This window comes from Acomys minous (genome assembly GCF_964271855.1).
Source record: "Acomys minous genome assembly, chromosome: 15".
NCBI lineage: Eukaryota > Metazoa > Chordata > Mammalia > Rodentia > Muridae > Acomys > Acomys minous.
This window is the reverse complement of record NC_140497.1, coordinates 33,763,199-33,828,705: the sequence shown is the minus strand read 5'-3', so window position 1 is coordinate 33,828,705 and position 65,507 is coordinate 33,763,199. Positions and strand designations below refer to the sequence as shown.

General features: G+C 42.3%; 2 protein-coding genes across 5 annotated transcripts; both read left to right on the top strand.

The window, feature by feature from the left end:
- The first annotated feature begins 5,122 nt into the window (after nt 1–5,122).
- On the top strand, nt 5,123–31,433 carry KLKB1 (kallikrein B1). Its single transcript, XM_084759337.1, has 15 exons — nt 5,123–5,204; nt 5,781–5,839; nt 9,962–10,124; nt 11,949–12,055; nt 16,467–16,626; nt 16,980–17,089; nt 22,581–22,740; nt 23,525–23,634; nt 24,269–24,431; nt 24,525–24,637; nt 24,794–24,962; nt 26,277–26,452; nt 27,517–27,612; nt 29,424–29,563; nt 30,017–31,433. Exons 2-15 carry the CDS (start codon nt 5,782–5,784, stop codon nt 30,206–30,208), a joined length of 1,917 nt encoding a protein of 638 aa, XP_084615463.1. The 5' UTR covers nt 5,123–5,204; nt 5,781; the 3' UTR covers nt 30,209–31,433.
- Nucleotides 31,434–35,843: 4,410 nt separating this feature from the next.
- On the top strand, nt 35,844–57,242 carry F11 (coagulation factor XI). 4 transcript variants are annotated; one of them, XM_084758656.1, is made up of 15 exons: nt 35,844–35,928; nt 36,825–36,880; nt 44,441–44,603; nt 46,157–46,263; nt 47,530–47,689; nt 49,440–49,549; nt 49,853–50,012; nt 50,385–50,494; nt 50,597–50,759; nt 50,843–50,949; nt 52,307–52,475; nt 53,641–53,816; nt 54,761–54,856; nt 55,841–55,980; nt 56,625–57,242. In XM_084758656.1, the coding sequence occupies exons 2-15, from the start codon at nt 36,826–36,828 to the stop codon at nt 56,784–56,786; spliced, it is 1,878 nt and encodes a 625-aa protein (XP_084614782.1). In that variant the 5' UTR covers nt 35,844–35,928; nt 36,825; the 3' UTR covers nt 56,787–57,242. The 4 variants fall into 4 exon arrangements, with proteins under 4 accessions (XP_084614782.1, XP_084614783.1, XP_084614785.1 ...); XM_084758657.1 differs by lacking the exon at nt 44,441–44,603 and having other exon boundaries at nt 35,855–35,928; nt 46,152–46,263; XM_084758659.1 differs by lacking the exons at nt 35,844–35,928; nt 36,825–36,880 and adding an exon at nt 42,177–42,196.
- The last annotated feature ends 8,265 nt before the right edge of the window (nt 57,243–65,507 follow it).

Here is a 65,507-nt window from a genome sequence, read left to right as displayed (position 1 = left end):
TTGACCTTGGTTTTATAATCTGTGCCAGTGCACATCCTATGTGTGCCTCAACAGATGTGTTTTCCGTTGCTCTAACAAGTGCTCTGAGCATGCGTAGAAAATGTGTACTCGAGGTCAGTGCTATCAAACATTTTGTTTATTTATCCCATGACTGGATGATTTGCCCATGGTGATAGCTTACTGCTGTCTACTTCTCCTTTCAGTTCGCGTTAGTATTTTCCTTATGTATTTAGATGCCCTTGTGTTAACTGCATCTATACTTACAGCTAGTAAGTCCTCTTGATCAAATGCCTGTTTTATCATTATGTACAAGGGTCCCCTTTTCACAGAGGTTACTTTCAAGGATCCTTAATGGATGCTTGAAACCCAGAGAATCCTGAGCTCCATGTGTACTGAACACTAGGATGCCATGGCCATTGATTTGGTAGCTGAGAAAGTCACTTACTGAATGTGGCTGTTGTGTGCAGCAAGAATATGCTCTACATATACAGGGGGAGGAAATCCCCCTCAGGACCAGTCATAGGGGAGGGGAATAAGGGGAAAATGGGAGGGAGGGAAGAATGGGAGGATACAAGGGATGGGATAACCATTGAGATGTAACAATAAATTAATAAAAAAAATTTTTAAAAAGAATATGCTCTACAAAATGATAGCTCAAGTAGCAAAGAACATGTTGGTATAGGATTTCAGCCATCCATCCATTCTGTGGCTTGTGGTTGGGAATTTTTATCTAGTTGCATTTCATGATAATGAATCACCTGGCACTTTACAGTATTCATTGTTTCCTGGGTGGATTATTTTTTTCTTCATACTTTATGTGCATTTCAGTTTTTTATGGTTATTATAAAACATCTTAACTGTCACAACTTAGAAACGATCTACACTTCAAACCTCTTGTACCATCCTGGATTGTAAGGTTTGTAGGCTTTGAACTTTTTCAAACCTACTTTATTTAGAGTTCTTCAATGCTTATACCTCCCTTCCAACCCATGTGCCATAGATAGGAGAGAAAAGAGGTTGAAGGGAACAGGAGAAGTAGACCTTTTAGACCTAGTTTCTTGGAATGATTCCACTCTTTGTAATCAGGATTGTAGAATACCAGCAGTTCAGCAAAGGTGGCTGCAACCACAGCAGCTGGAACCCAAAGCAGCATCCAGAACTTTGGTGTCTCAAAGCAGAGATACAAATAACCATACAATAAGCAGCAATGCCAAAGCTGCAAAGCCAAAAAAGCCAAGCCTCTTGTTTTAGTGTGTGTGTGTGTGTGTGTGTGTGTGTGTGTGTGTGTGTGTGTGTGTGTGTGTGTACACACATACACATACATATTCCCCAAGTCTGCACTAGGATGTTTATCAGTTGGCAGTTGGCAAAGACCATGTCCCTTGCAAGAGGTGGTTCCTCCTCTAGTGGACAAACATCACCTGTTCTTTCACAAGTCTGTTTCCAGCAGAAAAACACCACACACCCTCACAAAAATCTGTTCCACATGCCACACTTGGAATCAAAACAAAAACACTACAATGACTTCTGCCAAGAAACCCACTAATAGTCTTAGGGGGAAAAAAAGCTGTGTTTTTTTTTCTTTTGCTGTTTCTGAAATCTTCTCTTTGTTTTTGACTCTTAAAAGACTAACTATAATGTGCACTGATGAGATATTCTTTACACATATCTATATATCTAATCACTTTGTTCTTCACGTTTGAGGAGGGGTTTTTTTTCCCTCCAAGTTTTCTACCACTCCTTGGCTTATAAAAGTTGAAGTAATTTTCATGATGATGTTTTATTTGGACTTCAGGTCTTCTTCACTTTCTAAAATTCTCTTTTCATTTTTTTTCCTGGTGAGAAAAATATATGGTCCACCTCGGTGCTTGCTGGTTCCTTGTGTGTTGCACTGTGTATTGCTTTCTTAATTTTGTTTAGTCATTCACTCCTATTCGCTTGTAGTTCACCGAGCTTCTTTGAGACAGTTGTTTTGAAAAATTTTATTTTTAATTATTGTTTATGTGTTCCTCAGTGTAGGTATACATGGACAGGAGTGTAGGTGCTTGCCGAGGCTGGAGGCATCAGATGTGCTGGAGCTGGAGTTACAGGTGGTTGTTAGCTCCATGATGTGTGTGCTAGAAACTGAACTCAGGTCCCCTGCAAGAGTAGAGCATGCTCTTAATCACAAAAGCATTTCTCCAGCCCCTATGCCAAACTTGTAATCAGGCAATCAGTTGACTTTCATTTATGCAGGGTCACATATGGGTGGTTTACTTTTTTCTTTTGGTCATTTTTGTTTCTGATTATTTGTGACCTTCTGGCTTTGTGTTGGTGTGTCTGCACTTTTAGATGAGAAGCTATTTCAAATACAGTTTTTAATTTTATTTATTCACCTGTTGTGTGGATATGCTTGTGCAGGTGTGCACACACAGAAGTGTGGGCATGGAGGTCAAAGGACACTTCTTAGGAGTTGGTGCTCTCCCACTGTGTAGGTTCTGGGCATTGAACTCAGGACATTAGGCTTGATGACAAATGCCTTTACTCATTGATATATCTTGACAGCTCCACAATGATTTTAGGATTTTTAAGCTTTCCCAGGCAAATTTATTAGTCATTCATCTGATCAACATATTTTGAGTTAGCCAACTGTGAAATTTCTGTTGGATGTGCAAGGATAGATAGGTTTGAATCTTGGGATCACAGAAAATAGCCCAGCATCAGGGCCCATAGTGATTACACTGATGATTGAGTCTAGGGCTTATGCTTGGATCCTCAGTTCAGAGGATCCAAGATCTTATGATTGAGAGCTGGCTTAAAGTGCTACCATTGAAATGAGCCTGGAAACTGAGCTTTCAGTGGTCATGATCATATACCCAAGCCCATGGTCATGGATTTGTTCCAAAATCTACAATAACTGACCTGAGAAAGGTCTCACTTGCTGCTCCCCAAGACCAGTTCCGGGAACAGTGAAGAGGAGAGAAAAGAGGTGGATCCACAGTAGGGAGAATTGAGCAGGCAGTCAACGGCTGCTTAAGGTAAACCACCCATTGGTTGAACAACTAGCTAGCAGAACTAGCTGTTGAGGAAGGTTGAGGAATGGAGGAAAAAGAAATGCTCTAGACTGGAAGCTATTGGGACTCTAGGTGAGAGAAGCATGGGAGAATGGGGAAACAGAAGGATCCAGAGGGTCCTAGAAACCTACAAGAAGAACATTATGACAGGTGGATCTGGGGCCAAGGGTCCTGATTAAACTATGGCACCAGCCAAGGACAATTCATGCAGTAAACTTCGAACCCCTATCCAGATCTGACCAATGGACAGGACGTTCTTCACAGTTGAGTGGAGAGTGGGGTATGACTTTGACACATACTCTGGTGCCTCATATTTGACCACGTTCCCTGGATGGGGAGGCCTGGTGGCACTCAGAGGAAGGATAGCAGGCTACCAAGAAGAGACTTGATACCCTATGAGCATATACAGGGGGAGGTGATCCCCCTCAGTCACAGTCTTAGGAGAGGGGAGTAAGGGGAAAATGGGAAGGAGGGAGGGATGAGAGGATACAAGGGATGGGATAACCATTGAGATGTAATATGAATAAATTAATAAAATATATTTTTAAAAAAGAAATATTTGGAGACTCAGGCATATGTGGTACAAGCTGAAGGTCTTAAAGCCCAGAGAACTTTTCTTCTGGCTCTCTATCTGTCTCCATCTCTGTCTCTCTTGCTGTCTGACTGACTCCTTGCTTTTTGTTTGCTTACTTGCTGGCTGTCTTGCTATCTAACTAACTGTTTTCATGGGCCAATCCCCATATTTATTGAAATAAAGATTGATTATTTTTTGTTAAAGATTACATCATGATTTTCCCATCTTTTACAATCATTAGGGCAATCAAAAATTCAGCAGAGTAACAAGGAAATACAAAAAGTTCTGTAACCTACAACAAACCATAAAACAAAAATCAATTAATTTTCAAGCAATGATCAGTATGACTTGATTGTTATTTTTTAAGCAATACATGGGAAAATTTAATCATAGATTTCCCCAGAATAAGGCCAATGTGTTTACAAATGGTCATAGCAACATAGCTTGAGCTAAATGTTCTCTAATAAAGAAAAACTTGACTTACTCCCAGTCCCAGACCAACAGGTGTGTTATCCAAGCCTAGGCCAACTGCCAAGGGGTCCTCTGTTGTAAAATATGTAAAGCATGGCATTCCAAGTCCACCTTCTAGTGCTCTCAAAGCCGATTCTAAAGAAACATTTCTACAGGTAACAATATCTAGCCAGGCACTGTTATGTCTAGGTCTTAACTTTCTTACATGCAGTTTCTGCTTGGGTGCTCACAGTCAGAGCAAAAAAAAACTCTATCATTGTCTCAAGCCTTTGGCCAGATACCTTCTTTCAACATTCTCTGTGGGAAAAAGTCTTTCCCTGTATGATTTTCCTAAGGGCTGAGAAATGGACAGAAAAGTAGTTTTTGGAGAAATAGCAGACTTCTAAACAACATCACACCTGGACCATACATAATATTTGGGGGCAGTGGTGATCAGGTGGATGTCTCTGGAACTTTGTCATGCAAAGCCTCTACGACGTACCCACATGTCTGCAGCATTCACTGGGGTGGGCCTGGTGGCTAAGCCTGCAGCTATCATCCTGGGGCCTGGGTCTGCAAGGTCTGGTCTGATACTGGGATTTCCTGGGATGGTTTGGTGCTAGCACTTGTAGAGAGTGATGCATTACCATTCTTTATCCATGGAGGGCACTTCTCCATGCTGTGCCGCCCAGGCTTGGTAGCAGGGTTTCATGGTCAATGTGAAACTTCTAACGTTCTTCAATGAGCATTTGCTCATGTCTCACCATTCTCAACAGATGCTACAGCCTACCGTATGGATTCTTAACACTTGGGAAGGAATTTCTGTGCATAGAGAATTGTGCGCATGGATTCTTCTGCAAAGGGAAGCATGTTGGAAACTCCAACCTTGTCATTGTGCTTATATGACTTCCTGGAAATGGTTAATATATTAAGTAGCTGGACTTGGACTGGGATGTTCATGGACTATATTGACAGATTAAACAGTTGGAACTGATGCCAGCAGCCCAGTGTCAACACTAGAGCCAGGCAAACACTGCCTGCAGTGCCATATTCAGAGAGCTTGAAGACTTCATTTTCAGCTGGAGACTCCTTCTCCTCCAGAACCACAGAAGCAAGCATCCTTCCAGGTAGCCCATTTTATTATCCCCACTCATCTCCTGTGCCTTGTTGCTTTTTTAAAAAATATAACTATGTCTGTATGAAAAAAATCTGTTGGTATAATGCACTAATCTCCCAAGAGTTTAGAAAATCTAGAAGAAATTATTTTTCTTTCTACAAATATTTTAGTGTAACATATTTAAAAATCAAGAATGAGAATTTTGATTGGCTTAATTTTTTGAGTTGGTTTGTATATTTTCAAAGATGTTATGGAAATTGCAGGTGATATTGTTGTCCTTATTTATAATAATTTTTCATAAATTAAGAAACTCAAGTGTTTAATAATTTTAATTACCTCTTTTTATAAAAATAACAGAAATAAACCTTAAAAATAACAGTGAATAAACTAATATACATTAATAGTAGTCCAGAGGTCTCAATTTGTACCTTAGGAAGCATGATAAATATTTTAATTTTCTATATACAAATCTTCATTCTCCTGGTGATCATGTGCTTTGATTTTCAAGTTAGACATTTCCCAAAAAAGCAATGTGTATATTAAAATAAATTGTCTATTAAATACATGTATATTTTTTCTTTTAAAGGATGATTTTATTCAGCCAAGTGGGTTATTTCATATCCTTATTTGCTACAGTTTCCTGTGGTAAGTATTAGCTATAAAAGTTAAAATTAACAGTGTGTGAGAGCAGAACAGTTATGCAAACTACACCACTCCTGGAGAAAGCCTTTAACCGTACAGCTTAGGGGAAGGAGGCAGCTGCTGGCACTTCAAGGCAGTAACTTTTCTTTAGATACACCGCCCCGAACACACGCGAACAGGGGAAGGAGCTTGGAAACAACGGGCTTGGTGCATTTTTTTTTAAAGCAGGAACTTCTGTGTAGAGACTAGGCCCCAGCAGACTCCCTCCCACCCCAAATAGTTGCTTGTGTTTATTATCAGCCTTCAAAAAACAAGCTCTCCCTGAAAATTGGAAGGCTCATTAGACATTGTATAACGATTGGGCCCAACCCAAGTGTCCGATCAGTATATGATGTTTCTGATATAAGACATAGGGAGCTGTTTCTGAATTAAACATCTTTGCTTTGGGTTTAACGAGTGTATCATCCCTTAGGTGGTCAGGATGGATAGCTTTTGGCAATAGGCGTCAGTGCTCTTTCTTTCTCTGTGCATCCCTTTAGTTTTAGAGAATAAGCATAGCCCTGGACACCCCCTCTCAATAGTCATTATAGAGCAAATTCCCGCCCCCCCCCCAGCATCCCTCAAGGGATGAGTCAAAGGCGACGTAAGACGGAGCCACACCCCAAGGATTGGTTACTTGATTCTCAAGTACTTGGCAAAGATAAACAGCTTGGAAAAGGTTTATTGTTGTAAATATAGAAGTCGTTCCTTAAGGAAAAAAATTTTTTTTGTTGTTGTTTCTGTTTCCCCTGTGCTAATTGCTCCTCCCTCCATCTGTCTCTTCAGCCCTAGCTGCTCTTCCATGTCATCGCTATTGCCAAACTCAAACCAATCAAATGGAGTAGTGATAGGCCGAGATGCTATGGGCCATAGCTATGAGAAAAAAACAGGATTTAAAGTTCATGATCGTGATAGGGGAATTAGAGATGTGAATACGTGTAATACTTGAAGCTGAGTATTTCATGTAGCCCCAAAGTGCAAAATAACCATTGCTGAACTTTTCTTTAATCTTTAGCATTTTTCTGCATGAATCTGTAAGTCTTATAAAAAAGTATTAATGACTTAAAAATAAGTTTAACTTACCTTTGCTATTTATAGCTAATGTTAACCCAAACAATCATTTTTGTTATTAGTTCTTCGTTATGGTATTTTGTATGTACATTCTATGCACACATTCAATTGTTTCTATAGATTAGATTTTTGGAAATAAAAATGTTAGATACAAAGGTGTGACTTTTGACAGCTTTGTGGCAAGTGTTATGGTATTGTCTTTCAGAAAAGCATTCTCTGGTTTCCCCCACAAGTTATGAGAATGCTCAACTGTCCCACTTAGAACAGCGTTAGTTGGAATCTGTTGCTTTCTAGTCTGGCACTCACCTATAGTGCTTAAATTAAGATGTTTTTCTTTCCTTATTGATGGTATTTTTTCCCTTTCTTGTTTGATTACGTACATTTTTAAATACACCAAATAACATGCCCAATATTCATGGATATGAGATCTAGGTGGAAACTAAAAGACGTGATCACAAAAACAAAACAAAACAAAAAACAAATACAAAGACATGATCACTATAGATCTTCTAAGTTACATAGACTCTGTACACACGATGCTGTCATTGTCATCATCATCATTCCCACCGCCATCATTATCATTGTTGCTAAGCAACTGGGGAGGACAAGCAATTCTACAGTTGGATCATTTCTAGATGCTCTCTTTCATTGGCTGAGTCACATGTCACTTTACCAAGACTGAACTGAAGGATGGGAACTTCCAGCCTATCATTGGTCACGGTTTGTGTTTTTGTATGTATCTGTGTGGTGGGACGGCAGAGACGTGTCTGCTCAATAATTATGAAACACTAACCACATGAAAAACAAGTCTTTTTATAACTACCATTACCACTGGGCTTACTGTTCAGTGTATTGTGCAAATGGGACACCTTAGGATGTACACCTGGGAGCATGGATTCTCAGGAGCATCTGTCCAGGAAAATCTGTTCTTTCCAAATATAAACTTAACCCAAGAGGTAGGCATGGCAACACCCCTCTGATATGAGGAGAAGCAATACTGCTAGTTTGGCTCATCGAAATGAGACTCAGCAGCAGGGTCCCCGCACAGGTAGAACATAGCAAAAATTAAATCTTCATTACTTAATGGAATATGTGTTGTGTAGCTACTGATTCTTTGAGTAGCAATGGCAACATCAATACTTAAAGAGAGATGGGCAAAGTTGCCACTGGATATTGCATAATCAATGAGGACTTGATCAATGGAAATGGACAGGCTACCTAAGGTGGCAAGCTCCATGAAAAGATTTGAATTGAAACTTTTCAGGTAAATCTAAACTCATCCATTAAATGCATTAAAGACAATTCTCTAACGCTATGTGGGGTGCAGAATATGCCCCCACAAGAGAGCTCTGAGTCAGCACAAGCAGCATATATTTCAGTTTATTTTCACGTTCGCTTACAAATGTGCTTTATTTTTGTTTTTTTTTTATATATTTGAAATTATTTCTCTAGCCTTTTTCCTGGTATTTAAAACCAGATTATTTTCTCATTTAATATAACCTGATTATAGTTTCTGCTCCCTCTACTCTGCTCAGTCCCTCTCTACTTCCCGTTTTCTCCAGATCCACTCCTGTCCTGCCTTCATCAGATAAGAACAGGCTTCTACAAGATAACTACCGAACAGGACAAAGTAAAATATAATAAGATAAAGCAAAAAAACCCATCATATCAGAGTTGGACAGGGCAAACCAACAGAGGGAAAAGAGTCCTGAGAGAAGCATAAGGATCAGAGAGACCCACTCGTTTATACACTCGGGACTACTGTAAAAAATAGTAAGCTGAAAGCTGTAATGTATATGCAGCCGACCTGGTGTAAACCCCTGTCGGCCCATTGCTTGCTTCAGTCTCTGGGAACTCGTAAGAGCCTTGCTCAGCTGATTCAGAGGGTCTGTTCTGGAGTCCTCCATCCACTCTGGCTCTTACACTCTTCTGTCTCCTTTTCCACAGCGTTTCCTGAGCTCTTAGATGAGGAATTTGTTAAGAGACATCCCATTCAGAGCTGTGAATTCTTCCTCTCTCTCTCTCTCTCTCTCTCTCTCTCTCTCTCTCTCTCTCTCTCTCTCTCTCTCTCTCTCTCTGTGTGTGTGTGTATGTGTGTGTATGTGTGTGTGTGTGTGTATGTGTGTGTGTGTGTCTGTCTGTCTGTCTCTCTGTCTCTGTCTGTCTGTCTGTGTGTGTGTGTGTGTCTGTCTCTCTGTCTCTCTGTCTCTGTCTCTGTCGATCTGTGTCTGTCTGTCTGTCTGTCTGTCTGTCTGTCTGTCTGTCTGTCTCTCTCTCTCTCTCTCTCTCTCTCTCTCTCTCTCTCTGTGTGTGTGTGTGTGTGTGTGTGTGTGTGATGTCTGGGTGTGAGTCTCTGCACATGAATTTTCTTTTCCTTATTCAAGAAACAAGCTTGTAGGAAATCAGTTCCCAATGATTACTAGTTTGCTTGAGTAAAGTCAAGGCAGGCAGCAACATGTAACACTGCATGCTTGAAGGGGACAGACAGGACTGAGAGTAAGAAAGAATGAGCTTGTGTGCAGGATATGTATTTACTGTGTGATATTAACCAGGTCTGAACCCTGAGGCTCAGTCATTGACTTATTTCATGAAAAAAAGGAGATGTAGATTATGTCCTGACCTCAAATTCCACTTAAAGTGTTGGGGAATCTGGGAGATGTTTGTCCTGAAAGGATTTTGAAAATTTTTTTTCTGTATTTAAGTTTTTAAGGTGAGATGGTTTCACACCATGCTAGACAGTAGGCAGGAAAGAAAATCCATACTGCATTTTAGTGGGGGGATAATTTATGTGCAAATTACTATATATGTAATAAAACAAGAATCAAACTTTATGCATGTGTCCATAAGAAAACTTTAAGTAGCATGCTGTATTGCTTAAATAGTTGTCATAATGTTTCATTCTTCCTTTATAGTTGTAAATGTCTTTGGGATAAATGACAAAGTAGCAAAACAGATGCACTTCTATGAAAATGGTTACACTTTCCCCTAAATCAGCTTTCAATGGTTATATCACAGGGTGTCTGACTCAACTGTATAAAAATACCTTCTTCAGAGGAGGGGATATAGCTGCCATCTATGCCCCAGATGCCCAGTACTGTCAGAAGATGTGCACATTTCACCCCAGGTGCTTGATGTTCAGCTTTCTCTCAGTGAGTCCAACCCGTGGTCCAGATAAAAGGTAAGAGGAACTATTTTATCATTGCCAAGACTAGACATTTTTCTCACTGCTTCCAGTTAAATACAAAAGTGGTGTTGTACTTCTCAGAGAGTTCAAAGACCATTTTCATCAGATGCTCCTAGACTGAATCTTTCCAAAGCAGACAACTAAACTGCTGAACACAGAGACAGACACTCTACAGAACTACAGCAGTAGTTCACAGAAGCAGCCAAGGCCTAAAGGAAGAGCCTGTAACAAGATCGGGTCTTTCATCATACCCTAAAGTTTGGTCTTTCTTTTTCACAGTTCACATGTTGAACTGTCCCAAAATGGGCATTTGTTTAGGTATATAAATGTATTGTTGGCTAGGGTCTGCATATGAGGGAGAACGTGAAGGGTTTTTTTTCTTTCTGAGATTATATGACTCCACTCAATACTAGACATGCCAAGTCCATCTTTTTTTTTTAAACAATTTTTGTGATTTCATTTTTTTGAGCACTAAGCAGTACTTCATTATATATTTTCTGTTGTATTTATTATTTATTATGAATTAATTAAAATTATTATAAATGCTGCACATAAAAGTCACACATCCAAATTAACCAGGCTAAGAGACTATACAACTCAGTGAATTCTATCCAATCTATGAACCTTCACAGTGGACTTTATAATTTCACTACCAAATGTATACTTTATTCATATATATTACTTATCTAAAAAAAAGGTGAAAATTTCACCTGCATAAATAAGTACATTTGCATAAAGAAATATATATAATTGTGTGACTTGTTACCATATTTATGAATAGAAAAGTTGAAAAAATAAACCAGGATTTTTTTGTTGACAATTGATTTGGGATCCAGTAGGCAACTCTCAGTAGTACCTTTAGTGAACTAGTTTGCAATTTTAGAATGTGCATTTTGAGTGTGTGTGTGTGTTGTTGTTGTTGTTGTTGTTAACTGGTAATTTTGACAAGTACAAGTATTAGAAATAAAGTTGGAAAATTTACCTTAATTTTCTCATATTTGAGCAATAGCCAAAATGAAACTTTTTGCTTCTGTTTGCATGCATATAACTTTCATCTTCACTCTATCTGAATTTAAGAATTAGAAATTCAGCACTCATTCTCTGCTCCCTACATGATAATCTGTACAAAACAAAAACAAAAACCCAGCCTGTGTGTTAGATTCACTGTATTAAAAATTGAACTGGATTCTAGGATTCTTATAAACAGTAAATTTAGCATAAGGTTGATATTGAAGATAGAAGTTCCCGTTAGATGGAAACTACTGGGGATCAATACACAAAATGAATACCACACAGAGGCCCAACTCATGGCAGATTCACCTTGTTTAAGTAAATTAAAATACTTATAAAATAATCAGCACTTTAGAAATGTAGTCGTTTCAGAGAAGAAAACTATAAGTTTAAAGTCAGCTTGAGTAAGATAACAAGATCTTGCTTCAAAATAAACTAAATAAAAGCTGGGGGTGGAATGGGAAGAAAGAGCCTGGCAAGTGGTAGAACACGTGCTTAGCGTGCTGAAGGTCCAGGCTTTCTTCCTTGGTACCACATACAACAAAAACAGAACCTGTTATCTTTGAGGAAGACAATTTATGGAAGTCCAAACTCAAGCATAGTCACCAACTCTTGAATGTGGTCAGCTCTCTACACTTAAAGCACGAACACGAAGGAAAGCAAAGCTGTATAGTGAGGAATTGTCTTAAGAATGTCCTTTTCAGCAAGTTTTTTAAAAGTGCTATTAGTTTTCTGACCCCAGGCTTTATTTATTAACATACAACAAATGCTACATGATTTCTTGATGTGATTTTTTTTAAAAAACAGATTTGGGTGCTTCATGAAGGACAGCGTTACAGGAACCTTGCCAAGATTACATCGGATGGGTGTCATTTCTGGCCATTCTTTAAAGCAGTGTGGCCATGAAATAAGTGGTAAGATGTGGACTTTTCAGCTAAATTTGAGCTAATAACACTGTAAGTCAGCGTAGCTTTTGCTCAAAGTCTGTGCTATCATGGACTTTTGGAAGACACCACCAAGAAAGACAATGGAGATGGAGCAACAGCATCATTGTGAGAAGGGAGCACATACATCTTGATAATGTTCATGTCCGTTTGTTTGTTTGCTTGCTTGCTTTTTCAAGACAGGGTTTCTCTGTGTAGCCTTGGCTGTCCTGGACTTGCTTTGTAGACCAGGCTGGCCTTGAACTCATAGAAATCCACCTGCCTCTGCCTCCCGAGTACTGGGATTAAAGGTGTGCACCACCACACCTGGCATTCATGTCTTTATCCGTTATAAAGTACAGCTTTAACGGCCTCTACTGTCTATGGTGCTCACACACATTCTGTAGAAAATGAATGTGCACTCCAGACGCTATGCCCTCCCTGTTCCCAGAAGACTTTTCAGAAAAGACTCAGGGAATAGCTCATTCCCAAGTTCACTTCGGGGTAATTCGTGGTCCCCACCAGAACTGATTTTGCACTTTTCAGCTCATAGAACATTTGGCAATACCTAGAGACATTTTAGATGGTTACAACTGAAGGAGATGGTACTCTATGGTAATGGCCGGATTTGGTGCAACAAATTCTACCAGGCACAGAGCAGTCAGTCACAACAGAACACTTCCTGGCCATCACTAGGGCCATTTATAAGGCTTTATGACAATGGTTCTCAACTTTCCTAATGCTGTGGTCCTTTTAATACAGCTTTTCAGTCTGTGATAGCCCCCAACCATAAAATTATTTTCATTGATACTTTATAACTGTAATTTTGAAACAGTTATGATTTGTAATACAACATCTGTGATTTCCAACGGTCTTAGGAGACCCCTGTCAAAGGGTGGTTTGACCCACACACACACAGCAGAGTTGCAACTCACAGGTGGATAATCACTGGTTTAAGAACTCTCATTGTTTGCCGTTCAGTTCAGACTGGAGGAGTGAGTTCTATCAGTCTTGCTAAGCATAATATTGCTTACAGGGAATGTAAATGCTAAGATGGTGGAGAGCTTTCTCTCTCATGAAACTGATGTCCTAGAAAACAATTTCTGAGCTACCATAAAGGTTTAATACAAAGAAGGCATTTCTGTAACATGACAGGGGCCGATGGTAAAGTGAAAATGCTAAGACAGAATGAGGCGGTGGGCTGGTAGAATCTGAAGAACCACTCTGCAGTCTCTTGTTTTGTTTTCACCTAATTTATTCTATAGGTTTAAATTTCAAATGACCTCACTTTGCTTTGATTACAGCCCCCTCAACACACACACACACACACACACACACACACACACACACACACACACTTCTAAGTCTGCAATTTGGATTATAAGCAATTACTCAAGGTTGACAATGGCTTGGCTATAAATTCCACTTCACCAATGTAATAGCTATAGTTACCCTGAACTGATAGACTCCCGTCTTGTAAGAGCAAACCTATACACAGGTGAGTAATTTTTATTCATGTTATTTAATTGTCATCTTGGAGGCTTACTGCCTCCATTTGCTAACCTAGGCTTAGTTCTGGAAGCTTCTAGCCTCCATACAACCTAGGTCTAAGCCTAGAATGTTTTCAGCCTCTGAGACTTACTGCTGAATAAGCTCACCCTTTCTAGTTCTTTCTGAACTATTTCTGGCTGGTTCAACTCAGCTGTTCTGGCTCAGACTCCTCTCCAAGTTGACTGATTCAACCTGACCACCACCACCACCCTCCCTCTCTCTGACTGAATGTCTTTGCTTGGCCTCACACTAACATTGACAATCTGTTCTAATCTTCTGGCTCCTCATTCTCTGGCACATTCTGTCTCTACCTATGTCTAGTTTGTTTTCTTTTCAAACTCTCCTGGTAAACCTGCCTCTGAACTCCACAAACTAAAGTGCCATGAACTCCCCTCCACTGCACTGCCTCTCCCCTCACTCACTCAACCGAATTGCCTGAACAGAACTCAGAGACCTGCATGCCTCTGTCTCCTGGGATTAAAGGCATGTCTGGATTCCAGCCAGGTCACACACACCTAGAAGGTCATTGGATGTGATTTCTTGCCAGAGCAGCCATGTTCTGAACTAAAGTTCCTCTACAATATGCTAATATAACTTGCTGTATCTTTCTTGATTATCTTTTACATCTGATGATTGTGACTTACAAATTTTAAAGAAATAGAAACACTGCCTTTTCCAAAGCTGCTTGGTTGGCAATTTTCTGTCCTAATTTAATCACCCTCACTGAGGCTGGTTCTAAAGCTCCTTTCCAACTTTCTCCCAAATATCTTCAAGTTAAAACATGGTGTAGGAAGCCACTTTAGTAAAAATTATCAAGAGGCAGGCCTAAATTTTACATATAGTCATTAAGAATTTTTTTATTGGTAACTACCTCATTCCAACCCTCATCCCATTTCCTTTCTTATCTGAAGGAAATTCAAAAGAACCCCATTACTATGATTTACAATGTCCTGCTCTGCATAAACCTCTGGGAGTGCTTGGCATCTCTACTCCCTAACAATGCTTTTCTATCAGTCTGTGTATATGTACTTTCTCCCATGTTTAAATTAATTTCATGATTCTTAGAAACTTACAGTTATTTACAATAGCATATTGTTTGTGATAGCATGTATGTGCACGCACACACACACACACACACACACACACACACACACACACTGCTTGCTTAAGAATCTAATTAAGTTGTCTTAAAGACAAAACCTATGAGAGCTTAATTTGGTTTACTATCTGTTAAAATAATTACCTATTTTCTATACATAAGATAAAATTCAGAGGAAGGGGTGCTTAACTAGAATTGAAGAAACTTTTAAAACTGATGTGCTAGCAGCTGGCTATAACCCCAGCATCAGGGAAGCAGAGATAAAGATCATTTCAAGTTCAAAGCCAGCCGGACTGAAATGCCAGTTTGACACATCCCACATGGCTTGGGGCCTGGAAAACGGAGGTGTTGAGGGAATAAGGAAGGACAGACACACAGACCCACATGTAAAAAAGCTGGATTGTTGTGAGTTGTGAGCACTGAGTCTCCAACGTCCAAACTGCTCACTAGGTGCCACATATGGGAGGGGCTAACTTATCTCAGTGGAAGATCTCCACAGGCTGTAAGCATCCTGAGCTGTAAGCATCCTGGAGCAGGCAGGTGAGGTTGCTAGTCATCGCACACCCGGGTCTATTGTTCCTAGACACTAGTGCTTCACATGGCTGTGCCCACCCAGGTGAACAGGCTCCATCTAATTCCTTTCACATGCACTTAGGGATTCCTATGGTCTCTAAGGGAATTCCAAGCCAGTCAGGCCTAGAGAGGACAAGACAGGATGGTGGTGGTGGTGGTAATAGAATTTAAGAAAAATTTTAAGCAAGAAGGGAAATGATTTCAACATAAATATAAGTAAAATATTCAACACAGATCTCAGTGGTGAAACCTGCAGTCACAAATCACCATCAGACCTGAGAAAGTGAAAGAACAGAAATAGATGCACATCATGATTTTTGTTTTCCTTCACTTGGCCCAGAAGTCAAAGATGTGCTGTTTGTCAAATACTGTGTATCTCTGGCGTAGACCACCAGGGCCCTTGTTATTACCGCCTTGTTTGTTTATCAGTGCCACTGATGGCTTCAGTGTGTTGTTCTGTATTGTTGCCTATGTCTTGAAGTTTAGAAAGCAAAATAACCCACTTTTAGAGCTGTAAACACACTGGGGTGAGTTAATGTTCAGCAGGGTTTGGTAACTTAGATATGCAGTAAAAAATTTTTTTTTAATTTTTTTCTCCTTTATTAATTTATTCTTGTTACATCTCAATGGTTATCCCATCCCTTGTAGCCTCCCATTCTTCCCTCCCTCCTATTTTCCCCTTATTCCCCTCCCCTATGACTGTTCCTGAGGGGGATTACCTCCCCCTGTATATGTTCACAGGGTATCAAGTCTCTTCTTGGTAACCTGCTGTCCTTCCTCTGAGTGCCACCAGGTCTCCCCCTTATATCTGCATATTAGCCCAAGGGGCATGTCCCACGAAAGCCTTCACTTACCAGGAAACTGAGCCAGAGGGGAGGACATTCTAGTGGGACTCTAGATGAGAGAAGCATGGGAGAATGGCAAACTAGAAGGATCCAGAGGGTCCTAGAAGCCTACAAGTAGAACGTTATGATAGGCAGATTTGGGCTCAGGGGTCCCGCTCAAACTAAGGCACCAGCCAAGGACAATACAGGCGGTAAACCTTTAAAAAAATTTTTTTTTAATGCTGTACTTATCAGCAAAGTCCTCAAAAGTGGGATACTGACCTTCAAAATGGCTCCGACCGAAGAGCAGTCAATCTGTGTCTGAGGGAATTGGCCCAAATGTGTTTCATTTCAGCCTGCCACCAAGACGTATACGAAGGACTTGATATGAGAGGGTCCAACTTTAATATATCCAAGGCCGACAGTGTTGAAGAATGCCAGAAATTGTGCACAAATAATATTCACTGCCAATTCTTCACGTATGCTACAAATGCATTTCATAGGCCAGAACACAGGTGAGTGAAGCTGACTGAGGACGTTCCGGCATTCAACAGAATCCTCCGTGGAAACAGAACAAAACAGACAAGCCTGCTTCCCCTCCAAGTAAATTGCCAGGGAGGGAGGTAGTTCACTTTCCTTATTTGCATACTTAATTTCAATGGAGTTTGACCCCAAAGATAGTGAACTTCATTTGGTCTACTAGTGGGCTGCATAGGGACTGAAGGTGCAGTGTCAGTCAGTGATGTATGGCTCCCCATCTGCACCCTTCACTGCCCTTTGCTGTGGTTATCATTTCAGTAACAAATATCTGCAGATCTGTGTGTGCCGCAAGAAAGAAAGCATAACAACGTCTTTTGTTGACACCCAGGAACAGCTGCCTGCTGAAGCATAGTTCGAGTGGAACGCCCACCAGTATAAAGACGCTGGACAACCTGGTATCTGGATTCTCGCTGAAGTCCTGTGCGCTTTCAGAGATCGGTAATTCTACTGCAATTGTGATGTGTTAAATAAGAGTGTCCAGAAACATCCACACGTCATTCCCCAGGGACCGGGGATATGGTGCCTTTTGGCCAAAGGGTGTTTAGACATGTGATTTGATTATATGGAAATATTTTGAAACCAGAATTTTTCTGGATTACCAGATTATGCCCCTATCCGGTCTCCAGGGTCCTTGTATGATCATGAGAGAAACAGAGAGGTCAAAGTCAGAGACAGGAAGACTTGAAGGGGTTACACTGCACCCTTTAAAGGTGGAAGAAGAGTCTGAAAGCAGAGATGCCAGTGACCTGTAGGAATTGAAAAGGGAGTGGAAAGGTCTTCCTACATGCATTTCCAGAAGAACAGAACCAAGCCAACCTTTTGACTGGCACCCAGTAAGACTTACTTTGACCTGATTTATAGGATTATAAGACCACATATTTGTGTTGCTTAAACTTCTAGTTTTGTTGCACTATTCCTACAAACATCATTAGAAAAGCAAGTGATGATATAAAGAAAACCTTCCATATCTAATGAAATAAGCATATGGCCACGAGCCAACAAAGCCCTATAATTTCAGACCAAGGGGTAGTTTTAATTGAATTATCCAGACAATCGTCATTATATTTAGTGGTCAAGGTGCCAGTGATGAGATTTACAGAAACCAGACCATTTACAGTAAATAGCACCAATACTGACTGCTGGCTCTATGCCAGGCCCTTTATTAGGTTCTGAATTCTGGGATATGGCCTTTATGAAAAACTGAGAAGTAAAAAAACAAAACAAAAACAAAAAAACAAAACACCAAAACAACAACAACAAAAAAACTATCTCTTTTTCTATTTGTCATTTCTTTTCTCAGTGTAGTCACTCCATGCTGTGCCAGTTAGTCGGCTAAAACATGTTAACTGTTTAGTTTTAATACTCATTTTTTCTAATTTTTAAAAACTTGTCTACAAGAGTAGGGCTCTTTATTCAAACGTGTTCTATTCTGTATACTCTGTTTATCTTGGACTGCTTTCGGAGGCTATACCCGGGTGCTGGAGGGCTGGGAAATACCTAGAGAAAAAGGAGCTCATTTAGCTGCTGATTCTGGAGGCTAGGACCGAGTGGCTGCATCTGGCAAGGACTGTTGTGGGTTCAAGGTCATTCAGAGATTTCACCACTAGTTTGATTCAAGTTCTGGTTTCAGTAAATTAGAGGCTTAAAAAAAAAAAAAAAAAAAGACTGGCCAGGACTAAACCAGAGACAGTTCTCTAGGTAAGGCCCCAGCTATTTTTAACCAAAGGATTATTAAGTCAAAACCCACTTAGAGTTTGGGGAGGCCATAAATTAGCTCATATCCTGACTGAGTGCAGGCAAGGCTTGATTTTGTAAGACTGCCAGCTGGTGCCTCAGTCAACCAGGCAAGCAGAGCTTAGCAGTTAGCCTGTTTGATCTTGTGACCTTGTCGGAATGGCTGAGGCAGTGGAATATTTTGTGAGAATCAGCCTTTTTTTTTTTTTTTTTTTTTAGAATAGCCCAACTGCACCAGGAAGTGGTCCATCTCAGGCCAGCATTCAGGGTAGGAGCAATGCTCTCATGGCTTATACACACTAAGGACACTTTTGTTCTTACAAGCCTAGCACAGTAAATTTATCCTGTAAACAAAATGTTCACCATCACAGGACCTTATGCATGGTAGAAAAATGCAAATTAAGTGAGCACGTGTGGAAGATCCAGAACACAAGAGGAAGCCTTGGTTTAAAGCAGCCATTGGTGTAACTGGTGTAGTTAACTGTAGTGTAACTGGTCTCTGGGGTAACTGATCTAGTCCAGGGAGAGAGGAACTCACTCCTGTGAGAAAGATATTACTCAATGCATGTGGGCTGTGCCTTCTCTAATTCCCATTAGGCCATACTCCCAACATTCGCCCACTGGGGAACAAGTGTCACCAGGAGGCAAAGTACACTTCAACCAGAACAGTACATTACTGCAAGTGCTGTTCTATACCCAGGGATGACCTGACAAGAATTTTTTTCTGCCTCAAGCTCAACCTACAACCTCAAGGTGTACGTTGAATGCCCAGTCTCAGACTGGCCTGTACTTGCTTTTTTTGGATTAGAGTGAGTTCCCATATTTCCTCAGTCTGACTAAGTGCCCTCCACTGAATGATGAAAGTCCTGGATATTTTGGAAAGTGGCCTTGCTCTTTAAGAGGCAGAGCTTTTCATATCCCTTACATGGCAACCAAAGCCACAGGAAGGCTGTCGCTGGGCATAAGGGCCTAAATGAAACTTATAAGTCAGGGTGACTTTTAGTCGGCACCACAGCCTTGTCCTTAATTTTGTCAACGATGTCTTTAGCTTTACAGATGAAAAACTGCAGTTCTGGGGTAAAACCGTATGCTAAGGTCACCTAGCAAACCTACCAGTTAAACGGCACACAGATTCCTTATGGCCCCGCCTCTCTTTTCCCCCAGGTATATGTAGCCTCTTACTGCTCAACTCAAAATGAAGTGTGTTTAAAGCCTTGTGTTCAGCAGTTTCCCTCATGGATTATGAAAGATTTGGAGATAATCAACCCCCGCCCCTTCCCCAGTTAGTGGCTCAGTGCTAGTTGCGGTTCTAATTGAGAGAACTCTTTCTGTGTTATTGGCTTGGGATCTGCCCTGACTGTTCTTTCTGCCTCAGGAGATAAATATCATGTCACGTGATCACCAGGAGCCATTGCTTCTCCCTCCTCCTGCCTCTTCTCCTTGTTCCCTTCCTCTTGTTCTTCCTCTCCCATCTCTCCTTCTCTCTCCTCCTTCTGCCTTCCACCTTCTTTCCTTCCTTCTTCCTCTTTCTTCAGACACGCGCTTTCAAGGAGAGAGTTGGCAACACTGGGCAAAACAGTGGTGAGCCTCAATAAACCCAAGCCCTGTGAGTAGCCTTTTACAGGCAAGCCGGGTAGTGACCTTTGTCTGAGAATGGGGTACTCTGGCTTGGAGGGGCTCCAACCATTCTGGCATGTTGGTTTTCGGGCACACCCGTGGGGCTGCTCTCCAGGTCTCTATGAAGCTGAGGAGGGGGCACAAATATAGGCCAAGTTAAACCCCATACAGCTCTTGCTGAGGGTTGGCCATTTTTCTATCCCAGGATTGTATGTCCCTTTGATTAATTTCCAGAGATTTCCAGCAACAAATACAAAAAAAAAATGGTGGTTGGGTTCCTTCTGCCAGTATTAGTCATAATTATAAAAAAGATGGGCCTGGGATCCTTTTATTCTCCCAGCCTTGCTAATGTTCTGTAACCCTTTTAATAAGCACAGTGTTGCAGTTAGGTTGCTACTGCTGTGATGTAACACCATGACCCAAGCAACTTGGGGAGGAAAGGGTTTGTTTCAGTTTACACTTCTGGGTAATAGTCCATCACTGAGAGATATTGGGTCAAGAGCTCAAACAGAACAGGAGCCTGGAGTCAGGAGCTAATGCAGAGGTTGTGGAGGGGTGCTGCTTACTGTCTTGCTCATCATGGCTTGCTCAGCTTGCTCTCTTATAGAACCCAGGGCCAACAGCCCAAGGATGGCACCACCCACAATGGGCTGAGCCCTCCCCCATCAATCACCAATTAAGAAAATGTCCTACAGGCTTGGCTATAGCCTGATCTTATAAAGGCATTTTCTCAATTGAGGCTTCCTCCTCTCTGACGACTCTATCTTGTGTCAAGTTGACATAAAGCTAGATAGTACACGTAGCTAACAACCTAACTTTAGATTTAAAATAGTCTCTGGGATACCAGATGGCCATCTTGCCTGGCTCAGACCCTGCATTTCGTGTGGGGCAATAGAAACCGGGAGTACAGCCAATGGGAACAAGCAGGGTGACAGACAGAATATCCAGAAGCAATATAAAACTTAGACACGAGTAAAGGAAGACGTTAAATATGTCTAACTTGAAAAGGAGTCAAGATGACTATGTTAGCTTTCGGCAAAGTCTGTTCTGTCACTAGGGAATAGCTCAGGACACAAACCCACAGGGTTGGACTTTGTAGAAAATGATTTTTAGAAGTCCTTAACATCTCCAGTGGTCCAGAAAAGAAATTGACTTTGTCATGAGGCAGCTGATTGATTAAAATGGGATGCGCAAATGGTGAGACAAAGCTATATTATGTAAATGCAAGTTTATTGGAGCAGCGAGGGAGGGGGAGGGGGAGAGATAGAACGGGGCTAGAGGGTAAGGGGGGGTTGGGAAGGGAAGGAGAGAGGGTGGGCATGGGGAGAAGGGAGAACCAAAATGTCTGTATTATATAGTGAAGGGCTTCTGGGGGAGGGGAAGCCCCTGCCCCTAGGTAGATGGCAGGTCATGCCAGCCAGGCCCTGCAGCAGGACCTAACAGTGTGGAGCTCCTTTTCAAGTACAAATGTCCCAGTAAAATTGTAAAATAACCTTTTAAGGGATCTCTTGGGATGATGGAGTTGTCGGTTGGAATGGATACTTGAGCGTCATGAATTTGTTTTTGTTTTTGTTTTTGTTTTTTAATCAGGTAGTGTGTATAGCTTCCTAGACTACTCAAATGGGAGCATTATGGGAAGAGCCTTCTCTTTATCCAACTATATTAAGTTTGACCGTTCGGCCTCTCATTATTCTTAAACTTCCATACGACTTAGAACGGAATCAAATTGACTCTTACATGCTATCAAATTGAGTAAATCATGTAAACAACATGAATAAAAAAAATAGATGAGAAATAAATTGTGTGAAAGGGATGAAAATGAAGCCTTTCCAGTCTACTATCAAATGGCCTTGTTGTTAACTCCTCAGAATTTGTGCTAATCCCTTTTCATTAAAATGATTCTCATAACACTCAGAGACAATGCACAAAGCAGCGTGCTCCCAAGGCTTAGCCGTGATATAAGGGAAACACAAGCCACCCAACCGTCTAGCATTGGAAACGCGGCTGCTTACTCTACAGCATTTAATATTTGTCGCTAGAGGAGACCACATTTTACTTTTTTCCCCAAATAACAAGCTACAAATTCTGAGATACATTAACAGGCTTCCCCACCCCGCCTTTTATTGAAAATAGGTTTCCCCCTCTCTCACAGACATATCCTGTATGTTTTCCCCCCTCGCCTCCCATTCAGATCCACTCCCTTTCTGTCCTTAGGAAACAAGCAAGCTTCTAAGGCATAATAGTAAAACAAAACAAAATTAGGAAACAGAAATTAACACATTGGAATTGAACAAAACAAACAAAAGCGAGTCCAAGAGAAGGCGCAGGATTCAGAGAGCCACACGTTTGCACACTCAGGAATCCCATTAAAAACAGTTAAACTGGAAGCTTTAATATAGGCCCAGAGGACATCCTGCACATCTGCAGGCTCTGTGCACGCTGCCACGGCCTCTCGGTAGGCAGCTCTTAACTTGTGATACGTAGTACTGCGAATAGGCAGTCGTTGTCGTCTCTTTAGTTACTATGCTAAAACATAAACTTTGTGTCACTGAGCAAAGTCTCCTTGCTGAGTTCACAGGTTGCCCCATGGATATTTTCCAGCACTTTGCCTTTGCAGACCTGGATGTGGGCCAGGTCGTCACCCCCGATGCCTTTGTGTGTCGCGCCATCTGCACCTTCCATCCCAACTGCCTTTTCTTCACATTCTATACGAACAAATGGAAGACAGAATCACAGAGGTGAGTGGGATCAGGGCACGTGATGCTCTCTTCCAGCCTCGCCCCCTGTTCGGAGCAGAGGCTTGCCTTGCCGGTTTCCCTACTGATGCTGCAGCCTGTGGGTGCTTAAGTGGGTGCTTTTCTGCCAGGTGCACGCTGCTTCAGAGATTAGCAGGGCCGCTGACATTCCTTCCCTTAAGTAAAACAAGCATGCCTTTGAGTTAAGCAACAGCAGCAGGGGCAAAGAGAGCAGGCAGCTTTCTCTTTGCCTTTCAAGTTTGGGATTGGCTTGAGTAACAGCTGCTCCCACAGTCTACCCTTTGATCTTGTGAGAAATCAGAGCCCTCCTTAGCCCGATCTGCTTATCCCCCATCTAGGGTCTAGTCTGACCTCTTCAGCTTTTCACAACTTCCGATTTCCTTTATGTACAACACGGGCCCTGCAGAGGGTGTGTATTGATCTAATACCCAGGGCAGCATAAAGCCAAACAATTTGTCCTTTTGTTGCTGTCTCTCTTTTCTTTTTCTAATTAGAAGGTGGAATTTTATCATCTGTCCTCTTAACGGTTTGTCGGTGCCTTTTTTTTTTTTTTTTTTTTTTTTTGCCAGAGAGAAAAGTGACTCCATTTACATTTAATCCCTGTGATATTTTTGGAGTCTTGGAGTGTGACTGGCTGAACAGATTTTCTCAGAGGAATACAATTTATGGAGTTGCTTTAAGAAAGAAAAAGAATGAAAGAAAGAGGAAAAAAGAGGTGTGGCACCTTCTAATGCTATCTTCTTTCTCACTTATTTTTTTTTAATAGAAATGTTTGTTTCCTTAAGACATCTAAAAGTGGGACACCGAGTCCTTCTGTTCCTCAAGACAACGCTGTATCTGGATTCAGTCTCTCCACCTGCAGAAAAGCTCGCCTGGGTAATGTGACTCGATCGTGATGGCATATGACATGTCCTAGTTTGGTTCTTGGTTGCTGTGATAAATACCATGACCAAAGCAAGTTGGGGAAGAAAACTTTTTGTTCATATGGCCCAGTTATAGTCTAGACCTTATGGAAGTCAGGCCAGGTACTCAAGCAGAAAGGGGCAAGAATTGAGCAGAGAGACCATGGAGAAATGACGCTGTTTGGCTTGCTCCTTTGATTTGCTCATATGTACATATATGTGTGTGTGTATAAGTGTACATGTATACAAATACATGTGTATATATGTGTACATGTATACATATAGCTATTGTATCCCATATCACCTGGGATATGATAGGGCACTGCCCCAGTTGGCTGGGTCCTCCTGCATCAATCATTAACCCAGAAAATGTCCCACAGCTATGCCCACGAGTCAGTCTGATGGCGACAGTTCTTCAACTGATGTTCCCTCTCTTCAGGTGACTCTGTCTTGTGTCAAGTTGACAAATGCCGACAGCCATGAGGTGCAAGAGAACTTGGGGTCTTCAAAGAGTTAATGGAACTCTTCTCAAGAGGATATAGAAACATTATCAGTGCGGCTTATCTCCTGTCTCATTGTGTATCTTTTGATGTTTGTGCATGGTACAGAGCCCTGTCATTCCAAAATTTACTCTGGACTTGACTTTGGAGGGGAAGAACTGAATGTGACTTTCGTGCAGGGAGCAGATGTGTGCCAAGAGACGTGTACAGAGATGATCCGCTGTCAGTTCTTTACTTACTCCTTACTTCCCCAAGACTGCAAGGTAGAGGGGTAAGGGACTGCTTCTTTGCTAATTAGCAAGGTAGCTATTTCATAGTTTTCTCTTCTCTGTGGGTTTAGTTTTATACTGTTCACTTTGTCCAGGTGTAAATGTTCCTTAAGGTTGTCCATGGATGGCTCACCAACTAGGATCACCTACGGGGCAAAGGGGAGCTCTGGCTATTCTTTGAGGTTGTGCAAAGTCGTGGACAGCTCTGGTGAGTGCGGCTCATCTGTTACGGAATGGTGTGAGTGTCTTGGTTTTTGTGACCGATGGCTCGGTCTTATGTGATCTAATTGTTTATACTGTCTCCTTGGCTGGAGGGGATGCTGATTTGTGTCTAATTCTGACCACACATCTCGACACTTTTCAGTCTGCACAACAAAAATAAATGCACGCATTGTGGGAGGAGCAAATTCTTCTTTAGGGGAGTGGCCATGGCAGGTCAGCCTGCAAGTGAAAATGATAACACAGCATCACATGTGTGGAGGGACCATCATTGGACACCAATGGATTTTGACAGCTGCCCACTGCTTTGATGAGTAAGTTTTGGGTCCATCTTATTATGCCCATTTGTGTGTGTGCATGTGTGTGTGTGTGTGTGTGTGTGTGTGTGTGTGCGTGTGTATGTGTGTGTGTGTGTGTGTGTTTGATGTGTGCACGTTTACCTGTTGTACGCACGTGCAGAGGTTAACACCAGGTATCTTTCTGTATCGCTGTTTGCCTGATTTGTTGAGACAGAGTTTCTCACCAAACCTAGAGTGCTAACCCTTTGGACCAGACTGGAAAGACAGCAAGCCCCAGGGATCTGCCTGCCTCTGTCCCCTGGCACATTCTCAGGGATCAGAAGTTAGGTCCTCACGTTTAAAAAGCAAGCCATCTCCTTGGCTCTGAGACATTTCTTTTTTTTAACCTAGAAAATATTATAATTTTAAGTCTGTATATCTTTCATAGAGTTAGCTTAAAATTCAAAAGATGGGTAGGTAGATTTTAAGCAACAGTTGGTACACTAAACACAACTCAGACTGAAGATCATTTAATGTTGTGAGCCACAGTGTGTGTTGTACATGTGCACTAGAGGTCTTCTCTTATGGGAACATAACAGTTTCATTCCAAAGAACAAAATCGCTGAAGTGTTTCTTATCGTAGTGTGTATTTGGATTGTATAGTGTGAGACTTTGATTTTCAATATAGTTGTTTGAGCTGGTTACTTGAGTTTCATGAAAAGCTCATTGAGTGAACATGGGTCTGGGTGTTGGGTAGATTTTTCAAAACTGTCCAAATGCTCCTAAATCTACAGTTGCCATTTGGTACGGCAAATTTATATGAAGTGATGTTCTCACTGTTGTCAATCATAAGATTAAAATATTAAGGAACTCTTAAAAATACTGACAATGTTCTCCATCTTTTAGTATCAAACATTCAGATATGTATTAATTTTTTATGTGGAAATAAACAAGCACATTTATTCCATTAATATGTGAATTTGTTTTTATCACCAATAAATGGTAAAATGCGTGCATTGCCAAATTGGTTTGAAGTAAATCTCTTTGTGATACACTATAGGCAAATGTTTAATATCTGTACCTGCTTCTTAAAGTCATACATACACATGTTTTTTTTTAAAAATCTTTTCAGACATAAGGGAGTCTTAAATTGAAAAAGATTAAGAAATTTTTATTTAGAAACTAAATCTTCAAAGATCCAGTACTACTGTTATAAGCAATGATAGTTGCCTTGCTAGGAAGAATTAGGTCATAAGGAATATGTTCTTTCTTACCCTCCTCTCCCCACCCCTAGAAAAAGAAACAAGTAACAATGCCAGTGTTATGTTGGTTTTCATGTGTCTCTCCTAGGATTCCCTATCCAGATGTGTGGCTTATATATGGCGGGATTCTTAGTCTCTCAGAAATTACAAAAGAAACGCCTTTCTCAACAATAGAGGAACTTATCATTCATCCCAAATACAAAATTTCTGAAGGCAATCACGATATTGCCTTAATAAAGCTTCAGGCACCCTTGAACTATACAGGTACGCAGCACATTTAAGGGAAAACTGGACAACTGAATTGTATTGATGTCAACTTCCACTTCCATGTGCGTGAGAAAACAGATCTGCAGAAATTATCTTCATGCCCTGGTTGGTGAGGCTGAGGGAGAGATGAGGCTGCCTGGGAGGTAAAGATCCTGTGACCTACCATGCAATCACTGCTACTTAAGGGGCAAAAAAACCCAAAAAACAAAACACTTCATTACTTTCTCAGAGTAGCGTGCAACTGCATGTATGGTACCAAAACAGTAGGTATAGGAAAGATCTTGACATCTGGGGAAACTGAGCATCTTTTTACAACATTGGCAGAATCACCAGTGCTTGGACTTAATAATATAAAACTATATGAAAGTGATTTGGGCTGGATGCTCATTGCTAAGAACACACTGGCGGGACACGGAGCATGTGACTGCCTTCGGAGGCACCCCACTCCACAGAAGTGGAATGCCTACCATTAGCTGCAAGTGTCTGTTAATAATTACGTAACCTCAGACAGTTTGCCTTTCCTCCTCCTGCCTCTTATATCTGCTGTAGGTGTGTGAGCTCCTCGTTGCTTTGTTGTAATAAGTTATTCAAATAAAGCGCGGGGACAGTGTGGCTGTCTTTGCTCTGCTTAGGAATTCTGCCACAGTATATTCTAAACAAAACCCTGGAAAGTAGATACGTGCTTGCCAATAAATTTTGGCTGAGGGGTCCTCCTCTCCCATGAAAGTTTCATGCCAAAACGCCACACGTGCCATATGCCAAAATGTGAGGATTTCCTTGAGTTCTGGGCTTTGCAAGTTGATCATAAAGCTGGAGGGTCATTCTTCTTATTCTTTAATTTCGGTAATGGGTTTCATTATATTTCATAATGGACATGGCGTGTCACCTCCCTTCGCCATCTCTTGTCCTTTCCCATTCCAGCTAGTCCCAGGAGGCTCGTTTGTGCTGTGTTGTTCTGTAGAAAAAGAATAAGGGGGCGGGGGGAGAGATAGGGATTCATTCTTAATGTCCATATCTGTGGCTTTAACTGCTCCAAATCTGTTCATGAAATTTCCTTTCAGAATTCCAAAAACCAATATGCCTGCCTTCCAAAGCTGACACAAATACAATTTATACCAACTGCTGGGTGACTGGATGGGGCTACACGAAGGAAAGAGGTACAGCCTGACATCCGAAATGTTCCTGTCTTACACGTTTGGAGTATGGGGAGCAGATCCGTGACTCAGCAATCCTTACTCGTAATCTTTCCATTTATTCCAAAATATTGGTGCTCTGATTCCCAGAATGTGATTTTTTTTTTGCATTACAAACTGATGAGCTTTTAAGCCCTTAAGCATGTTACTCATAACAGAGATTATTTTCATGGCTCTGCATCAAGAACTGTGGCCCTGTGGTGCTGTCACCTCCACTGAAACCTCTCTGCCCCCCTCTCCAGTACTCATAGTGTCCCTGTTCACTAAGCTCTCACTTTGTATCAAAAGCCAAGGTGCCAGCACTTGGGAGGTAGAGGCAGGTGGATCTTTGTGAGTTCGAGGCCAGCCTGGTCTACAAAGTGGGTCCAGGACAGCTAAGGCTACACAGATAAACCCTGTCTCGAAAAACCAAAACCAAAAAAATAAATAAATAAGAGAGAGAGAGAGAGAGAGAGAGAGAGAGAGAGAGAGAGAGAGAGAGAGAAGTTCTTAATATTTATTTAAATGTGTTCCTGCAATATGATAACCCTAACTTTTCCTCTAATTATGCTGTTAAATGCTTACGTAAAATACATCGGCTCATAAAGAAAGACAAGTAGATTGCAGCACAGTTAGCAGTATTTGTTAACAGAATTTGACATAGGGATAAGTATATGTCTTTGTTAGTGTACTATATAGCAGGTTGTTTTTATATCTTCCACAATGTTGAAATAGTGATGGGCATGATCAATATTTTCATTTCGGTTGTAATTACAATTCAAAGTTACCTGTGACCCTTACCCAACAATGCTGCTAACGCTACCATATTCCTGCATTTGTTATCTGCATTTGAAACCGAAGAGGGTGCTCAGCTGTATTTAGAAGGTAGCGAATATAGAGGTTAGTTTTCCTTTCTCCCTTCCTCTGAGTTTATGGGTAATCATTTGTTTGTGTAGATCTGAAGTCAAGAGTTACTGTGTGTTGAGACTTGATCTATTTTTCTGGAAACAAACATGTTTCCTTTCTAGATTAAGTACCAGATAAACACGATTAGAGATGCTTGTGTCGTTTTACAGAAAGTGGTGATTGGCTGTGTCTTCTCCGTGTTTTCTGAACCATGCAGTACTGTATTCAATTAGTTCACATTTTTCACTATGTTACCCTGTATACGTACACATATACACATATATTTATGCATGCATACATACATATATACACACATGAAATATAGACATGGATAGAAAATAAGTTATCCGTAAATGCATCATGCATCATAGAACTTTGTTTATGTAAAGAACAAAATACATCTCTGCTGTCAGATGTTTGGGATTTATTTTTATAAATTATGTATTTTTATTATAATTGGAATTTGTAAAACAATGAAAGGAGAGACCATCCAGGTACTCGTATTAAAGGTATACATGTGTGAAAGAACCACACCCCCCCCCACTCACTGCTGGGCATGGGGCATGTGTTGATAAAGGAAGGTGGTAGATCATAGGAACCAAGATTGTGGTAGATTGGATGATGGGACGATTGAAATACTTCATTTGAAGAAAGCCAACACAGATCACCACTATGACATCTCCTGCTCTCCCTCTCCATCTCCCTCTCCATCTCCCTCTCCATCTCCCTCTCCTTCCTCTCCCTCTCCATCTCCCTCTCCATCTCCCTCTCCATCTCCCTCTCTTTATCTCTCCTCTACCTCTTTCCTTCCTTTTCTCTCTCCCTTTCCCTCTTATTTCCCTATTTATTGTATTTCCTTTCTTTAAAGGTATTTCTTGATTGCTTCATAGGTGAAATCCAAAATACTCTTCAAAAAGCAACTGTTCCTTTGGTACCAAATGAAGAATGCCAGAAAAAATACAGAAATCATGTCATAACCAAGCAGGTGATCTGTGCTGGCTACAAAGAAGGCGGGACAGATGCTTGTAAGGTAATTGTTAGACTGTGAAAAACACTTGATAGTTCATTGGAGATGGCTTATTTGAAACCAGTTTTTCAAATTTACATTTCCTTCGTTTCAGTTTGGAAGTTTAAGAGTTAAATGACCCAAAGACTTTATAAATAACTTTTAACAAACAGACATGATGCATATCATATATTGCTTATAATAGGTACATTAGAATATGTACTGACTACGACAGGTATGTCACAATCAGTACAGATATGTGCCATATCTAAGGACAATTTTACATGCCATGGTCATGCTAAAATACAAGAAAAGTAGATTTATTTGAACATAGCTAATAGGGTGCAGAGAAATTGAGAGTCTGTATGTGAGCTGTGCAAAGGTGAGACTGTAGAACTGTTTAGGACATCTGTCTTTGAACAAGGGAATCTTTATGGCTCTCTACCATTGTGTTGTTTTCTACCCACTGTGACCCAGGGAGATTCTGGCGGCCCCTTAGTTTGTAAACACAATGGAAGGTGGCAGTTGGTAGGTATCACCAGTTGGGGCGAAGGCTGTGCCCGCAGGGATCAACCAGGAGTCTACACTAAAGTTGCTGAGTACATGGACTGGATATTGGAGAAGACACAGAGCAGTGATGGAAGAGCTCTGGAGACGCCCCCAGCATGAGGAAGCTGGGTAGCAAGGAAGAGCCCAGTTGGCACCAGCTTTACCACCTGCTCTCAAGTCAAACATAAAGCCCCAGATTTCTCTTCTGCAAAAATATAATGTTGTCTGCCTCACATCCTTGTCATACGATTAAAAATAGAGGGTAGGTACAGTTACAAAAGACAGTGCCTTGCTCAAGTGTTTCCTGCCTTGAGTAACAGGAGCCCCAGCAGAACTTATCCAAAGAGCACCAGGCTTGTTTGGAAATAAAATGGGCCAAGGGTTTTACTAGGTAGGGAAATGTCCAGATGTGAAGCAGTTGACGACAAGACTCCAGATGCTAGCTCAGTCCCTGGGACCATTCTCATGGAGGTGCTGGACCTCAGTGGATCTCATCGTTACCGTCTGTCCACCTCAGTCATTTGCTCATTGGAACCTGATGTTGTTCATTCATCTGGAGCAAAGACCTGAGAAGCCTCATTCTGTCTGGTGAAAGGAAGAGATCTTTGTAACATTTCCTTTACGATAAAAAAGATGCTCTACTTGAACTTGAGGGGGCTGGGCATATTTTCATGTAAACCACCTTCCTGGCCATTGCCACAAGTCTTGGATTACATGTCCGTGTATGACCTGAAAGGCTACAGTTTTCTTGCTGCGTGCAGCCTCTGCAATAGGCTCATCCCACAGTACTCACACAGGGCAGGGGATCTGATGGCAAGCTCCCAGGGAACCCTGGGAGTTCAGCTGAACTCTGCAATAGTAATTCATGAGGTGTCATTGAATGTAAGGTGTTGTATAAAATCCAGGCTTGCAACTGAGTTGAAAATAAAATGCCGTCTTCGCATGGATGGCGGTGATCCCCAGGCAACACAAAGTCCCAGCTTGCCAGTGATTCCTAAAGTGGACCATATGTGCTTAACTCCATTTAGTTAAGCTGATTAATATTTAGACAGAATTAAGCCATTTACAAACTATTGTGAAAGTTAAATAGACAAATAGAAAAGTCAAATTTTCAAAAGAAGATTAAACATTTCCTTGCACATTTATAGATTTGCTCAGTAGTGCAGAGGATTAAATATGGAAGAGCTAATGGTTTCGCCATAGAAGTCACAAAGGGAAGTGGGAGGCGTAAATGGCCCCAGGAGCAATTGGCTTCTGTAAGAGCTGGCTGGATTCCTGTGAAAGAACTTCTTTTTAAAGGACACCACCTCAGCTTGTATTTTTGTATACAATAAACAGCTTTGTCTTATTATGTGTAGAAGTTGTTTTATATGTAACAGGTAAAGGAGTGGTTCTCAATGAAAATCTGTCTCTCGAGTTTGGTACTGACAACCCTAACAGGTGTTTACACAAAGCTCTTGGAATCTTACTGGGTAAAACCGTGGGCTTTCGTTTCTCGAGGAACAGCCTTGTTTGGGCAAAAAACAGTCTCAAAATGGTGGAGTTTTCCTAGGGCATAAAGTATCATTATGAGGTTGTCAGTTGGAGCCCAGTTGGACTGGAACGTTCTATTTATTTTTCATCATGTGTTCCTGCACAAAGTGAACAAAGGAACCCTTCTTAAACTCAGAGCCTCATGGGGCTAACATGTGCTTAAGAGGCTGAGAAAATGAGAGGGTTGAATAGCATCGCTTTCACGGGGCAGAGTGAGGGCAGGGGGCCCTAGATCTTTGGCAGGTCCATCCAAGAAAGGGCATGCCAGCTCTGGAAATGAGCACTGTTCCTCCTGTGTTGTCACACATGGGGAACACACAGCACAAGACTCAACGCCTCTAGAGCTCAGTTCAAAACTCCTACCTTCTTTTCCTGTAATTTTTATTTATGCCTATCTGTCCCACTAAACTGTCAGCAACTATGAAGGAGGCTGTTTCTATCTGTCCCCTTCTTCCATCAATACTACATGTGAATAAGAATGAAACAAATATCTCCTTTTAGATTTACCTTTATTTTTGTTGATGCGTATTTGTGATTCTATGCCATGTGGGTGCTGGTGCCCACAACAACGGATCAAAACATAACATCTGAGTAACAATCTGTTTTTGGTTTGCTTGGTTTTTTTGTTTGTTTGTTTGTTTGTTTTGTTTTGTTTGAGACAGAGCTTCTCTGTGTAACTGTCTTGGATGTTCTGGAACTTGCTTTTGTAGACCAGGCTGGCCTCGAACTCATAAAGATATGCCAGTCTCTGCCTCCCAAGTGCTGGGCTTAAAGGCATGTACCACCATCTCCCAGCTGAGTAACAAAATAAAATAAGTAGAGTAGTAGTTTATGTTAAGATCTCTTTTGAGAGCCGGGCCTGGTGGCACACACCTTTAATCCCAGCACTCGGGAGGCAGAAGCAGGCAGATTGCTGTGAGTTCGAGGTCAACCTGGTCTACAAAGTGAGTCCAGGACAGCCAAGGCTAACACAGAGAGACCCTGTCTCAAAATACCAAAAAAAAAAAATCTCTTTTGAGTCATACACACACACAACACACACACACACACACACACACCACTCTTCACGCCATTGCTCACCTTAACTTCCTGCCCTAGCAGATATGCCCCCATGTCTCAGTGGAGGGTGTTTCAATCTTACAATCGGTAGCTGACTGTCCTTTTCTTGTTTCCCCAGTAAGTTCTCCCTTTCTCCAATCTGTGTTTTGTTCTTTCTGATGCAGAGTTTGAAGGGGCTGCCTAGCATTTCTCAGCCTGGTTCACCTCTCCACAAAGGCGGATAACTAACAGCCTCAGGGTCTGTTCAGAAAGGCCCTAGCAACATGGCTATGACACGCAGAGAACAGGACTGCGTGCCCAAGTTTGAAATACTGAAAGTCAGCTGTTTCAGAAGCTGACATTGGCACTCTGACCCTGAACTACGTCCGTGTTTCCCTTGGTACACATGGCCTCAGAAGATCCATTGCTGTTCCGGTCTTCAGAATAGTGTCTTAATTATAGCCACATTTGTAAACAGGCAACTGTACTTAACTTTTCTGTAGAAAATTGAGAGCTTCATTGGAACTTTCAATCAGCTTTCTCTGGAAGTTACTTAAATCACACCTTAAAAACCATGCATTTATTTATGAGCATCAATCACAAAACATCCACAGAGCCTACAGGAGTCAGTTCTGTCCCTGGGATAAAACTTGGGCCATTAGTCTTGCTTGCAAGGACCCTACCTGTGGTCATCTGGCCTAAATCTGACTCTAAGTCAGTTTGTTTTTGTCTTAAGTGTGTGTGTGTGTGTGTGTGTGTGTGTGTGTGTGTGTGTGTGTGCATGTTGATAAGGTAACAGGAGGCCATGAAGCAATCTTTACAGTTAGTGGTTTTGTTTTGTTCTGTTGGCCAGGCTGTCCTGGAACTCACTATATAGACCCAGCTGGCCTTGAACTCACAGTGCTCCATGTGCCTCTGCCTCTTGAGTGCTGGAATTGACAGGTGTGTGCCACCACACATGGCTAGTTAGGGTTTAATATTAAAAGTGAGAGGCATGAAGCCAAGGAAACAAAGCAACTGTCCAAGTACCCATCATCCACTCCTCTAACTGCCACTCTAATAACTTATTTTTGTCCCTTGGGAGGCTCCTGTATGTACGCACAAGGCCCCTCCTCCTTCAGGGAGCCTCTCTGTTTTACCATTGTCTGTGGTGTGACAGCACACGCCATTTTGTACTTCTGCATTTGAGTCTCAGGAGCCCCAAAAGAAGCCCTGTGAGAACTGTCTATTACTACAGACGTATTTCCCATAGTTAATAGCCACAAATAGGTAATAGACGAGTGTTGTTCCTCAGAGCTGAGCATATCTGCATAGACTTATGAAAAGGAGACATTATAAAAAGGAAAACTAGGCATGCGAGAGCAAGAAAATAGTAAGCAGTCTGTGTACTTAGTCTCCAGCCCCCAGCCTCCAGCCTCCAGCCTCCAGCCCCCAGCCTCCAGCTTCCAGCCTCCAGCCCCCAGCCTCCAGCCCCCAGCCTCCAGCCTCCAGCCTCCAGCCCCCAGCCCCCAGCCTCCAGCCTCCAGCCCCCAGCCTCCAGCCTCCAGCCTCCAGCCCCCAGCCTCCAGCCTCCAGCCTCCAGCCCCCAGCCTCCAGCCTCCAGCCTCCAGCCCCCAGCCTCCAGCCTCCAGGCCCCAGCCTCCAGCCTCCAGCCTCCAGCCCCCAGCCTCCAGCCTCCAGCCTCCAGCCCCCAGCCTCCAGCCCCCAGCCTCCAGCCTCCAGCCCCCAGCCTCCAGCCTCCAGCCTCCAGTCCCCAGCCTCCAGCCTCCAGCCTCCAGCCCCCAGCCCCCAGCCTTCAGCCTCCAGTCCCCAGTCTCCAGCCCCAGCCCCCAGTCTCCAGCCTCCAGCCTCCAGCCTCCAGCCCCCAGCCTCCAGCCTCCAGCCTCCAGCCCCCAGCCTCCAGCCTCCAGCCTCCAGCCCCCAGCCTCCAGCCTCCAGGCCCCAGCCTCCAGCCTCCAGCCTCCAGCCCCCAGCCTCCAGCCTCCAGCCCCCAGCCTCCAGCCTCCAGCCTCCAGTCCCCAGCCTCCAGCCTCCAGCCTCCAGCCCCCAGCCCCCAGCCTTCAGCCTCCAGTCCCCAGTCTCCAGCCCCAGCCCCCAGTCTCCAGCCTCCAGCCTCCAGCCTCCAGCCCCCAGCCTCCAGCCTCCAGGCCCCAGCCTCCAGCCTCCAGCCTCCAGCCCCCAGCCTCCAGCCTCCAGCCTCCAGCCCCCAGCCTCCAGCCCCCAGCCTCCAGCCTCCAGTCCCCAGCCTCCAGCCTCCAGCCTCCAGTCCCCAGCCTCCAGCCTCCAGCCTCCAGCCCCCAGCCCCCAGCCTTCAGCCTCCAGTCCCCAGTCTCCAGCCCCAGCCCCCAGTCTCCAGCCTCCAGCCTCCAGCCTCCAGCCCCCAGCCTCCAGCCTCCAGCCTCCAGCCCCCAGCCCCCCAGCCTCCAGCCCCCAGCCTCCAGCCTCCAGCTTCCAGCCTCCAGCCTCCAGCCTCCAGCCCCCAGTCCCCCAGCCTCCAGCCCCCAGCCTCCAGCCTCCAGCCTCCAGCCCCCAGCCCCCAGCCTCCAGCCCCCAGCCTCCAGCCTCCAGCCGCCCAGCCTCCAGCCGCCCAGCCTCCATCTCCCCCCCAGCCTTCATCCCCTGGCCCATCTCCCCCCTGCCTCCATCTCCCCCCCAGCCTCCATCCCCCTGTCCTCCATCCCCCCCAGCCTCCATCCTCCCCAGCCTCATCCCCCAGATTTCAGCCCCAGATATTGAGCCCTGAGCATCCAGCCTCTATCTCCTGCTCTCTCCTTCCTTACCTCTATGGTAAATCACTAACTCTATCTGATTTCTTTGTTTTCTTTGTCTACTCAGATTGCAGGTGAGCTAGAACTAATGATGACCAGCTGGCATTTGGAAGGATTAGTATGTGTACACCCTTGGCAGGCAGGCACCCAGACTCTGTGTTTGCCCAGCTGCTAAGAAACGCAGGTGGGCTCAGATTCTCTGGCCATCTCAGTGTGTATTGTTTACTTGAACACATGGTGGAGAGAATGCACGCAAAATTGGTATGTTGAAAGAGTTAGCAGCTGCCCTGAGGCAGGTGTCAGTAGCAGGGACCAAAAGGACATTCTCGGACACCACTGTGCACACTGCAAAGACGGGATGTCACATGACAAAGGAAAGTAGGATAAGTAAACATTTAAGTAACAGTGTCCTAAACAAGTTCATGTGGAGAAGAACAAGGCTATAGCAAGGAAAGAAAACCTCACCGAGGGCTGAAGCAAACGCAAAGAAGGTATCTACAGGTATGGCTTCAAAACGCATCAGTTCTCTCAACCACTTATGCCTCCTAATGCCCCGTGTTCTGCAAAGAGGGCCTAGGTTGTTTTTTTTTTTTAATTTTTTAGTATTTGATTAATTTATTCAGATGACATCTCAATTGTTTTCCCCTCACTTGTATCTACTTATTCCTCCCTCCCTCTCGCTTTCACCCTATTCCCTCCCCCCACCCACCCTCCCCCGCCCGCCTAGGTCTGTGACCCAGGGGGTCATAGGCTATCTATCAAGTCTCATCTTTATATATATAAAGATTGAGTTTTTTAAATGTATCTGATTTTACATTGTAGATATTAGTCACCCTCTATAGTCAATTTGAGAGTGAGGGCAGAACAGAACACTAGTCATTTGTTCTCAATAAGAAGTATTTTCCAAGAAAAAAAAAAGATTCAAGAGCAATGTAGGATCTGGATGTGAGGCTTAATGTGTGTGTGTGTGTTTGTGTGGTGTGTGTGTGTGTGTGTGTGTGTGTGTGTGTTAACAGCCTGTTCAGCATTTACTAGGACACACACACTTACAAGTGACCAAGACAATATGTTAATGAATCTTCAGTAATCTACTTCTTTTAGAAGTAGAAACTGTTGTAAGGAAGATAATCACTCAGAGCTCTTTGATATCAGAGAGGGAAGGAAGGAGGGAGGGAGGGAGGGAGGGAGGGGAAGGAGAGAGAGAGAGAGAGAGAGAGAGAGAGAGAGAGAGAGCTCTAAAATGGAAAGAAAGGAAGTGAGCTGGAAGAGAAACTGGAGTAGGGAGGGGGCCAGATGACAGTGGCAAGGGGGGGAGGGTCACAGGCGAGGTGGGGGTGCATTTGTTATAATTTTACACTTCAGATTCCAAAAAACTGTTGACATTCTTCTCTTTGTAGGATGCTCTCAGTACAGCATGTGGTATATTTTATCTTTTTTGCCTCAGTTTCTAGTGGTAAGTGTTGTATTATTTATTTATTTTTTCCCCAACATAATTTTTTCATTATTTGAGAATTTCATAGAATGCACCTGGATCACACTCACTTCCCATTCCTCCCAGGTCCACCCTCCCACCCTTGAGTAATCTCTGCCCAGCACCCCCATGCCACACACACACACACAACCAAAAACTATCAAGTTCAATTTGTGTTGCTCATGTAGTTTTTTGAGTGTAGTCAAACTCCCAGTGGCCTGCCCCTTAAAGAAAACCGAGTCTTTCCCCACCACACCTCATACCCTCACCTATGATCCCGCCGGAAGCCATCAACTGTGAAGAGCTGCACTTCAGCATCTTCATCGCAATTTTAAAAGGCCTTCTTCAATATTTAGGTACGGCCTAGAAATAGCTCATTTCCTGACCTGTAGAGTGGGAAACAGCATAAGTCCAGGGAGGGAAATCACACTCTGGTGCCCCCATATTGTGCGTTAATTCCATGTTACCTCCAGGGAAGGAAACAAACTCATTGATTGTCCAGTTAAGGTTCCACTTAAGGAGCCAAAGAAAGAAAGGGATTTACATAGAGAATTACAACAAGTCTACACCTGTATCATTTGAGTGATAGTTATATCTGTCTATAGACTTGTATCTGTATCTACTTACATAACACATTGCAATAATACCGAAGGGCAATATTAGAAAGAGAAGACCTGACTCACTTCACTGGTTAGTTTTGCAATCCAATAACTCAACAACTCATCTCTCTCTCTCTCTCTCTCTCTCTCTCTCTCTCTCTCTCTCTCTCTCTCTCTCTCTCTCTCACACACACACACACACACACACACACACACACACATACACACACATCAATTCTGGGCTGAAAATGATATGAAAATTAATGTGCAGCTTACACATTTGGTTATTGTAACTACTGCTATTACTTCTCCATCTGCATCACATCCAGTTAATTCATTTATTCACTGTTCAGTAGAATGAATTAACATGCTTGGAAGTTACCTAATCAAATGCATCTCAACAACTTAGTACTTAGTGTATTTTTCACCCCAAGCTTATTCTTTATTTAAAATGAAATTTTAAACAGTCTTTAAAAATAATTTATTTATGTTACATCGAATCTCTGAGACTGTCACTGGCATTTAACCATAGTAAATTCCTTTTAGTGTGGCACATGTGGAAAGTGGCAAATCTAGGTAGGGATTTAAAATAGAATAAACATTTAATTTATTAAATGATGCAGTTTAGAACTTCATTTTTTGTGATAAGACTGTTATTAAGGTTATTCCTTTGTTGTAATTGTTTTGAAATTTCATTGTTATTTCCTTGGTTGCTAGTACTGTTTTGACATTTTGTTGTTAGTTAGTTAGTTAGTTAGTTTGTTTGTTTGTTGACACAACGTTTCTCCATGTAGCCTTGGCTTTCCTGAAACTCAATCTGTAGACCAGGCTGGCCTCAAACTCATAGAGCGCCACCTGCCTCTGCCTCCTGAGTGCTGAGATTAAAGGCGTGCGCCACCAGGCCTGGCCTATCTTGACATCTTAAACACTGAATTCAACAACTGCATTAACACGTTATTTATGTGTACATAGAAAACAGTGACAAGTACTGACCACCCTAAACAAGTCTCTGCTTGGTTCCATTTGACTTGGTCCTAGAAATCTGACTTGAGCAGCTAGGTAATGGAGGAAGAACAGATACATAGACACTCTCACACTACAGCTGGGATCTCATAGGCTGTGTTCACTGTGAGGGAACAGCAGCAGCTACAGCACAGCCTGGAACCTCAGCACTTTCATCGGGAAGGGCACAAGGGATGAGCTAGGCAGTCTCGCGAGGAGGTAGGCGAGAAGTCTCAGACTGCAGTCACCCATGAGGAGGAAGCTGGGGTTACTAGCTTTTACATGTACCACCAACATTCACACTCAGGTCAGACAAAGCTTTTGTCATGCCCCCGGTCTCAGGCCAGAGGAAGGCTTCGGCACTATCACGTGTCTGAGGCACTGGGCCCTTGACATGACCGTGCCCATGCCGAACAATACACGTTCACTCAACTTCACCAGCCCTTTACAATTTCATTCAAGGCTCTCTTGCCACCACCACCACTCCCGCACCAGTTTCCATAAACTTTGAAGGGTAAAAATTATACAGAGCATATTATTTAGCTATTTAAAAAATATACTTAAACATATACATATACATAATATACATAATATACATAAAAAATATAACAAAATAAAGACTAGCATTAGACTATAGCAGGTTATTCCTTGGAATCTATAACTGTAAAATATTTTCCTACAGAAAATTATTCATTTTTGTAATTATATAACACTGTGTATTTCCTATGTAGCATTACATTTATAAATCATGTTTTAAATGTCAATTAAATTATTTTTATTATAAAAAAATAACAAAATGATAGCTGAAAAGTCCCAGGTGTTGGGTTAAGTAAGTATATTCTTACATATGATTCAAAGAAAAGATCACAATATTTTTTTTAATTTTTAAATTTTTAAAGTATTTTTGTAAAACTTTATTTATTATGTATACAGTGCTCTGCTTGCATGTACACCTGCAGGCCAGAAGAGGTAATTGCTGGGAATTGAACTCAGGACCTCTGGAAGAGCAGTCAGTGCTCTTAACCTCTGAGCCACCTCTCCAGCCCCGATCACAATAATTTTTAATTAAATAATTTTTAATTCAATCTAATATAATTTATATATGACACACAAACTTTGGAATGCAATCAAATTGGAGCTAAGATGACTGTAAAAAATTATGCATATACATTAGAATAAAGGGTTAAAATCAATGACAATACAGGTCAAGAAGGTAGAAGGAAATCAATGCAAGAAGAAGGAAGACGGGGGGGGGGGGGTGAAAAACAGCAGAAATGAATTAAATAGAAAGTAAATATAGATCAGACAAAGTGTGTCCACTCATGCTCTGCATGCCATTTCCAGATGTCAGTGATCCCAAGTTCACAGGGAGATTCTGAGAATTATCAATTTTTTGTTTATGAATATATGCAATTATAACTGACAAGATATTACCCATTATAGCCTATCACACTTGAGCTCCCAGAACTGAGAGATCTGGGATAAGATGATTGAAAGTTTAAGGCCCAGCATGGGCTACATAGCAAGACTGTCTCAAAAAAAAAAAAAAAAACAAAACCTCAAAATCAGGTTTCCTAACCCATCCAACTCATATATTAAAGCAAAAAAATAAGCAGGAGGCTGGAGAGTGAAGAGCACGTTCAGTCCAGCGCCCAACACTCACATTAGGCAGCTCACAACTTCCTGTGACTCTAAATTCAACCCGCTCTTCTGGCTTCTGTGGCCACTCACACACACACACACACGTGTGGCATACATACATACAAAATAATAATTAAAAAAAACTTTAATAAAGAAAAAGAAAAGACTGATTAAATGGCATATTGTGGCAAAGTCTGGTTAACTCCAGCAATAAGAAGTTGCTTTGATATTTTTTTTAAAAAAAAATCAATAGACTTCACTACATTTGTGATTGTGGGGCCCAAAAGAAGTGAAAGCAGAGACTCCAACTCTAGAGATTCACCTGCCTGCTGTAATGCAGAGCAACGGCGAGGTAGGAACACATGGGCAATTGAAGCAAACTCATCCATCTCCTCAGACAACCTGAGTGTTCATCAACGGACGAATGGTCAAACAAAGAATATTACAGGACATGGCTGAACCTTCAAGGAATTTTACTATATGAAATACGGCACCTATAAACAAACACATGAATGATTCCAATTATATGAGGTACACAGAGAAGCCAATTTCAGAAAAACAGGCCACAGAAGGGACATGCCTAGAGGTTAATGCTAATTTTCACTTAATGAGCACAAAATTTCAGTTGGAAAAGCTGAAGGAATTCTAGAATAGTGGTGGTAATAGTACGTAATGTAAATATACTTAACTTTGCAGCTCTATATACTCAAAAGAAGATAAAGTGGTGAATTTTATGTCACATATATTTTACCATAGAAAAACAAAATTACAATGATTTAAGGCATTGATATATCAGCAATTTTTTAATTTAATTATCTTTTGCTATTTAACACTTGTAATAAAATTTTACTCATAACAAAATATTTCAGCAGACTCAGAAGAGAGCTTTCCCAACAACCAAATGGTATCTTAGAACAAAGCAGAAAAAAAATTAGAAAAGAAAAATTCAAACCAAAGGTTTTCAAGAAATCTCATACATAATGGTGACTGAAGTATGTTTCCCTAAGCTTCTCAGGGTGAGGCCAGAATATCTACAACGTGGCTGCTGGGAACAGGGAACAATGAACAGAGATGCAAAGTCTCCTTTGTATGTAGTCCTCGTGTCCATCCCGTATGCCCCCCCAGGACTGGGACAGCTCTCCTTTTAGCATTCTGTGGAATTTCATTACAGATTTCAATTTTCCCACCACCTCACCAGCATGGGAAATTATTCACAACAACCAACTAAGGGAGTCAGCCTAGGGAGACACCAACAGATAAATGTGTAAGGAAAATGCTGCCCGTGTTCTGGTTTGGATTAAGAAAGTTTGTTTATTTAGATTTTTTTAAAAATTATTTGATAATTTCATACACTGCATTTTGCTCATAGTCATCCCTTCCCCAAACTCCTCCCAAATACATCCCTCATTTTATACCCACCCACCTTCGGGTCCTTGTGTTTTTGTTGTTGTTTTTGGTTTTGGCCACAACGAAGAATGAAAATGATAACATTTTTATGACAATAGATGCAACTGGCAATCATCATATTAGGTGAGATAAGGCAGATTGAGAAAGATAAAGATCATTTCTCTCAAATTTGTGAATTCTAAACTTTATATAGATAAATTATATATACATATACATAGTCATGAAAGTTGAAGTGAAACTCTGTCTAGGCCCTAGAGTTTAGGGGAAGGAAGGAGAATAGAAGAAAGGAGAGAAATGGGACGGTACGGAGAACACATACAGTCAAAATACACGATGCAGGTCTACACAGCTATACCCACCACTGAGTGCAATGACTATATGCCAATACATGCTTTGAGAGGCTATCTACTTTCACTTCCCTTACACATATTAGAGATCCCACTTGCCAGGGTAGGGACGGTAAAAGGAACTAAAAGTCAGGGGAAAGCAGGGAATTAACTGATTGTTCCCATAAAATAAGATCATGTAGAAAATTCAAAGTAATGAGCACATTGATTACTTTAGGCGGATCAGCAAGGAGTCTACAAATTCAATGTACTGCCAGGAGTGGCGGCATACGCTTGTAAGCTCGGGACTCAGGAGGCAGAGGGTGCATCTGAGGCTGTAGCTCAAGCTCTTCCATCGAAAAATCTTCAGTAGGCAAACAGTGGCCAACTTTCACCAGTAACTAGAAGCTATACTGAGATGATGAAAATCAATATTCTAGATCAGGTGGCTCAAGTAGTGGCTATATCCTATATAAAATTGCGCATTTGTTGATCCTGTACAAATCAATTCAACTTAACCAAATGTTGGTGTTTTATTCAACAATTACACTTTCATGTGTCAGGGTGGCTTTGTACTAAAAACGCTGAATTTCCAGAGGTAGCAGATACCCTGCGAGGTGGGAATGGACCGCTGGTGAATTGGAAGCTGCCACCACCGTGTGGTTTGGTGGGAGACAACACAGAACTTAGAAAGAGCAGTCAGGTCTCCAGGCGGCTCCCAGGATTCTTGCCAGCGCTGAGGAAAGCCGTCCTCGCCGCCAGCACTGTTGAGTTTGGGAGGTGGATGAGGCTGCTTTCCTTCCCATGTATTTCTTCAGCAGCCTCCTGAGCCCTGTGGAGTCTATTCTTGGAATGACATTTCTAGATGCACAGACTTAAAAATGCATAGGATTACTGGGGAAATTAATTACATCGAAATCCGGTTAATTAAAACCAAAGTATTCAATACAGGAGTTGGTGTGGTTCTGAGTGACACACTATGTGGAAAGACTTAGAGGTGAGCCTAAAAGTGAGTAGAAATAACCAACGAGCTAGTGAAGAGTCATATGACATGATTTATTGTCATCACCACAGACATTACAAATATTAAACTAGTAAATTGCTTACATTAATAATACAGATATGTATATACCACATTTCAGTTAAGGATCAGTGAGAAACCAGATGAGGTGTTTTTGAGTTCTTTGACTACCAATGTTCTAGAAGCCTCATATGACAGCTTTGATCACTGTGCACCTACAATCCTCTCGAGCCATTATCTGATGGTTGTTATAGAGCAACAAATATTCTTCTTGAATATTTCCATATGAGTCCGATACTTGTTTTCAGTGTTATGAAGAGAAATGTGTTAGCAGGACCTCTCCACAAGCAAATACGGCTGCGTGAAGAACTGTGACCTTTTATACAGTCACTAGGGAACAGTCCCATCAAGGGCCGCATACTGTGTAGATTATTAAGTATGTCTTTCTAGCAACAGAGGACTTTTAAATCTTTTATGCACCACAGATTTTAAAAAAAAATAGGACTCAATGAGATTTCTTGGACTCATATTTCTCATTAATAGATGAGTCCTTTGTTTTTAGTTATAGGTTGTTTATTTATTAATTAATTTTTAACATCCCAATCATAGCTTCCCCTGTCTCCTCTCCTCCCAATCCTTCCTTACTTCACCTCTCCACCATCCTCCTGTCCTCCCTTTTTCCTCAAAAAAAGGGAGGTCTTCCATGGAAATCAAGCCGTCTTGGCATGGCAAGCTGCAGTAGGACTAGGCTCATCTTCTCCTATTGTGCCTAGGCAGGGCAGCCCAGTTAGGGGAAAGGAATCCTAAGACGGGCCACAGAGTCAGATACAGCCCCTGATCTTCCTGTTAGAGTTCCACATGAAGACCGAGCTACACAACTGTTACGTTAAGTGCCGAGGACCTAGGTCTGTCCCATGTATGCTCTCTGTTTGGTGGCTCAGTCTCTGTGGGCCCTTACGTACCCAGGTTGGTCGGTTCTGTATGTTTTCTTGGGATGTCCTTGACCTCTCTGGCTCCTTCAATCATTCGTCTTCCTCTTCCATGGAATTTCCCAAGCTCCAGCTAATGTTTGGCTTTAGAGTCTATACATCTGTTTCGGTGCCTGTCTAGTGTCTCTGGGTCTCATGGGTCAGCTCTTAAAGTTAACATGACTTCATTTGAGGGGCCATCCGTCTTGGTTTTCAGTATGTTGCAGTGTCAAAACAATGAGCAAAGAAAAACACAGCAAGCCCCTATTGACCACGAGGGGTTTCCTAAAGATTAAGTATTGCTGGTCAACAGCTGAGAAATCACTGAATTGCTCCCGCAGCCTTCCCAAGGCAAGACTCACAAATGTGATGCTACCGAGGCCACTGTGTTGTGATTTTTATTTCCATCTGAGGCTGTTCACTGAGAAGCTAACCTAAAAGCATTAGTAGAGCTGATGCCCGAGTTCAGGCATATTTTCTGTGAGGTAGACATGCTTGCATTGACTCTCTCAGCCTATCTAACGAGGTAAGTGCTCACCAAAATCCACAGTAACGTGTGTCCACGTGTTTCACCACAGAGTGTATCACTAAGATCTTCAAAGACACCTGCTTTCAAGGAGGTGACATAAGTACCGTTTCCACACCGAGTGCCAAGTCCTGCCAACTGGTCTGCACCCACCACCCGCGGTGTTTACTCTTCACGTTCATGGCTGAGGCATCTTCTGACGATCCTACCAAATGGTAACTGCTTACGTGTCTCTGAAGAGGACCGAGTTCCCGAGGCCAGCTACTCACCAATGCTGACCACCTGTGTACAAATCCCCTCGTGCCGTTTTTACAAAATGTAATGCTAGCGGCTGGGAAATGAGTTTTCCTCCCACTGTAACGCTATTACAGAAAGGATGGTGTGCAGGCACATTTGTGGAAAGCTGGCGATGCCTCTTGAGATCTCAATCTTAAGGTCTTCTTAAGATTTTCTCTCTGCTTCCAATGTTTTGCTTCACATTGGTTCTTTTCACCGCTATTGGCTAATGGTAGTGGCTATTACCTAGAACTTTCTTCTAACCATTCAATTAGAAAAATGCGTTCATAAAGATACTTTTTTAAAAAAAATTACATTAATTTCCTGCTCCCTCCAATATCCTGACATGTTTGCTTTTCCTACCTGTATGTAGTCACAGTTAAATGCTGAAAGTGATTTTAAAATATCACAGTCCTGCACCTCCAAATACTTCAGCATGCATTTCACAACAAAGTGCAAGAAGCTTCACAAACTTAGCCTACACTGTCACATATTTCAAATGGTATTGATCGCCGTTAACTAAAGTCACATCAAACATCACCGGTTCCATATGGCTGCCTTGTCTCTTTACTCATATTTTTAAAATCTTAGATATTCCATCCATTTCTGTCGCTATGCTAAACTTGAAATTTTAATACGTACGCTTTTATGCGAAACAAAGTTGCCAATATCTTTGCTTGATATTCCTGGCATTACAGATATTTATTTCCATAGTGCCACAAACTCTAATTATGCTTCTGAAATCTAGAACAGAAACTAGCAAGCAAGGGTTAAGACTTTAGGTTGTATTGGACCAGATACAAATAGAAGAACATTCTGTATTTTTAACACCATAAAAAAAAAGTATAAGCCGGGCGTGGTGGCGCCCGCCTTTAATCCCAGCACTCGTGAGGCAGAGGCAGGCGGATAGCTGAGAGTTTGTGGTCTACAAAGCGAGTCCAGGACAGCCAAGGCTACATAGAGAAACCCTGTCTCGAAAAACCAAAAAAATAAAAAATTTAAAAAATTTAAAAAAAAATATATATATATATATATATATATATATATATATATATATATATATATATATATATATACAACCATGTGTGGGCTAGAGGGGTTCCTCAGGGGTTAAGACCTCTCTTTTAAGGACCCAAGGTTTCTTCCCAGCACACGAGGGATGGGGGTTCTTTAAAATGTAGCTCTGTAAAAACAGAAAATGATTTCCAGCTCATGGACAACACAAAAACTGATAAGATTTTTAACAGCATTTTAGCAATAGGCCAGAGTCCACCCATTCCTGCTCTTGCCCTGTGGAGAGGGGGGTCGTATGTGTTTTTTTAGATGGGGGTGGGGGGGCAGAATGTTGAAATCAGCAAAGTCAGAATCTTGCTAAGTAAACATTTGCTTTGGCATAAGACTCAGTCGTTTGTTTGCTCCTCTTTGACCTACTCTTTGAAAACATGAATTCTTGCTGAGTAATGTTATTTATTTATTTTTTTTTAAAGAACAGGTTTGCTTGCATCCTGAAGGACAGTGTCACAAAAACACTGCCAATGGTCAATATGACAGGAGCGGTTTCCGGATATTCTTTCAAGCAATGCCCTCAGCAATTAAGTGGTGAGATTTCTTACCAAATGCAAAAATATTAGCCATCATGTATATTCTTTGTGTGTGTGTGTGTGTGTGTGTATGTGTGTGTGTGTGTATGTGTGTGTACATATATATACATATATACATGTATTTGTTTCAAATACAGTTTTGTACCTACAAAATAAAATACTACCATCTAGAAGTAAACTTCTCCACTAGGACCCAATTCTTTTTTTTTTTAATACAATGTTTTTGTTTTGTTTTATTAATTTATTCATATTACATCTCAATGGTTATCCCAACCCTTGTATCCTCCCATTCCTCCCTCCCTCCCACTTTACTCCCCTCCCCTATGACTGTGACTGACGGGACTTCCTCCCCCTGTATATGCTCGTAGGGTATCAAGACTCTTCTGGGTAACCTGCTATCCTTCCTCTGAGTGGCACCAGACTTCCCCATCCAGGGGACGTGGTCAAATATGGGGCACCAGAGTTTGTGTGAAAGTCAGACCCCACTCTCCATTCAACTGTGGAGAATGTCCTGTTCATTGGCTAGATCTGGGTAGGGTTTGAAGTTTACTGCCTGTATTGAAGGACCCAATTCTTATGTACAATAGATGTCCACTTTCCTGGACTCATTAACATTTCTTAACCTTATAAAGGCATGTCACCACCTCAGTTCTGATCACTTACTTACTTTTTTCTTTCCCAGCCTAAAATTGTACATGAGAGCCCTTAATATAGATACTAATTCAAATCAAAGGGGAAAAAATGCCAACTGAAGTGTCACCTGGCTTAATAGCAAATCAGGTATTTTCAATAAATTAGTGAGTGAATCAATTAGACAATGCAATGTAGGCACCAGGCCAGAAAGTCAAATTATGCAAACTTATAGGCTTTTAATTTTTTTTAAATGATTTGTCTATTTTGTGTGCATTGGTGTTCTGCCTGCATGTTTCTGTGTGAAGGTGTAAGATGCCCTGGAAGTCAAGTTTCAGAGGGCTGTGAACTGCCGTGTGGGTGCTGATAATTGAACCCAGGTGGTTCAATTAGCCAGTGCTGTTAATACTGAGCCACCTCCCCAGCCTCAAATTTACAAGCTTAAAGTTTTTTTGGTGAGAAAAGAGCACTGGCTTCCTCAAAACACCTCCTAGCGGGAGTAGGATTTATATCGAGTAAAATGAAGAACTTCCACGGAAAAAGTGCATGAGAACGAGAAAGTCTAAGAGGACCAGTTGCTGAGTCAGCAATACCGGAGCAGCGCCTTCACCGTAGTTTCCACCTTTTTCTCTAGCTTGTAGCAAAGATGTGTACGTGGGGCTAGACATGAAGGGCATGAACTATAACAGCTCTGTTGTGAAGAACGCTCAGGAGTGCCAAGAGAGATGCACAAACGATGTCCACTGCCACTTTTTCACATACGCAACAGGACATTTTCCCAGTGTGGAGCATCGGTGAGTGAACTGGAGTCTGGGGGCCCCCAGGGTTCCGGAGTTCCTGGGGGAAAGAAAACCACTGGTTCCTTAGTCATTTTCATCAACTTGAAGCCTATGTATTTTAGCGCCCCGCCCCCCAGCGAAGACCTTTGCATAACAGCAATCACTGTTTTGTTACCAAACGTTCATCGAATGCCTAATTAGCATGCATCTTACTCATACTCAAGATTGCTCTCCAGGGCTGAAAGATGGCTCAGTGTGTAAATGCACTAGTTGTGCAAGCATATGGACACTGAGTTTGGATTCCAGCCCCTCATAAAAGCCACATGTGGCTGTGTATGCCTCTGACCTCAGTGCTTGGGGCATGGAGAAAGGGAGAGGGGGACCGAGACGGGAGGATCACTGGGGCTCAGCTCCAGGTTTAATGACAGATCCTGTCTCAAGGGAACGAGGCAGAGAGTGATAGACCAGGATACACAAAAGTCATATTTTGGACTTACTATTCGCACTTACATACTTACATGAGACACACACACACACACACACACACACACACACACACACACACACACACACACACACACCCCGTATACAGTACGTAGAGTGGAGCCTCGTAGATTCTGTGGTTTGATGACACTGTTGTGACGCATGCATATGCTAACCCCGTATCCCAACTAACTTCCAAAGCTCTACAGTTTTACATTTGTAGTTCTGAGAGCTCTGCAACTGGTTTGATCGGCAATGCCCTTCCCAGTCTAACAAGAGCTAAAGCCCTGACATAAAGGATCAAAACCTAACATTTGTTTCTCTCTCCAGCTAACTGGCCAGCCCTGTTTCTTACCTAAGATGTAGCAGTGGAAGCCCATGTGCTAAGTTTTATCCTGTTTCATGTGGGATGTTGAAATCTTGCAGGAGAAATCGATTATATAATAATATAAAAGTGATCTGTTCATGAGTGACTAAATCTGCATTGTCAGGTTTAAGTTTTTATTACAAAAGTATATTGTTTGTTCTTTTAAAATTAGTGTGTGTGTGTGTGTGTACACACACATGTGTGCAAGTAACTGTAGAGGCCTGAAGAGTCACCTCTTCATCTCCCAAGATTCATTTTAGATTTAGAAATTTTAGACATGATCAAGATTTGCACAAAAAACTACAGTTACCTGATAGTTGGATTTTAACATTGACTATTCATATTCTGCTTCCCATAATCTTAAAAAAAAAAAAAAAGAAATGAATGGGAAACAAAGCATTAAAAAATGTATTTCAAAATCAGTAATTAAAAAAAAAAAAAAGGAACATAGCCTCCTGTGGCTCTCTTTACCTCACCCCAGAGGATAATTTTTCTTTCTTTCTTTCTTTTTTTTTTTCTTTTTTCTTTTTTTTTTTTTTTTTTTTTTTTTTTTTTTGTCTTAGACTTAATGGAACATGAACTGCAAGCTAGGGAAGCGTTCCCAGGGTTTATAAAGACGCACATTTAGAGGGCTAACATCAACCCATTCACACACTGCACTCCTCACACGGCATCAGGTCTCTTCTGTCCTCTCTTCACTGATGAGATGATATCGTTTCTGAGTCTACAGGGCCACCCTCTGGTTAGAGGAGCTGCCAGGACGCCAGCTGCCATCTAGCCCTGCAGGGGAACACTCTGCTGGGCAACTCCTTCGTTATGACAGCCGTTTCCTACCCGTCAACAGCAACTTCTTATCCTATAATGCTTTTAGATACTCGGAAAGAATAATATTTCTCCACTTCTGTTTTTATTCAGTAAAACATGTCTTTTGAAGTACACTCAAACGGGGACACCAGACACAATCACAAAGCTCAATAATGTGGTATCTGGATTTTCACTGAAGCCCTGTGGACTCTCTAACTTGGGTAACTATTGTTTTCTCAGTGGGACAGTTGCCCCGTTGATCCTGTATAAGGCCAAGGATGTGCACAATCGACCTAACTTTAAAACAGTTGATGCTCATTGATTGCATGACCTGCCACTGTCTTCCTGTGATACAGTTCATCGTGTCCTGGAAAGAATGTCTTCTTGAATTTTTTAAGTAAAAAGGGTCATTTGGATGAACTTCCCTCTTTTAATATAATTTACAAACACTGTCTGGAATGTCTATGATGTTGCTGGTGGTCCCTGACTTCTGACACAGTTTTTTTTTCCTGTTTGTTGTTTAGCTTGCATTAGGGACATTTTCCCCGACACAGTGCTTGGAGACCTTAATGTTGACAGTGTGTTGGCCCCAGATGCCTTTGTCTGTCGCCGCATTTGTACTCACCACCCCACTTGTTTGTTTTTTACATTCTTTTCCCGAGAGTGGCCAAAAGAGTCTCAGAGGTAAGAAGTTATCGTTATTAAGGGTGATTAGTTCTCTTTTTAAACCAGCCCCCCCCAAAAAATGTGCTGCACCATTAAGATAGGAGACATCCAAGCAGCAGGAGAATTCTGGACTCTTTGGCACAGGTTAGAACTGTTGCAAGGGACAGCTTCAAGAGGGAAGTCACTGGGAACACTCACACCAGGGCCTGTTTCAAAGGTGTCTTGAAAAGTTCTCAGTAACATGCAGCTGCTGCAGTACGACTCTGTGAATCAAAAGGGGTGGCAGGGACATGGTTGCTGTTAAATGCCAACATTAATTAAACTCTTTTCCATACACACTGTAACAAGTGTTCTTTCTCTTTGACATATTCCACATGATCTGTCCCTTAGACACCTTTGTCTCCTTAAAACATCTGAAAGTGGATTACCAAGCACTCGCATTACGAGGAGCAATGCCCTTTCTGGCTTCAGTCTCCAGCACTGCAGGCACAGTACCCCAGGTAAACAGTGGAGGCCTTCCTTCTCCTTGCCTCAACAGTTCTCAGGAGACGGATGACTGTGAGGGCTACATGGTTCAAACCCGGCATGTGCTTGTTGTCTAGTATTCTGTCATCCGTCCTTTTACAACGACACTGATTTCTTGGGAGAAGAATTGGACATCATTAATGTGAGAGGCCAAGAAACCTGCCAGAAAATGTGCACCAATGCTGTCCGCTGCCAGTTTTTTACCTATTACCCGTCTCAAGGACCTCGCAATGAAAAGAAGTAAGTCAGGGTTTAGAGGGATGCGCTTCGAGCATCTCTTTGTAGGATGTGTTATACTTACACTGTTTTGTTTTCAACCATAGGGGAAGATGTTACTTAAAACTTTCTTCAAATGGATCTCCAACTAGAATACTTCATGGGATGGGAGGCATCTCTGGGTACACACTGAGGTTGTGCAAAATGGATAATGGTGAGGACTGAGGAAATACAACTGAAGGAAAATACCCAACTGAGTGTATTGACATGAAATTAGTCAACACCAACCAGAGAGGGGCGGAAACAGTAGCACAAGCCTGTAAATCCCAGCACTCAGGAGGCTGAGGCAGGAGGATCAGAAGTCTGAGGCCAGATTCTGTATCAAAAATGACAACAAAAGTAGACACAGAAGAGAGATCATTTGTAAATTAACAAATTTAGAAACTTTCCATTATTTTATCTTCTTTTGCCCAACCTTCTTATGTTTTAAGAATATGAATTGATTTTTCACTAAGTTCTATATAAATTGATTAATTGAATATGTGATAGATAGATGGATAGATAGATAGATAGATAAATAGATAGATAGATAGATAGATAGATAGACAGATAGATAGAGTCATTTCCAGAGGCATTTCCTGAAGAGACAGACCTAGAGGGCTGATCTTTGTCTTCAGTATCAAAGGATTTTTGTTTTTGTTTTGTTTTAATTCTCAGTGATTAAACCATAACCAGTGAATTAATTAAATTATTTATTTTCTTCTTACTTGACCTTTCAGTGAAACCGAAATAAGGATTATATATTGCATAATATTCAGTATTATAATTCCCTCTAAATTGTGATGCAACTGAGATTTAACGAACAAATGTGATGCTAATCACTCCTTGTGACAAAGCCTAGAAGCACAAAGCCTTTTGTGTCGGAGCATTTGCTATTCTAGAAGGTGACTCGACCCTGAACTTCTGAGGATCTAATTTGTAGCACAGCCAGATGTTTTGCCCCAATGGCTGTAATACGCTAACCAGAAAGCCTGCCTTCCTAGAATGCAGAGGTTTGAGGCAATCTCTGGGTGACCATGCCTCCTGAGAAGGTTAAGTTATAGCTCATATGCTCTGTTTTCCTCATGGTAAATTATCCTAGTTAGAAAGAACATTCAAAACAAGTATTATCTTAACTCTACTTCTTAGCAGACAATTAGAAAATATTGTTAAGTGATAGAAGCACACTTTAAAAACTGAGATCCAGGAATTGACACCTTGTTCACCTGAAGACTACATTCCTCACCCATTCTGCCTTTATTCTGATCTTGTCTGTTGAATTTATAGACCCTGGCCCGTGGAGGTGACAGTTGCAGATTGATAGCTAGAGGAGAAAGTAAAAACTGTGTGTCTTTTCAGTCTGCCTTCTGACTTGTAAGCTAATAGAAATAGGTTACACTGTGTATTCCCTCATGTGAGAGCATATCTGATCAAAGTGCTCTGACGTAGTAACAGAGGTTTTTGTCAAGTAACAGAAGTCCCCATGAAAATGAAGCCATAGTCAATCACTTGCCACACGCTTTCTGTTGTAGTGTGCACTGTCAAAATCAGGCCCAGGGTTGTGGGAGGAACTGTGTCTGCTCACGGTGAGTGGCCATGGCAGGTGACCGTGTACACCACCTCGCCCACCCAGGAACACCTGTGTGGAGGCTCCATCATTGGAAACCAGTGGATACTGACCGCGGCTCATTGTTTCCCTGGGTTAGTACTGTCGCTGTTCTCCTTGGGTCACCATCATCATACATGGATGAAAACTGGGAGTATCGTAATCGTAATTAAACACTTTGGAAATGTAAATGATCATGATTAATAAATTAGTTATTTCTATGAGGGAAGAGATAACTGTTAACATACAGGCAGCCTGCTAGCCTGCCCCTAGGGGGCCTTCAACCTCTGATGTCATCACATCGCCAGGTGCTCTCCAGGTGGTGGGCTATTAGAGCCTGCCTATCACTCTGCCCTTTCTCCCTCTCTCCCTCTTTCCCTCTCTTCCTCTCTCCAGGTCTCTCCTGGTTTCTCTGTCTCTCTCTGCGCCACCCCCACCTCTGTCACGGGCATCCTCCCCTTTTCTCCTCTCTTCCCCGTTTCCCACACTAAATCTCCTTTCATACCAGATGTGTTGCTGCACTGCATCTTTATCGTATATCATAGCGATGACTACATGGAAGCAGCAAGGACTCATCATTAGAAGAAGTGCAGGGGCAGAGCTGTTTGCACATCGTTCTGCCTCTTCACTCAAACGCAAGTGATTAGCCAATGGCTTTCTGCTGGTTTCTGGCTCAGGTGCATGGGACCAGAACGAAGCTCATAACTTCCTACTCTTTGAACCATGTTTTCCTTATTCTCTCCTTCTCTGCCGCCAAAGACATGGAGTTCAATACACACCATCAAACTGGAACGCTTACTCACATTACTTTTAGTATCAGCCAAATGTAAACATTTTAGCTGGGGAAGTGTGTATCCCAAGGAAATTTGGTTGAGCAGAAATTCTTTGCTACTTTCAGTGTCTTCTCAATTGTTTCTGGACAAAGGTTTACATGTTTATTGTTTTGTTTTGCATGCCACAAATTCCACATGCCCTTTTTTTTTTTCTTTCCCTCTGTACTTGACAAGGTTGAGACTAAAAGCCAGCTCTTCCTGGGCTTGTGGGTGTGCTGGAGAATGGAAAGGCCACTTATTTAATGTGTGCAACATAAACTCTAACCCAGTGTTTACTTTGTAGAAGAAACATATGACTAAGTTTTTTGAGAATAAAATTCCACCTAAAAGTAGAAACAATTTCAGAGTACAAATAATTATGAAACACACATATTTGAGAATTGCCTAGTAATAGATACTTTATTTCACTCTATTGTTTGTTCCTTAGGGTCCAGACATCTAAATATCTGCGTGTCTATGGTGGCATTGTAAATCAATCAGAAATAAATGAAGACACTCCTTTCTTCAGGGTTCAAGAAATAATAGTTCATGAACAGTATCAGATGGCAGAAAGTGGACATGACATTGCCCTGCTGAAACTGGAATCCACCATGAATTACACAGGTATATAGAATTTATGGGAAAGGTCATCTCTGAGAGCAACCTAGATAAGATGTTCATAGTAAAAGAGTCACAGTCCCATTTGCTAGGTCCATGAGATAGAAAGACAAAGAAAGGTCTGGAAAGATGGCCTCACTTTGTTGAGACTGCTGGTCTTGCCTTAGAGTATTAGATCATACCCTGAAAGAGCAGATGGCTTCAGACATCTTCAGGTATATAGAATGGCATCATTCTATAAAATACAGAAGTAGTAAGAATAATGTAGATTGACTGTATGTAGAATGTAGGTTTTAGGGACAAAAGGCTTGACAACATGATTAAGCGAATGATACACAATAGTAAACCTTGCTAAAAATGAAAGTTTATGTAAAAATTCATGTCTTGTCTTTTTCTCTTGTCCCTTCTACTTGGGATGTCTTCTATACAACACTGAACATGAGGCATGAAAATATATGAGAAAAAAATAACATGAATATCATAATGTCAGGTGAAATAACAGTCCTTCCTGGGGCAGGGGGTGGGGGTGGGGAGTGGTTGGTTTTACTTCTTCTATAGTCAGTTTTCCATCACTGTGACAAAGTACCTGGTGTAAGCCCCTTGTCAGGAAGAAAGGTAATTTGGACTCCAGTGATGTCAGAGGCTTCAACCCGTGGTTGGGGGGCTTCACTGCTTTGGAGCCCTTAGTGAGGAATATGCATAGAAGCAAATTGTTGACCTCATGGATGCTGGGAGGCAGAAAGAGAGAAAGGAAAACACTAGGGTCCTAATATCCCCTTCAAGGTCACACCCTCATTGACCTAATTTTCTTCCATTGACTCCACCTCCCACCGTCTCCAACTAGTGTCACAGACTGGAATGGCGTCTTTGAAACATGAGCTTTGGAGAGGGACACTTTAGATCCGAACTGTAGTGGCCTCTGATGACTAAACTATGTTTTTCAAAATTAGATTCCCAGAGACCGATATGCCTACCTTCCAAAGGAGATAGAAACGTACTGTACACGGAATGCTGGGTGACCGGATGGGGGTACACAGGATCGAGAAGTAAGGAGCCATGCTTCTTTTGCTACTGTATCCTGAAGTCTTTTTTTTTTTTCCTGTCTAACCATGTGGCCAAAATGTAATAAAACTCAATTACAGGAAGATTAATAACATAGACTAATATACCTGATTAGAACGTAACTATACCTCTCTAAAGGCTATTTCAACTGAAGACTGTCAGTATGAGACCCAACGCTTTATGTCAAAGTTCTAGCTTGGTTTCTAATTATTTTTTTTTCTGAAAAGGAATTCTCCTTAGTGTCATAATTAATTTTGAACTTAATAACATTAATACAATTGTGTTAAAGTTATTTTTATAAAATTATGTTTGGTTTTCAGTTTCTCTCTTACTCAAGCTAGCAGTAAAATAAGTAAGACTCTATTATTTTATTTTGTTAGACAAGCTTTATGGCACAACTGAGCAGTTTTAACTCTATTCTTAATGCTTTAGGCTAGTCTGGCTTCCTCCCATTGTAAATCCAAGAGACACTTGCAGTTTAGGGCTTTCCCTGCTGAGCTCTTTTTCCTCATCTCTTGGACCTCTTCAGTAGCTCAATCCCTTACTTCCTCCTCTAGCTCCTCCTCCTCCGTGGACAATCAGGAAGTCCAGCCTTATTCTCTCCCTTCCTCAGCCATTGGCTGTAAGCTGCTTTATTGGCATATCAGGAGACAATTAGGAGCAGTTTTTACACAACATTGAGATATGGGATTCTCAGAACAGGATTACAACCAGATATGGGGATGGGGAGGGAACAGAAATCAGCATTTGAATTATAAAGTAACCTTATGCCTACAAAATTATATACACAATAGTGGAAATAATGTCTTCTTTATACTTCATAATTATTTTAAAAAAAAAGACCTATGAAGAATTAAGCTTAGCAATTTTTCCTCCTAGATTTTTAAGTAAAAATTTGGCTTTTAAATATAATTGTACACACCCATATAATTATTATCCCACTAAAACACTAATATGACCTCTCTCAGATGAAATACAAAGTACTCTCCAGAAAGTCAAGGTACCCTTGGTGTCTAATGAAGAATGCCAGTCAAGATACAGAAGGCATAAGATAACTGACAAGATGATCTGTGCCGGATATAAAGAAGGGGGGAAGGATGCATGCAAGGTAAGACTGTCTCAGCCAATCAGCTGCGTGAGACTGGAGCGATGCATTTTTACAAACAGTTCTACTGTCGAGCACTGTCCTCGTTTGCTTTCTGTTGCTGTGATAAAAACATCAACCAAACACAACTTAGGGAAGAGGAAAGAGTTTATTTAGCTTATACGTTACAGTCCACCATGGGGGGAGGGGGTGGGGAGGATGGGGGGTAGACTCAAGGTAGAAATCTTGAGGCAGGCACTGCAGCAGAGACCATGGAGGAATGCCAGTTACTGGCTATGCCTTTAGAGTCATGTTCAGTTACTCTTCTTTTATAAAAAAAAAAAATTGTTTATCAGTTAACAATCAAGAAAATTCCCTCACAGACGTGCCCACATGCTAATCTGATGGTGGCAGTTCCTCGGCTGACATTCCCTCTTCCCAGGTGTGTGAGCTTGACAGCTCAAGAGTTGTCCCAAGCCATCATAACCAGTGTGATTGGATTTGCTTTAGGAAAACTACAACCTAAAATATAAAAACTGGGCGTGGGTAAGCAATCAGATGTTTAGAGGTTTGAGAAAGGGCCAGAGTTTTAGATAAAATTGCTGTGAGCAATACTTATTTCACACAGGAAGTGATCTATGCGTGTTTCCTCTTCTCCCTTCCCATAGGGAGACTCTGGAGGGCCACTGTCTTGCAGACACAATGGGGTCTGGCACCTGGTGGGCATCACGAGCTGGGGTGAAAACTGTGGTCAAAGGGAGAGGCCAGGCGTCTACACCAACGTGGCCAAGTATGTGGACTGGATTTTGAAGAAAACTCAAACAGTATGAATGAGCTCAATACATGACATTTGGTGGCCCTGGAAGATAAGTCCGTAGAAGAGGGCTTGATGTCACCGACGAAGACACTGGGATGTTGTGTCTTCCACTGTAAGGAAAGGGCTTAGTGTATGTAATAAAATCCAGAAAAGGAAAAACCCTATCATTTTCAGAATTCCTGATCTGTGAGGAATCATAGGTTGTTTTCCACATCCGGCTACAACTCAACGGAGCAAATACAGCGAGGTGATTTTTAAAAAAAATAAAAGTATATATAGCAGACATACCAAGAAAGTATCAAGTAGTGGTGCTGTTTGCCCTTTTTAGTCTCTGTAACAAACACCTGAAGTAGTTCATGGGAGGAGAAACTTCTTTGATCCACCTTCTTGGAGGGTTCAGCCTGGCTCCATTGCTTTAGCCCAAGGTGAAGCCGAACAATATGGCGGCCATAGGAGCCGGAGGAGGAGGAGGAGGAGGAGGAGGAGGCGTTTGCTCACCTCATGGTGAGCTCCAGGAAGCAAATGGAAATAGGAAAGTATTATTAACAAGAATGGTCCCTCAAGGACGTACTGCCAATCATGTACTTCTTCCAGTGGCATCTAACTCCCTAGATTCCCACTGCTTCCCAGACAGCACCGCCGGCTGGAGACCCTGCACATTTGAACCCTGACTGACACCAAGAGATCAGGTAGAATTGGCAAGGAAACCATGTATATATAAACAGTTGGTAAATGCAAAATCAAGCCCTGAAGAAATGCACACAAGAACACGAAATGTCCATTTACAAGAATCTTTCCTTCCCTGCCTCTATGAATCCCCCTCCTGTGTAAAGGAAGGCTGACCGGAGTCAGTGATGGGTTCTGAGAAAAGGCAGAAGCCTTGTTCATTAGATTTTTATGGGTGTGTATGTCTCTGTGTGTGTTCATGTGTGTGCCGGTACGTAGTGAGAGGCTCAGCCTTGCATTGTTTCTCATGCTCTATCTACCCTAGTATTTCTAGGCAGAGAGTCTTCCTGGGATTTGGGGCTTGCTAAGTAGAAGTACAGGAACCTTTCTGTCTACCCCTGATAACTGGGATTAAGAACACCTGCCATCATACCCACCTTAAATCCCTAAATCTCTCTCTCTCTCTCTCTCTCTCTCTCTCTCTCTCTCTCTCTCTCTCTCTCTCTCTCTGTGTGTGTGTGTGTGTGTGTGTGTGTGTGTGTGTGTGTGTGGTGTATGTGTCTCTCTCCCTCCTTTTCTTCCCCCCCCCCAATCAATTCTCTCCTTCCACCATGTGAGATCCAACTTAGGGGTTCAGACTTGGTGGCAAATGTCTGTACCTGCTTAGCCATGTCACAAGCCGACTGTCCAGGTTTCCTGTGGATACTGGAACAAACTTGAGTCCTTAAGTTTGCTTAGCAGGCATTTTTACTGACTGACCTTCCCAGTGGCCTTTTCAACTTTCTCTATGGATTTTCTCAAATTGCTTTGGACAAGCACAATTGGATGTATGAATACAGAGGCCATACTTTTCATGTGGGCTGTGTTGAGGAGGAGCAAATTTGCCAGGAAGTGAGTGGCACCTAGAAGACACACCTTGAAGATGTCCCTGCCTCAGAAAGTATCTCAGCATAGCCTATACTCATTTGCAGTGTTGATGGAAAGTACAGGTTGATGGAGATAAGGAAGACAAACCCCAAACCTACTAAGATCTGCCAGTGGGCTGTGTAATGAATCTATTGGACAGTAATAAATGTTAAAAAACCATTCGTACTACAGGGGAAGATAATTTAGGAGCACACATGGTTTCTGTGATGTCTTCAGCCTCCTCGAATGGCTCCCTGTATTCTAAGCACCTGATTTTTGTTCCGGTGTGGGGCAATAATGTAGTACTTGAACTGTGTCCACATAATTTTCAATCAGTGTTAATAACTGCACAAGCTGTCTAAAATGAAAAACATTTATTGAGCACAATTATGTGATAGTGTCTTTTTGAGTTTTGGGAATTTAAGCATCAGCCAACAAATTACCACCTGGTTCCTGAAGTTTATCACCTATTTAGTTATGAACCAAAGGAAAGCAGCTGAGGAGCAGCCTTTCAGCAACTGAGCCTTTGGGGTGATGGAGGCGAGGGACACTTCCTCTTCAAGCTGATGCCAACTGTTCAGTTTGTACATATTTTAACAGTTTGTTATCCGCCCACTAGATGGTGCCTTTATACTTCTTGGTGGCCGTCAAAATCCATGCATGAGGAAAGACCTCAATCTGCAGGTTTAAACAAATTCCCTGTGAATGTAATATCAGGGCCTATTAAATCAAACTGCTTCAATTCCGAGCTACTTGACTTTTCAAATATGATTGTTGTAAATATCTACTCCTTAGCGAGCAGTCTCTCCTTTACATAGTACTTTCCTGAATCTCCAGCTCCGGCTTCCACTTCCCTTTACTAAGTAGCCAAGAGCAGTGCCCACATGGGTCAGCATGCACCAAGCTCCCCGTCCCAAGACAGCCCTGGAATAGCAGAGGGAGTTCCATCAGCCCCGCCGTATTGTCACTTGCCATCTTGCTCCTGCCAAGGGTCTATACCAGTCTTGCCTGCAAAGGGCCACCTTTACCGATTTGTCCTTCAGTGTGGCTGGATGAAGTGGCTCCAGGGTCTTTTGAGAAGTCAGATCTGTGGAGGCTTGCCTCTCAAGGCAATCCTGGAATCCCCGTCTCTTGTGTTTCTCCACTTCCCAGGTAGAGGGTTTGCTCCTAGGCCACATATGCCAACCACACAATAGTGGATGCCGCCGTCCACTGTCCCAGGCACTTAGCTTTTGAACACCCCAAACTGAGAGCTAAAGGAAGCTCTCTCTTCTTATTAAGTAGTCTATTTTGTAATTTGTATAATAACACAAGTCTGACTCGCATACCCCAGCACACACACACACACACACACACACACACACACACACACACACACACGTGCTGTGGGTGAGATTCCCTCCATAGAGATTTCCTACCAGCTTTGTTTCCTTGCTTCCTCCATGCTGGGCCTGCCTTTAGTCACATGGCAACCATGTAGTCCATAGGCACCAGCTTTTGTGAGGTTGAAGATCTGAGTATTTTGTGTCAGTGACACAGAAAGACCTAGAGCTGCTGGCCTGCCATCAGAATGAAGCTGCCCACCTCACATGAAAGAGAGAGTGCCTGAGGTGGTGAAAGAAAGCTCTGACTCTTGCCCAGTGTTTCTACATGATTCGTCTGGTTAGAAAAAGAAAACTGGGAATCTGGCAACAACGATGGTTAGAGATGAGATAGTGGCTCAGGAGACTCTTAGAGGCTTGAAATTCTCAGAGCTTCCATTTGTGCCCACCAGCAGGCGCAGTGCCTCTGTAACTAGAAGATTTCAGCCCTAGTTCCAGAGGCCATAGAAGTTGAGAAACAGCTGCAAACTCACTCCCTGCTCAGCCTCATTTACGCTAATGTCTGCAGGGAGCCCTCAGGTTGCCAACCTCAGCTGGATCACCCCATAACAAAGCTATAATTCAGACTTTCCTCGGATCCTGTTCTGAGTGTAGGAGATCCAGCTGTGCGGAATCCCCTAAACGGATACAGAGAGCAGCTGGGTATCTGGCTCCCAGGCTCATTTAGAGAGGAGTTCCACCCGTGCCCTCCCTGACTGTGCGGGACAAGCGAGCTCAGAGCTGCTTGGCAGGCTAACAAGCGGAGAGGCAAGGTGGCGGTCCACACAGACAGAAGGTCTTTCTAAGGCACCCCTTCAGACAGATGCAGATCTTCCTTGCTGAAGGCGGCTGCTCATCTGTCCAGATGTCAAGACCAGCAGGTGTCAGTGGAATCCAGCTGGCTTTACTCCCTAGTCTGAAGCTCTTTGCTCTTTTCTGCCTTGTCACACTCACAGACACTGGTTGTTGTTGTTGTTGTTGTTGTTGTTGTTGTTGTTGTTGTTGTTCAAAGAGTGTTTACAGGATTATCCTAAACCACTGGATTGAGGGAGATTTCCTAAGATGGCGGCTTTTCTTCTCTCTCTCTTTTTAATTTTTAAAATAATTTATTCAGATCACGTCTCACTTGTATCCTCCCTTTACCCTCCCTCCCTCTTTTGCCCTATTCCCCTTCCCTAGACTCTGACAGAAGGGGACCTCCTCCCCCACCATCTGACCACAGCCTATCAGGTCTCCACCATAGCCTGTTTCCCCACTGGTGGGATGCCCACTGCAGGTGTAATAGACTTGCTTTGTTTTTCTCTTGCTAACCTGTACCTTGCTAGCAGAACTCCACCCTGACAAAGAATGACACTGAAGACAGTCATGTTTTCTCCTGCTCACTATGTAGCCCCCAGATCTCAGGAGTCCTGTTGTTTGCCCAGAATAAGACATGCTGAGAGAAGACACCTAGAAAGATCTGCAGACACTGTAGAGGTCTGGGAGCTTTAGCCATGGATGATGTGGTCAACACCGAGTGCCCGACAGTGCCACTAATGTAATAGACTATATGTATACATATGTATATATGCTTATCTTTATTATATTATATAGATACATGTCTATACATTAGGTATATATTGTATATATAGTATATAGTATATATTGTATACATATTGTATTATATATACACATATGTATATATTACATGTATACAATATATACATATGTATATATGCACATATGCATGTATACAATATATACATATGTATATACATGTTTATATACTTACTGTATGGCCTCTCATGGAAGCCCCTGTTTCTAGTACTCACTACCCATCTTAACAGCTTTTGCTGCTGTTGGTTCTGCTAACTGACCTCCTGGTATAATCTTGTTTATTTGTTATGTTTTGTGTATTAGCTGATTTCTTGTGTTGCTGCGAGAGAACACTTTAGCCAAAAGCAACTTACAGAAGGAAATGCTTCTTTAGGCTTATGGTACCAGAGAGCTAAAAGACTGCCATTTCCTATAGTGTCACACAACAGTCACCTAGCTTAAAGCTGATCTTCTGCCTAACTTACCTGCTCCCCCCCCCACCATGGCACCTTTTTTGCATGATAATAAGCACAGATGAGTGGACAGCTGGTGTTATTTGTGGAAAAATAGGGGTAGGAATATGACACAACACTGCATATATTTGACCTTCATCTTCCCAACTGACCATATTCATATAGACAGAGCTTCTGGTGACATGACTTTCTTTCGAATAAAGCATCACACCTCCAATGAGAATAAACATGGTGAGCATTTAACAAAACTAGCCAACTAGCCTTGTCAGCAGATTTATCCCTCAGAGGGCAAGGAAAACTGGGTAGCGATAGATATGGTGCCGATAGATACACGTCAACTGCACATGTCGGTGAGCAGTTCCTTGTGACATTTTCTTGAATTTTACTTGTAAAGTTCGTTGCATTCATTACATACAGAGAGACATCCTGAACTTCTTTTCACATCAAAGCTTTTGCTCCCAACATGGGTGTGTCTGGACGGGTCCACATGCAGCACTGGCTCTTACTAGGGATGTGCAAACAAGCTTGTGTTCAGCCCAGATGCAAATGCAGCACATAAAGTAAGGATGTCACCCAAGTCCCAACCAGGCAAACCAACGAGCTGCTTTTGCTTACCCACAGAATGTAGGTGAGGCACTCTTCACAGGGTTGGGGTGACTCCAAAGCAGGTGTCATCGAGAACTCCCACTCCATCGTGGCTGATGACCTCATGGAAGCCACCATCTTGGAGTCCCGTTCTCATTTAACCTTCCACTTAATGTAAATTCTGCTGTCTCAAAGTCATTTTGCAGCTGCAGAGGGAGACAAAAGGAGGACCTGGGATCCCAGATGAGAGTCCAGTGAGCCTCTGTTCAGAGTTATTAGCAGCTCTATTGTCATTACCCTACCCTATCTATCGCTGTATTGTTTGGTCTACTTGGTTCCAATGGCTACTGGGCCAAAGTTATATCTACAGCAATGCCACATGGAATCATGTGATGCTGTAAGGAAAAGACTTTCTTCATGGCATGTATTCACCGTCAACGATACAGCTCAACACCAAGCCACCATCACCTCTTTCTTGCCAAACCAAGAGTCTCCTTACACATGTAGCAAACCATCACATTTTCCCCCCTTTATACTATGGTTGTTTTAAGAAGTAATACAAGCTTTCAACACAAAGTCAGATTATGCACTTCAGGACAAAAATCCTTCTAGGTCTTTGATTTTTATTTAAACTCATACTCATTTCCTTCATATTCTTAAGGCCCTGAGGCTGAGCTAGCTGGCTCCTGGGCCCCTCTCATTCGAACCTCTCATCGCTAACCTCATTCGAACATAATAATTCATTAGTTCTCTCTCCCAAGTTTTAAGTTGCCTACTGCTCCTCAAGGTGGGAGGGGACAGAGATCTTAGAAGGTGGTGACAAAAGACAACTCACAGCTGGATGCTTCTCAACAAGCCCTTCCTGGCCTGAGGGCACAGAGAGAACAGCCTGTCTATGAGGAAGCTGGCCCATCCTAGAGTCTTCTAGAGAACTGCCTTATTTTGTGTATGAACTCCAAGGCTTTGATATTTTGTGACAAAGCCTGAATAAACCCAAACATTCCCTATCCTTAGTCGCTGTCGACATTTTTCCTCCCAAACAGCCCTCTCCTCTGCTTGACTCACATCACATCCCTCACATTGAAAGGGGTCTCGCTCGGTTCAAAGGCCACACCCATGATGAAGTTTTCCTACCCATAATAATTATCCCTTCCCTAGGTCATCACTAGCACAATACCTTATTTAATGTCCTTATCGAAATATAAAATACTTATCACTGTTCATTTTTCTGCCAACCCACCTGAATGCTCTACTACCTTCTAAAACACGGTTGATTTTCTCAAATTGTCTGGTGAGTGGATGGATACAGTCATGAGGAAATGAGCCAGCTTGCAGAATGCCCATTGCATCATGCTGGTAACCATAAACATTTCTTTATTAAAAAACAAAAAAAAAACAGAGAAACAGTTTTAATTCACAGTGCGTTTCTATTTCCCATGCTTGTTACTGTAAATTCGGGTTTATGTGTATGCTTTTTCCTAAGAGAAGATATTTTTCCCTCAATGGCCTGCCCACAGGACACAGACATTAGTCATAAATGAAAGCATGAATGTTAATATGACCAACCAGTGGCTTCATGAATTTGTCTAGTCTCCAGAGAGACTCTACTGAAGCTTAATCAGATGTTGAGATTTTACCACTTGCTGAGTCAAGCTTGAGATGAGTGTGAAAGGTGTCTTGAGATACAGCAGATGGATGGTGCTGTTTCTATAGCATAGCCTGCATCCAACACCCCAGTCAGCAGAGGCACAGAAGATATCCCAGGTTGTTTCAGCACCAAATTGTCTCCTGCAGAAGAGAGGTAAGACATGGATGGGCTCAGGCAGCATCTGAAAGTATGGGACTCTCTACCCGGATATTAATAAAATAGCTCTGGCAAAAGAAGAGCATTGTATGTATTTAGGGGGCATTAGCGCTGCTGTCGGCGTTATTAGGGTCAGAGCTTGTGCCCTGTCAACCCTAACATGCAATACCCATCCTCGGTAAGCCAGTTAGAGACATAAGTTAATAATAAAAAAAATAAAAATTAAAAAGGGAATTCATTCAGTGAGGTCCCCTTGAGAAGAACAGAGAAGTCCAGTGTGCCAAAGCCAGCCTGCTACCACGAGGGTGAGGTTTAAGTAGAGTCAGCGGCATGAATAAGCAAGCCAACTTGGTGAAGGTGAGGTTCTGCCTGTCACCACAGCCACAGTTCCAGTCTCCAGTGAGGTCTCCTGCAAGTTGTGATTCTTACCTGGACATAAGTTCCTGCTCTGGCTAGCCCCAGGGCCTCAGACTCCTGGAGTCCATTTTCACAGTACTTGGGTAACCAAACAGAGGGTCACAGGTGTCTCTTTAGGTCATCTCTATCCTTGCCAGGAGGATCACAGTGCCTTGCATCTGATTATTGTCTTAGTCTTAAGATACGGCATTGAGCTGAGGCCCCCTAAATGCGTTTCACATCCACTGGCAGCTCTCCCGACACATGCTGTAAAACAAGCTTGCTAATCTTATCAGTGACTTGGCAACTCTTGCACAGTGTGTGTTTGTAAAACCAGCACCACATGGGTGTGATCAGGTAAGCTCTCCTGTTAGACTGAGAGATGTCTGCCTCCTCTCCTTGATCCACAGCTGCCCTGGCTTCCGAGCTTTAGGCAGCTGATACTAGAAGAAACCTCCCCTGAGTAGTTTGTTTTCCCCCTTATCAAAGTACTCTGGATGCTCTCTCTTTTCTAAGGAAAGCCTTATAAATTAATTTGTGCTTTATGTACTGGCACTTATGATGGATGGAGTCTCACCAACAAGAATGCCTCCAAGACACCCTTCTTCCTGTATCAGTGGGGGAGCACAGAGCTTCTTTTTGATAATATAATAATATTCTCTTTACCAATTATGACTTATTTGCCCACAGTCTTACATGCTCACACAACTACTTCTTCCTACTTCTTCTTCTTCTTCTTCTTCTTCTTCTTCTTCTTCTTCTTCTTCTTCTTCTTCTTCTTCTTCTTGAGAAATCACCCATTTTTTACATATTTCTTTCTGCTCTGCTCTTTGTCCTAGTTGGGATTGTCAAGCTAATAGAAGCAGACAGCAGTAACCATGCCACAGTGCAAATGTTTTGCCACTTTGAAGTCTCCTTCACCAAGTTACCTAATCTACCTGGGGATTTGCCAACCCTCCTCCCCTGGG

Coding starts and splice junctions, on each gene's coding strand:
- KLKB1 (XM_084759337.1), top strand. CDS start 5,782: ATGATTTTATTCAGCCAAGTGGGTTATTTCATATCCTTATTTGCTACA. Junction 10,125..11,948: donor ACCCGTGGTCCAGATAAAAG/GTAAGAGGAACT, acceptor TTTAAAAAACAG/ATTTGGGTGCTTCATGAAGG. Junction 24,432..24,524: donor CAAGACTGCAAGGTAGAGGG/GTAAGGGACTGC, acceptor CACTTTGTCCAG/GTGTAAATGTTCCTTAAGGT.
- F11 (XM_084758656.1), top strand. CDS start 36,826: ATGCTCTCAGTACAGCATGTGGTATATTTTATCTTTTTTGCCTCAGTT. Junction 50,013..50,384: donor TGGCCAAAAGAGTCTCAGAG/GTAAGAAGTTAT, acceptor TCTGTCCCTTAG/ACACCTTTGTCTCCTTAAAA. Junction 53,817..54,760: donor ATCCACCATGAATTACACAG/GTATATAGAATT, acceptor TTTCAAAATTAG/ATTCCCAGAGACCGATATGC.